Source organism: Quercus lobata, chromosome 11, assembly GCF_001633185.2.
Source record: "Quercus lobata isolate SW786 chromosome 11, ValleyOak3.0 Primary Assembly, whole genome shotgun sequence".
Taxonomy (NCBI): Eukaryota; Viridiplantae; Streptophyta; class Magnoliopsida; order Fagales; family Fagaceae; genus Quercus; species Quercus lobata.
Window position 1 is genome coordinate 55923637 of NC_044914.1, and position 72089 is coordinate 55995725.

Consider the following 72089-nt stretch of genomic DNA (forward strand, 5'->3'; position numbering starts at 1 on the left):
GAGGTAAAAAAAATGTTAAATGTAAAATTAGAGTACCATATGGCAAGAGTTTATGCATTCTCGCATGAGATCTTTGTTTTTTGTTTTTTTTTTCCATTAACATAATTTTTATCTTTAGCTCTGCAAATTATGAATAATTGCAATAAAACAAAGAGGAAGCACTAACTCACTTGAAGTTAAATAGGGGAAGTACTAATTTTGATTGGGCAAAATAGAAGAAAGAATGTGTTGGACTTAGGAAATCACTAATTGCATATGCTGCTTGTGATTATCTTTCAATGTTTTATGTTTTTTTGGATTGAGGGGGAGGGAGGGAGAGTAAAGTAGATTTGGCCCAAAATTAGCCTATTTTCAGCCAACTCTACTCTACTCTACTCTACTCCTCTCCACTCCCCCTTCTTCCCCTCTCAATCTAAAAAGGCCCTTAGAGCATTACGCTCCACCATTGGCAATTTATCTGTACAAAAACAAAAGAACTTAACCTTGGACTTTTGTCTCTAGGACTATGATCTCAATAAAAAGAGTTAATTTTTAAACATTTAAATAAAATTAGCATAGTTCAAGTAATGCACTTTTACTACAATTCTTATAAACACCACATTCTATTGATGGTTTTAAGAATGCTATACATATATTATAGCATAATTGTTATAGAATTTTGTTAGTAATGAGTTCATGATAAGAATAAAAAAATAAAAAAAATACCTGTAGAGGTTTCGCCGGCTTGATGGTGGTGGGATGATAGCTAGCATGGTGGTGGTGGGAGGTTAGCTAGCATGACGATGGTGGTGGTCCTTAGATTTCTCTCTCTCTCTCTCTCTCTCTCTCTCTCTCTCTCTCTCTCTCTCTCTCTCTAAAAAGCTTTGTCAATCTCAAATTTTTGTTTTGGTAATTGTGAAACAGTGTGTTTCATTTAACAATCAAAAATATTTTTGTATCTCTTTATCTCTCCCTAGTACCTTATTGGGTTAGTTATATTAGTCCTTATTTATTTTTTTTTTTTTGTGCTTTTGTTTTTAATACTAAAATGGGGTATGCTAAAAGACATGAAGAAAAAAGAAAATTGTGGTGTAAACTTAGTCAATTAATGAGGTAACAGTAAAAATAAGTTAATGTGATATTTTGGGTAACAATAATAAAAAATTTAATGAAAAGAGGTAAAAAAAGCTAAATGCAAAATTAGAGCGCCATATGGCATGACCTCATGTATTCCCACAATTTCTGCTTTTATATATATATACTAGTATTATGCCCGTGCGATGCACGGCTTAATAAAAAAATTGTATATAAATTAAAATATATATTTTTTATACTATAATATAATTTAATAACAAAAAAAAATAGTAATTTTTAAAAATTATGGAAAGTTTTAAATTTTTAGAAGCTCTTTGTAGTAAAATTTTAATTTGTTTTTTTATATATATATGGCACTTAAAAATCTTTCTATTATACTTGCTAACACGTGGAGTAGTAGAAGTGCTAACCATAAATAAATTTCTAGCATATATAACCAAAAACAAATTCCATAAATTACAAAAATAAACTATCTAGATTGCAATGTAAATGTAAATTTTTGTCATAAGTGAGGAAATAATTAGCATAATCAATTAAGAACACCAAATCAAAAAATAATATCAATAATTAAGATAAATTGCATTATCTAAATTTTTTCAATAAAAAATCATAGAATTTAAGTAATAATTGAACTGCGTTAATAGAAAAAATAGAAACACAATCAAATAAAATAAAAAAGATAGCTCTTCTCACATAAATCTCCTAATTTCATATTGTAGATGAGTTCCATCCCAAATAGATTTGGTGATAAAATTTCTTGTATATATGACTGAACTAAATATTCCATAAATTACAAAAAAAATAAAATAAAAATAAGTATCTATACCTTCTAGGGTACTACACTCAAAATAATTTCAAAAATAGATAAATAAAGGTACATAAAGAGAAAAATATATATATCATATTGCAATATAAATGTAAAAGTTTACATATGAATCACCCGTGTCTAGCCATTTTGATATTGACATTCATGTCTAGCCATTTTGATATTGCCCTTAGTGAGGAAATAATCTGCACAATCAATTAAAAACACCAAATTAAAAAAATATATATATCAATAATTAAAATGAATTGCATTATCTAAAATAATTTATAAAAATAATAGAATTTAAACAATAATTGAACTACGTCAATAGAAAAATAGAAACACAATGAATAAAAAATAAAAAGTAGCTATTATGAATAGAGATGAATAAATTAGAATAAACAAATACATATAGAAGAAGAGATGAATAGAGAAAAAAAAAATTGTATGGTTCTATGAGTTATTATATATATATAAATGTCCACTCCACGTAAAAGAAGTTGATATGAACAAAAAATCTAATGTCAGTTTAATTTTGTGAAGGTGTGAAGTTAAAATCTAAATCTTGGAAGTCTGAAAAAAAAAAATAATAATCAATATGTACCGTAACAAAAGTTAAGAAAATCCCAAAAACCATATTCAAGCACAACAAATTAAATTATAAACAAACATTATCGTAGCTTTTAGAGTGAGGAAGATAGAAATTTACCTTGTAAATAAGAAAAAAACTGAAGAGAGGGATAGACTGAGCATCTCGTGTATATAGAATGAAAGTGTGAAATTGATATCATTCCCTTGTAGCAATGGAATTGATTTACGTATCATGATATCAAAATCCAATAACTGATCTACTTTAAATAGTGCTATATTCACATGTACTTGTAAGAGAAGTAGAGTTCTAGTTAAACTTTATTATATAAAATCCCATTAGGAAGATGATATTTGATTATATTTAATTATTTAATTATATTTTTCTTTTTTAATTGTGTTTATCTAAATATTTATAAAAAAAAGAAAAAAAAAGAAAAAAGAAGAATAACAAATTGAGAAATCGTAGAAATCAAAAAATGGGAAAAAAAGAAGAATAATTTTTATTTTATTTTTTTTAAAAAGAAGAAGACAAATTGTAGAAATAAAAAATTAGGGAAAAAAAGTGAATTTTTTTTTAATGGATGAGAAGAAGTTAAGTTGATATTAAATTATTAAGTTTTTGTGTCTATCAAGCTTTATCCAAAGAGGTGATTTCAAATTAAAATTTTTTTATGAACTTAGAAATTATAGGGAAAAAAAAAAAAAAGATAACGTAGAAATAAAAAATTATGGTTAAAAAGAAGAATAATATTTTTTAATAGATGAGAAGAAGTTAAGTTGATATTAAATTATTAAGTTTTTGTGTCTATCAAACATTATCCAAAAAAGTGATTTCAAATTAAAATTTTTATCAACGGAAAAAAAAGAAGATAAGAACAAAAAAATATATTTATTTTTAAAAAATCTATAAAAAATTCTGCAATTTAGTGAAGCCACTTGACGCAACCACGACTTCTAAGCCTAACTTTCAAAGAAGGAGTGGCTCAAGTAGAATAAAGAATTCAATCCTATCTAATTGTGTTATGAGTAATGATTATCACATATTAATTAGTATACAACTAAATTTTGGATATGATACATAAGTACAAAGTGTACACATTCTTAAGTGTATAACAATTTTTTTTTTCCGCACTATATGGTATACTTTTTCTGTTCTATAGAAAATGTTTAGCATATTTAAATCACATTATGAATGTATAACAATACTTTTTCTCGTATCTCATTTCGTATGTTTGTTTCTCAGCCCAACTTTTTTACGTGAAGCAGTATTTTTTTTTTTTTTGTAGTATTTTTTTTAGAGATAAAAAAGAATTAGAGTCATGATTTTTTTTATTAGAGATAAAAATGAATTAGAGTCCTGATTAATCTAATATTAATCTGCAGTTTTTTTTAGACATGAATTAGAATCCTGATAGTATATTATTCCTTTTTAGTTCTTTAAAAATCTGAAAATTTAATAAAATTTTTGCAATTTGCATTTTTTTAAGATATGAATTAGAGTCCTGGTAGTATAATATGATATGATTTTTATCTCTCTTTTTTTATGTGAATTCTATCCTTAGGTAATTATATTCTATTGATTTTAGGGTTTATTGATAATATTTTAGATAGACACAATTGTTATTGATTTATCATATTTATCCAAAAAATTTGTATATATCTATTCTTAAAATCTAAAAATTTATTATAATTTCTGCAATTTGGTGAAGCCACGTGGCGCAACTACGACGTCTAAGCCCAACTTTTATTATATATAATATGATATATATATATATATATATATATTGATATTGATTATTGTATACTACAACTACAACTAAGATATAACATGAAACGGAGAAAAAAAAAAGATTAAATGCAAATAGACTCCCAACGGTATGAGTTATTAATTATCAAAAACATCCTCGATTTTATAAATTTTACTTTTTAAGTCCTTGCAATATTTAACACAATTTACCACAATATTAGATTTTCTTCAGTTTTATTAGACGGAAAATGACCATCAAAGCATCACGGGAGCCTAAGCACATTCATGGTACTTGATTCCTACCTAACACACATGCTCATTTAGTCATTTTCGTCAACATAAATTGATGAAAATCTAACAGAATGATCAATTGAGTTATTTTAATACCACAAGAGTTTTAAAAACCACGTTTGTAGCATAATTGATGTGTTTGATGATCCATAAAAACCAGTTTTGTAACATAATTGATGTGTTTGATAACCCATATCACAAGGGTCCCTTTACATTTTAAACCCCAAAGAAAACCAATTGCTAAAGAAGAAAAACCACAAGCACAGGGTTCCTATTTGTCATTGAGTTGCAACTTCACTTCATCTGACTAGCCCTCAACGTCAGAGTGGAGAAACCATTGGTTCATAATAAAAAATGTAGAGGATGCAAGTGGACGGGTCACATTAAACCTTAGAATAATAGATTATAATTTCAGCTTTACCAGCATTTCTGTGGAAACACGTAAGGAAACCTGTTTATTAACATTATGGTTGGTGATTTAAATATTTTATGTATTTTTTGGATAACAATTTGCCGCTTATAATTTACGTCAATCATACAAGAAAGTAGGAGAGGAACATATAATATAAAAAAATTATGGTTTAAGTTTAATGACTAGAATTAAATATCTATACTTATGTCCGGTATGATTACACATAGCATTATATTTCATTTTCAATGACTAGTCAAATTTGTTAGAATAACATCGTGCCCCTTTCACATAGGACAAACTTGATTGTTTATTAGTATATTACTACTGAAGATGAAAGATGTGACTTGTATATATTGTGACACAACTCACAATCATGGTTTGCTAGTATTTAAAATAATCATAATCGAACGTGTGTGAAGCAAAGGGATAATTAGTTCGATGAATGTATTGGATCAAATAATAACTATATATGTGTTTATTAGTTTTAATTAAAATAGTAACCATGATTTATTTAGTCTAGGTACTTTATTTACTTATTTATTTATTTTTGATCATATGATTATTTATTTATTGATGAGTGTCTAGTTGCTTTATTTTATATATATGCCACTGGGTTAATTACTTGCCTAAACTAGGTGGAAGATACTGATCAAGTATTTGTGCAATCAACATTAGATGACGATCAGAACTTGCCGGCCTAAGTGTAATTGGGCCTACCATTTTTTTTTCATTTTCCCTACCAAAACTGATCACCCAAGAACCTAAAACTGTTGAAACTTTAAAATCATTCAACTATTATAGACCCTTACCATTGAACATTTGCACTATGCATTCAACTTAATCCAATAGTTCTGGGTCTAAGTCTTATTAACATATATATTACAGTAATTACAATTTTTATTATTCCTAGGTCCTATCCAATGTTTTTAGGACACTGTGAAGTTGTTCAATGTGATGGGAGTTACTAGAAAATATGATTCAGTTGCCGACTTTTACAATTCTATTACTACTACTGTGTATGATACCAAAAGTTGTTTGTTTAAGTGTATATTGTGCAGGTATGTGTTGAGTCCCATACAAGGTTTTTACTAGATGGATTTTGGGTTTATAAGTGATTGCGAGGAGCTATAATGATAACTTCACTAGTTCTATTGGGATATAAATGCAAATGTGGCTAGTGTTTTTCCATGGTTGGTTACACTAACAATTCAAAATCTTAAAAGTATGGAAAAGAAAAAGAAGACTAGACTAGTATTTAATTAGGGTATAGCAAAGATATGGTTAGGAATTTTCCTTGGGTCTTGTGTGGTTCTGTATGATAAGTCCCACATCGAACATATACTAGATTGATTTAGATTTTATAACTAACTATAAAGAGTCTCAATTGTGATTAGTCCTTTTAGGGTATAACACATGTGTGATTAACACTTTTCCTTTGTGAAATTAGTTATAAGACTCACATTGAGCATATAATAGGTCATTTAGATTTTCTAAATAACTACTGTGGGGCCAGAGAATTCGTGGCCCAGGCCCACTCTACGTTAGGGCCTAGGGCCTGAGCCGAGGAGAGCTGTTGCCGCGGACGTATAACGAAGGCTCAAAAAAGGCATAGGGATATGGCCGAGGACGATCTTATGCTCAGTACCTCACAAAGTACCCGAAGAAAAGGACAAACTCAGTACAGGGGCAGGACAAGGGAGAAAGTTGTCAACATCGTAATAGACATGTCTGCACCCCAGAAAGTAAAACTTACACGTGGACACTAAAAGGAAAAAGGAACACTAGTATAAAAGGAAAAGAGAGCGAAGGAGAGGAGGATCCCCAGGAGGAGAAAAATCCTGCAAAGGGAGAAAATGAAGGGTACAATGCTCCTCGGACGCTGTCCGAGGACTTAGATCTTACAACCCACACTAATGAAAGACTTAGCTAGTCAAGCCAAGTCCGCCCATATATAAGCTTCCATAGAAACCCCGATTAAACCGCCGACCTGTGGCTAAGGTCCTGCCTTTCAAGCCCACTCTCTACAAATCATATTGTTAGGGCCCTTTACTTACGAGCCCAATGTCATTCTTGGGCCGCTAAATAATCGTGTCCCTACAATTGGCGCCGTCTGTGGGAAAGGCTGGCGCGTTGGCACAGGTGGCGGTGGAGTTGAGCCTCTGTCAAGCAAAGGTCTGCGAAGGTTCCTCCATTTCCAGCGACATGCTGTTGTTGTTCCGACATAAATTTCCGCTAGGGGCTATGCCTTGCAATGCCAATGGCACGGGTAATTCTAGGGGCTTCTAACATCAAGCTAACTCCCCCCACCTTGGTCGAGGGGCTAACCTTCGAAAAATAAATAAATAAATAAACGAATACAAGTTTTGGACAGAACCAAGGCCTTTTATGGTCCTCTGACTCAAGCCTCTAGGGAAACCAACTACTTAGAAGAAAAGTACAAGTTTTGGACAGAACCAAGGCCTTGTATGGTCCTCGGACTCAAGCCTCTAGGGAAACCAACTACTTAGAAGAAAAACTACAAGTTTTGGACAGAACCAAGGCCTTGTATGGTCCTCGGACTCAAGCCTCTGGGGAAACCAACTACTTAGAAGAAAAGTACAAGTTTTGGACAGAACCAAGGCCTCGGACCTAAGCCTCTGGGGAAACCAACTACTTAAAAGAAAAGTACAAGTTTTGGACAGAACCAAGGCCTTGTATGGTCCTCGGACTCAAGCCTCTGGGGAAACCAACTACTTAGAAGAAAAACTACAAGTTTTGGACAGAACCAAGGCCTTGTATGGTCCTCGGACTCAAACTTCTGGGGAAACCAACTACTTAGTAGAAAATTACAAGTTTTGGACGGAACCAAGGCCTTGTATGGTCCTCGGATCCAAGCCTCTGGGGAAACCAATTACCTAGAAGAAAACTACAAGTTTTGGACACAACCTGGACGTTATATGGCCTTTAAAATCTACTCCGGAGAGGAGTTACCCATTGATAGTTGGGTTAACCCCTAGACTGAATGGAATCCCCAGTCTACCCTCGAATCCTCAATACCAAGGGAACTGATGCGACTGTTATAGGGTCAGGTGTTATCAAAAACATGGCCAAAGTCCCTCACTGCTCGGCAACCCTCTCGGATGGTTTATTTAGAGTTTATCGTTCTCGGACGGTCGCCTCGCCTGCACTACGGAGCACTCAGCTGTTATCTCGGTTAGTTTTATGAATTTAATCTACTGAGAGTTAGCATTATTATACTTGATAATGTCGATAAGTTCAAATTAGTAGGATTCTGTTTCAAGGTTTCCTGCTCTAAGTATCATTAAAGGAAAATACACATGTAGCATACCCATTCACAAAGTAATTGCCGCAGAAAAGAAAAGTATTTAAAAGGAAACAAAATCATCTTTTATTAGGACAAAGAAATAGTACAACGTACAATGAAAGAGCTTGAATAAGCTTATACTAAAAACTAACTACATAAGCGAAAAGAAAAGATACAAGGGAGTGTAGAAAAAGCCGAAGAAGAGGTGCAGAGAAGAGGGATGCTGCCGTTCCAAAATGTTATCCAAGGAGACCATTCCTCAATATTTTTACATGCCTATAACTCAGGCAGCAAAAGAACCCAACTTGGGGCTAGCACCGTTGAAGAAAAGGTGCAGGGAGCCGGAAGTTGATGAGCCTCCATGTTAACCACGCCTGCGATAGAGCAGATGGCGCTGATGGCGGAAAACCTTATTTCTGACGCATCAAGAATCTGATGCGACCAGTACCTGCTTCGGATTTTGATTGAAAGAGGAAGAGATACCATCCCCACCTTATCAAGATGGAAGATCATCTTGAGTCTGTGTCTCCCCTATCCAGACCGCACCACCTTGAGTCTCGGAGGGGTTCGGTGCCTCTGTGGCGGGTGTAGTCCCTTCACCCCTACCCGTGCCTCAAACATATTGCACTAAGGGTGGATAGCACTGGATATGGAGACTGTGATTATGGCTGAAGGAGTATGATTTTGAAGGGAGCCGAAGGGTTTATGTGTAAGGGGAATAACCTCCTATCCTACTTATAGAAAGGGCAAGATGGTGGCATTTAATTTATGCGGGTTTCCAAGGAACGCTACGGATAAGATGGTTTTGGCTCGATTTTCAACACCATCTGCAACCACAAGATTTGAAGATTCTCGTGAAGGCGCGCCTCGAATACTGAAACGTCAGAGGACACCGCGTGAGTAAGAACTAAAGGGACGCCTCTTAGTTCGGCACGTCTCACACGCAAATGGAAAACGCAAACATCAGTAAAGTACAGAATTTGAGCAGGCCATGATGTAAGCCCAACATCACTAAAACCCTCCTCCCCAACTAAAAGTTGGGCAGCAGGATTTTGAGGGGCTATTGTGGGGCCAGAGAATTCGTGGCCCAGGCCCATTCTACGTTAGGGCCCAGGGCCTGAGCCGAGGAGAGCTGTTGCCGCGGACGTATAACGAAGGCTCAAAAAAGGCATAGGGATATGGCCGAGGATGATCCTATGCTCAGCACCTCACAAAGTGCCCGAAGAAAAGGACAAACTCAGTACAGGGGCAGGACAAGGGAGAAAGCTGCCAACATCGTAATACAGAATCCAGCATCTGATAGGCCCATACTCCAGACCATGCTATTTAACTTTTCCAACCGCCCCCAACCACTCTAGGTATGGGTTGACAGGACATGTCTGCACTCCAGAAAGTAAAACTTACACGTGAACACTAAAAGGAAAAATGAACACTAGTATAAAAGGAAAAGAGAGCGAAGGAGAGGGGGATCCCCAGGAGGAGGAAAAATCCTGCAAAGGGAGAAAAGGAAGGGTACAATGCTCCTCGGACGCTGTTCGAGGACTTAGATCTTACAACCCACAATAATGAAAGACTTAGCTAGTCAAGCCAAGTCCGCCCATATATAAGCTTCCATAGAAACCCCGATTAAACCGCCGACCTGTTGCTAAGGTCCTACCTTTCAAGCCCACTCTCTACAAATCATATTGTTAGGGCCCTTTACTTACGAGCCCAATATCATTCTTGGGCTGCTAAATAATCGTGTCCCTACAACCCACACTAATGAAAGACTTAGCTAGTCAAGCCAAGTCCGCCCATATATAAGCTTCCATAGAAACCCCGATTAAACCGCCGACCTGTTGCTAAGGTCCTGCCTTTCAAGCCCACTCTCTACAAATCATATTGTTAGGGCCCTTTACTTACGAGCCCAATATCATTCTTGAGCTGCTAAATAATCGTGTCCCTACAACTACAAACAATTAATCCCAATTATGACTAGTCTTTTTGGAGTATAGCGCATGTGTGATTAACCAGTTTCCTTTGTAGACTTATAAAAGCCAAATTCACCAACTTTGTATAGTAAAAAAAAAAAATATAATTTTTACCATAAAATGAACTATTGGTATTATCAATAAATTACAAAAAATAATTTGATATATTGTGAACTTAAACAATCTAATATCAAACCTAAATAAGTATATTTTTATACATGTATACATATAAACTTGTACTTTTCTATTGCGTCTCATACTCATGAGTTTATTCACAATAGTCAAGCCTAAAATTAATTAAGTCTGAACTTAGATCTTTTGCTAAATAAATAAACATAAACAAATTTTTTCTTGAACCATATCTGTTGGCAGCTTGGTCTATTTTTAGCCCTAAGTGTAAGTATTTTAGAAATTTTTGTTATTATTTCAAGTGTTACTTTGTAGGCAACAACTGTAAAACTTGCCGGCTGCCGGATTTACTTAGGCAATGAGGATTAATGAGGCACTAATTAGAGTAGTCTAGCAAATAAGGCATGATGAAAATCTCTTTCACACTCTTTCTCTCTAATTGGAATCTCTATTCATGACTGAACAAGATTCCACATTTGGCATTTTCTGCATAAGAATAGAGAACTAGTTGATTGAAAAGAAAAAAATAAAATAAAATAATAAGGGAAATTGCTAATGCTAATTCCAGTCATCTTGTTTGGGAACCCGTCACTTTTTTTTTTTTTTGGTTCCCTTGAATCAATTTGACTAGTGGTACTGTATTCCCATTTCTCACCCATTTAGCCTCTTTATTTACCATCTTAAGAAACTCAATTTTTTTTATAAATTTAATTAAGAATCAAGAAAGTAATTGATTTGATTAATTTGGAATTACATTGTTAGACGCGGCAAATCGTAATTTAGGAGCTCGTGACCCTTTTAAACCTTAAAAGGTAATTCAATACGTACTAACTTACATACGTAACATGCATGGACCCTACAAAATTTTATCTTAGAAGAAATTAATTAAAGTGGCGGCCCACTCTCAAAATTTAGATTTCTTTAATGGCTGGGAATAACTATAACCATGGCTTAAGCTTAGAGAGGTTAACTTCACGATATGTCAAATATTAAATTTGTGATCAGAGAGAGGACAACATAAATTCTTGCATATTCTTTACTAACTAATTAAGAGAAAAACAAATGTAGTTAATTATTGGAATTACTAAATGCTAAACTTCGAATTCAGTTGCCATTAACAGAAAGTTACAAGAATTCTATAATTTACCCAAATGTAACATCAAAACATCCAAATTAACATCAGTTTCAAAAGACAAGGAAACAAGAGATAACAAAATTGTGAGACTTAAGTGATGAAAGACTTTGGTGAAAATTCTGATTCAATTGATATTAATTAATTTTGACAGTAATTAAAAGTTAATTATGCGAGTTTTGTATTTGTTAGAAGAAATATATTGTAGCTGCAGCTACAAATTGTTTCACCCAACATGACCTAAATTAATTTTGTGAAGTGGCAAATTATTTATCTTAATTTGGTTATGTACTTTTTGTGGTTAGTTTGTTTGTTTGTTTGGTTTTTTTTTTTTTTTTTTTTTCGGGGGGGGGGGTGGGGTGGGTGGGGTGGAATTCTTTTTACTTAATTTTCTGTGAGCTATTTAATTTGGTGATTAATAAAATTAACTTACAAGTTACAACATATTGCATAAAATTAGAGACAATGCTCTTTGGACCAAATAGTATGTCCTTTTATAAATAAAACGTATGTAAAGAGCTATTGAGTACACGGATGTATTTATCTTTTGAGGAAAAAAAATACATAACTTTACACTAGTATCTACAGCTTCTTTTTGGGTGAATATGTAAATTTATATTATATATTTTTATGATTATATATATAAATTATGTATCAGACATATGTTTCCTTTCCAATAGTTACTTTTATATAATGATTTTTTCTCATAAACTTTATAAATTTTATGTAAATTATAATAATTAATTATCAAATACCTAACCAGGTTGGTTTCTAGAAAAATTATTAATTTTATGAGATATTATCAATTTATATAACTGATAAAGGTTTAGTTATATTTATATAATTCAGTTCACAACTCAATGTTTAAACCAAAAGACAACTGTGGGAAGCAAAATTGAGTGTTTAGAACTCTTTAATTCTTAAAATGACACTTGTCACTATTGATTGCTCATGTTGTTTGGTTGAGTTTGCATATATTATGTAAATTAATTCTAAAAGATAAATCACATTACCTGTAACAGCTCCTCTAACTTGTTAATTAGGTAAAAAATTATCTATCATGGCAAATAAAAAATAACATATTTGGAGATTTGATTCTAAAATCTAAGTCCCTTCCATTAATCCACTTGACCAATAGGTTAAGCTATAATAATTAGTTGTATACCATGCACAAATGGATATATCATGCAATTAGGTAGAAATATTTCATTTCGAATTAAATGGCATTTTATATAATATATATAGATAGAAATAATTGAGGAAAATTGTTTTCATAGATAAATACCAAAATATCCTCATAAAGTTTGAGTTGTAAGTCACTCCAACTTATGTTAGGTAATTGAGAGTCACTGACTGATACATATCATAAAATTATATTCTCACCATAAGGATGGTATTGTAAAAGTCATTCCAATATTGAAAGTCATTTTTAATTACTGTGCTACTTTCTATTAATTTACTGTAATTCTAGAATGAAAGTTAAAACTTTTCATTGGACTAGAGGACTCGCAAGGAGGTTCATCAAAAAAAAAAAAAAAGACTCGCAAGGATTCTTTATCCTTTTTTATTTAGTACTGTACAAAGTAAAAATAAAAACTTAGGGTTAAAAAAGAGAGGTCATTGTTATTCTTTTTGACGCACATACCAAAGCACTCCTGTGAATCATATGAAGCTGGAAAACCGTTATGGATGGGTTGCATAAACAGTACCAGTTTAAATATATATATATATATATATATATATAAGAGAGAGAGAGAGAGAGAGAGAGAGAGAGAGAGAGAGAGAGAGAAATTCATTAAGCAATAAGCAACTACTATTTTAAGATATAATGATACCACCGCGCACCCTTGGTGCAATGGTCACTCTATAAGTATAAATACTTATGGGGTGTGGGGGGTAAGAGCCAAGGACCTTGGTGCAATGGTCACTCTATAAGTATAAATACTTATGGGGTGTGGGGGGTAAGAGCCAAGGTTCAAGTCTCCAGAAGGAAATTTCACAGATATATACACTTAAATTAAATTAGAGTAGAAATTCTATCTTATATAAAATATATATATATATATATATATATATATAGTGATGAATGTGATTTAGTGCCGGTTTGGTATTGATGAGTTTTAACCATTTATTTTTATATAATATAGAATTTTAACCAATATATCATATTGTTTTCAGTGAAGACCTTCGAGATTTGAATCCCTTAATTGCAACTATGAAATTATTAAAGTTTTAAATTTATGAAACATAAACACTAAATTGTGTAATTTTTCTAAAAGATTCAAATTTCAAATTTAACCTCAAAGTTATTTCTAGTTAAGAGAAATTAAATTTATAAACGAGTTGAACTAAATTGTATATTAAAAATTTAAGATTGTTTAATTAATTTAATTGTGAACATGAGTTAAACTCGAACATATTGCTAAATTAGATTGAGATTAAATTTTGTAAGGATGTGGTGTAAAACTCATGTTTTACTTCTCCAATCCTAATATGCCACATCATCTTATCACACATTTAAGAATAAGCACAACCACGTCCAATCAATTCTAATACTTATATAAAAATCCAACCAAATTAGGAGTTTATTGAAATATTATTAGGTGTGGTAAGATGTATTGAATTTGAAATAAAATACTGATGTAACAATCTTTTATTGAATGATGTAAAATATAGGTTTTACACCCATCCTTACCAAATTTGGACTCAGTTAGATTACATGTTCAAGCTTGGTTTATTTTTTTATTGAAAAAACTTGAGCTTGTTTATGAGTTAATTTATTAAATTAACTTATTCTTTTTGAATATATAATAAACACTATGGTTAAATTTTTTTACCCGTTCACAAATCTATATTAATAACTAATAAATAAACTATAGTTGAAAACTTGAAATCATATTGTTTGAGTTAACTAAATAGAACCATTTTTATTTATAAATTTATGAAAATTAGGTTCACAAAAATTTTGTATTGTTAGAGATATATAAAAATTTTACTAAAAAATGGATTATCTATATTATGAATAAATTATGAATAAGGATTTGATATCTTATGAACTTTTTTATAAAATTACTTAATCCAATTTCAAGTCTATATATATTTAATTTTATACACCTAGACATATATATATATATATATATATATATACTTATCTCAAGACTCATATTTTCAAATTGTTTGTGAGCACATTATTGTGTTTGAATTTGACTTGTTTAATATTCAACCCTACACTTAGGTATGAACTTTGTTCATTTGCTAATAAATAAATATAAACAAAAATTTTCTTGAGTTGAGCCTGAATTATTCAAAAACAACTCGGTTCGTTTACAATCATAAAAATAAAAAAATAAAAAAATAAACTCTTAAGTGAAATTAGCAAAAATTTGACAAACCCTAGTTTTGAGTCTGGACACAAGGGAATAATGTGTCATTATTAGGAGGACCATGTAAATTGTACCATACCAGCTGCATTGTTTATAAATCAAAATATGAATATATATATATATATATATATATATATATAATATGCTTAATTTTGTTTTTGAGAATCATACATAATATGTGCAGGCAAGCTTGGGCTGTAGAAAGTATCTAATTTTTTCCATTTGAAGGGAGAAACATACGAATAAACCTAGCACGACAACACGTACAACATATATATATATATATATATATATATATATATATTAACCATGGTTAAGGACCCAAACCGCTATAAAGTTTGCATTAGAAATTAATTAGAATCTTTTTAATATTGATGGTTGTCACCAATCAAATATCTAACATAAAGTAAGTTTCAGTTAGCTCAATTGGTAAAATCTCTGATGATTGTATAACAAATCTAGAATTCAATCTCCGCCTACACCAAAAATTAATTGATATCTTCGTCTGATGATAAAAAGCTATCATCAGGAATGAACGCCAAAGGTTGAAACTCGATCTCTCAAAAAAAAAAAAAAAAAATTATCTAACATAAAAATGAGGCCCAAACAACAAACTAACCATAGTTGTATTAATTGTTGTTAACCCTAGAGTTAACATAATGCTTTTTTTTTGGATATTGTCTTAGAATCTTTTTAGTCAATGGACCCACCAATAAAATATAAGAATCATTTTCTTAGAAATTAGTTGTACATAAAAAATGTTAAAAAAGGAAATAAAAATCAGAGGGCTAGGGCTAGCTAGAGCCTCAAATTTCTTAAGGAAAAAATAAAAATGGAAAAAAATGAAATTTATATATGGACCTAATTAAGTAATGTAAGACTCATCCTTTTCGGTGTTGCCTGCACGTGTGTTCTACACCCATTTGACAGTTTGTAAGTAGAAAGGCAAGGAATTAGCTCGTGAAGACATGTGGCACACAGATAGCACATCAACAAGGCTGTAATCAAGTTTTTCATAGAAAAGAAATGTGTTTATAAATACATAACATGGACGTACGGAGAATCATAAGGAAGAAGTATATTTGAATATCAATCTCTCTCTCTCTCTCTCTCTCTCTCTCTCTCACTAAGAAAATTGAGAAAGAAATGCATGAAAGCATGACAGAGAGCATGGATTGTTGACTTTACAAGCACCTTATACGTATGGTGAATGAAGAGGATGGCATGTAATATATATGAGAATTGAGAAGCTATAAGCTTTTAATTACTTTTTTTTCTTCTTCTTGTGGGTCCTCTTAAATAGGAGATTCTCTCTAGGATTTTATTATTATTTTTTTCCTATGTTTATTTGGGGTCCTTAAATAGTAGTAGATTCTCGAGACACGCACAAACATAGCCAAAGGCAATAGTACTATTCCAAAAACAAGAGCAGTGCAGAATTGAACTGGGAAAGTAACCTATAGTATTCATTTGCTTTCTCAAAGGAGAGAGACAATCTGCTATAGTAGCTCTTCTTTGTTGTTGATATTATAACCCAGCAAGAATTGTGGTGGACATGCACAACAAGTGAGATTTACAAGAATTTCAACAAAGTGATCATGTGAGTTGCTTTCTCTTAATTCTTTCCTTGTTTGCTGTCATATCTTCTTCATACATATAACCATCACTTCAGTCTGTTTTCAAAAATGATTTTTTTTTGTCCCTATAAATCTACTTTCTTGATCATGTTTTTAAATCACAGAAGATTTGGTTTTTTTTTTTTTTGGCTTTTGGTTTTTGATTGTCATGGGTAGAAATTAAAGCTGCTGCATGAGATTTTAAAACCAAGCAATTTAGAGAAGTCTATACGGTTTGTGTGAAAACAAACCTTCACATGTCAAATTTTCAAGCAAAACCATACTAGGTTTTATGTTTTCAACCTTTTAAGAAATCTTTATGAAACTGCAGTAGGTTTTTTTCTTTTCTGAAATGCATTTGTGATTGCAATTCACAAAAAACAACTTTTGTTGACGATGTTTCTGGGACTCGGATAGATTTGGTTTTTGGATACAGGCAAAGGGATTTATATATAGTACTTCATGGAAGTTCCTCTTCTTCTTCATCTTCACGTGTATTGGATCGTAAAAGCGTGATCTTCTCTGCACAAAACTCTTACTTCTGCGCAATCTCTTTGTGAAATGGAAATCGAAAGGAAGCTCATCATGGAATACAGTGGCTTTACACCAAATAATTGTACAGCATATGGAAACTTCTCAGACAATAACACCATGGCATCAGATTTCATGGGTGAACTTTTATCTGAAGGGTGCTGGTTAGAGACCTCAACTGGTGGTTTCAACTTTTTGCCTCCAGCTCCTTTACCTACTACTACTCCGTCTCGTGCTCTCAATGACCCTTCACATTACTATTTGCCTTCTTTTGACTCAAACCCTCATCAGCAAATCTATCAAGAAGATCAGACTGAGGGAGTTTTTCCTGAATCAGAAAGCATTCTAGTAGATGGCAATGAACTTGGCAGAAGTTGGTGGATTGATCCAAGGGCAAATCCTGGTACTTGTTCCTCGGTGAAAGAGAGATTAGTACTGGCCGTTGAATACTTAAAAGAATGTACAAAGAACATGAATGTGCTTATTCAAATATGGGTGCCAATAAGGAAAGGAGGGAGATATTTCCTTAGCACGTATGACCAGCCTTATTCCTTTGATCCTAATAACAAAAGCCTTGCAGATTACAGAAATGTTTCAAGGGCTTATCAGTTTGCAGTTGAGGAAGATAGAGAGGAATCTGTTGGGATCCCAGGTAGAGTTTTCTTGGGAAGGTTGCCTGAGTGGACCCCTGATGTTCGTTTCTTTAAAAGAGATGAGTACCCACGTATTGGTTATGCACAGCAATATGATATTCGTGGCTCTCTAGCTCTTCCTGTTTTTGAAAGAGGTAGTGGAACTTGCTTGGGAGTTGTTGAGATTGTCACAACCAATCAGAAGATCAATTATCGACTTGAACTTGAACATGTTTGCCAAGCTCTTGAGGTTCTTCTTCTACTTCTTAATCTTCTTAAACATGATCCATGAATAAAATTGAAAATTATATTCATTTTGACAAAAGAAATATGTAGCTAAAACAAATTTTAAGCCAATATGTTATTTTTTCTTTAAATATGATAGAATTTGAACTTATATTGTCTCTTCTTAATTATGATTATTTTTTATTATTAGGCCAGAACACCAATCTATTATTAAACATTCATATAGTTAATAAGAACTGGATGGTATTAAACCAACATATACACCATCTACATTTTTAAAATCCAATATCACTTATTTTATTCTAATCATTTTCTATTTATATGCACTAGTAGAAACCATCATTGATTTCTTTTACCCTCCAATTTGGTCTATATTGCTTAATTTATGTGACAAATTTTGTTATCTTAAAATGACAAAAACATTCAAAGTTATCCACATCGTGAGAGAATCTAGAAGCACCTTTATAGATATTATGCTCTTATTTCCATTTATGCTGTCTATTCTTTTAGGTGTTGTGCCTCCCCCATTTGCATCATTCAACTTTTGTTATTTATATCTAAGCTATGCCTTCTCTTTTTGCCTCTACTTTGATTATGGCTACTTTGTTGAATAAATTTCCCTTTTGCATGAACTTTCCTTCTTCTTTTTTTTTTTTTTCTTAAATAAAAATCCTTCTAAAGGCTAAGATGATAATGGGTTTTTTTTCTTCCTATTCTTCTAGTACAATCACTCATCTATTACGTGTGATCCGTATAAAATGCAACGTACTTCTTTCTTACAATTGTATTATAATTTGCAGGCTGTTGATCTCAGAAGTTCTCAATACTTCAACCCTCCTACTGTGAAGGTATGAGGATATGTTACTCCTTTACAATAACTTTTTTTTGAGTATCTATAATTTTGATATTCATTTGTAATTAATATTATATATAGGTTTGCTAATTAATTTCTTTTCCTCAGGCCTGTGATGAGTTGTACCAAGCAGCACTGAATGAGATGGTAGAGGTTTTGACATCTGTTAGCAAGACACATAGATTGCCTTTAGCCCTAACTTGGGCCCCTTGTGTCCAACAAGGTAAAGGTGGATGCAGACATGCTGATGAGAATTTTGCAGAGTGTGTTTCAACTGTGGACACTGCTTGCTATGTTGCTGATCTAGTAGTATTGGGGTTTCTTGAGGCTTGCTCTGAGTACCACTTGTTTCGAGGCCAAGGAACTGTTGGGACTGCCTTCACTACAACAAAACCATGTTTTGCAACTGATATCACTGCCTTTAGCAAGAAAGAATACCCTCTCTCTCATCATGCTAGGATGTTTGGGCTACATGCTGCTGTGGCAATTCCCCTTCGAAGCATCTATACTGGCTCAGCTGATTTCGTGTTGGAGTTTTTCTTACCAAAGGATTGCCAAGATCCTGAAGAACAAAAGCAAGTGCTCAATTCATTGTCCATTGTGTTACAACAGGCTTGTAGGAGTCTACATGCTGTGGTTGATAAAGAACTCGAGGAAGAAGCAATCTTATACCCAGTTAAGGAAGTGGTAGTTGCTTCAGATGGGAAACCAACCAGTTCTACTACTACGAATTTGAAAGAAGCTTGTTCAAAAGAGTCATCCTGGGTTGCTCATATGATGGAGGCACAGCAAAAAGGCAAAGGTGTGTTGGAGCATCAGGAAGAAGAACCTAATGAAGAATTCAAGGTGACAACCCATTGGGATAGTACTCAAGTGGGGTTGCGAAGTGGGCAAGCATTTTCAGACTTTGGGGCTCAACTTCAGCAAAGTTCTGAGTCCAAGGGTAGTGCTGAGGGTGGTGGAGATTCTTATTCTTATGGTGGCCGACAATCCTCAGGTGGAACAAAAGCTGGGGAGAAGAGGAGGACCAAAACTGAGAAGACTATCAGCTTGCCAGTTCTAAGGCAATACTTTGCTGGGAGCCTCAAAGATGCTGCTAAAAGTATTGGAGGTAGGAAACAATCCATTATCATTAATAGATAATTAACCTGCCAAGTATAGACTTAATGTAACATCATTTCTATCCCTATTTACATGCTCCTTCGTTATAGAGAGAGAGCGAGCAATATTAATATGACTCTTAATCTCTTATTTATTTTCTTTTCACTATCATTTTTATGTTCTTTTCGAATTCTCCTGCTTAGGCGTAGTTTTACTATTGGAAATGTTAGAAAAATAAATAAATTGCTATAGCAAAATATTTCAATTTCTTTATATATACATGTCTATATAATTGAAAAAAAAAAAAAAAAACTTTCCTAAGCATTGAGCAGCCTGCTATTAGCATATAGGATATACCTTATTTCTTTGTATCTTAGAAAATAATCAGGAAACCTATTCATCCTAATTTGTAGATTTTATGCTAACTGTTTTAATAAGACATTAGACATATAAAAAGTGATAATACAAGTTCTTCTCACTTTCTATTTTATGCTTCATTCTGATGGCAACTTACTTCTTTAAGCTTAAATTCTTCACAATGGTTAAAAGTAACCATTTTTGGCTGCTCACTGGTTGCAGCATCAACCTCTAGTTATATGAGATTCCTTTAGCCTACTCTCTTTATATTTTTTTCTGTATATTTATTTTCTTTTTATTAGCATCTTTTATCATAGTAGTGGCAGCTCACAATCCTTAATTGGCATCAAATAATTAAATTAAGTATACGTTTGGATTAGCTTTTTTTTTTTTCTTCTTATTTACTAAAAATTGACAAAAGTACAGTGGTACCTAAAAAACATTTGAGACTTTAAAAAACTATATGAAAAGCAAATTTAAGCTGTTTTTTAATTCACTCTTATACCCTAAAGCTATAATATAGTTGGCTCACAACTTCTCTCAATTGCAGTGTGCCCCACTACTCTGAAAAGGATATGCAGGCAACATGGGATTACAAGATGGCCTTCTAGAAAGATTAAGAAGGTAGGTCACTCTCTGAGGAAACTCCAGCTTGTGATTGATTCAGTCCAAGGTGCTGAGGGTTCCATTGAAATCGGATCTTTCTATAATAGCTTCCCAGAATTGAATTCCCAGCAGGCAAACAGTCCTTTCTCATCCTTGAACATGAGTGACTCAAAGCACCCACACTCTAAACAAGAGAGTAGCTTATTTAGCTTTGGTTCTGGTCCCTTAAAATCTCCAGCTTCTTCATGCAGTCAAACTTCTAGTCCCAGTATCTATTGTACCAATGGAGTAAAGCAACATAGCACAAGCACTAATGCTTTAAGTAGTGCAGAAACTTTAATGACTGAAAACCTTGGTGGGATTTTGCATGGGGCTTGCAGTGATGCAGAACAACATGCCTTGAATCTTCAACAGGAACCAAACCTTATTCATAGAGTTGAAAGCCTCAAGTCATTTGGAGAGCATCCGGGTCTTGAAACTCTATCTTGCTTACCAGAAAGTAGCAGCCAGAATTCAAGAGATGGGGGTGCTTTTAGAGTTAAAGCTACCTTTGGTGATGAAAAAACCAGGTTCAGCCTGCATCCCAATTGGAGTTTTGGAGCTCTAAAGCTAGAGATTGCAAGGAGATTCAATTTAGATGATGTTAGTAGAGTTGATATCAAGTACTTGGATGATGATAGAGAGTGGGTGATTTTGACATGTGATGCTGATCTTCAAGAGTGCATGGACCTATTTAGAGCATCCCAAAGTCACACAATCAGACTCTCACTTCAGCATGCTTGTAATCAAAGTCTTGGAAGTCCCTTTGGTTGCAGTGGCCCGTCTTAATTAATTAAAAACCATAGCTAGTTTCTGTTTACCCATTGAGAGCTACCAGCTTGTCAAATGGTGGAGACAATTAATGTTGATGATTACAAATTCTAGGAATATTCTGTTCACTTTTATGTTTATCTTTTAAGCCATTCGATCTTAGTTCGAAGATCAATGGGTATTTTAGATGGAATAATAAATTAATTATTACATATGAAATTATTAATTAGGACCATTTTAAGCATTTTGGCTTTCACAAGAATCATGTTATATTACATTAAAATATTGTTTTTCATTTACAAGCTTATACCAACAACAACAACAACAACAACAAAAAAAACCTTGTTCCTTCCTTATAAGATGACTAATTTTGATTACAATATCACTTTTCATATGGTTTCACCACAAATACTAATTGCAATAGATCACTTTTCATATGGTTTCACCACAAATACTAATTGCAATAGATCACTTTTCATATGGTTTCACCACAAATACTAATTGCAATAGATCACGTAAGTAATTATGAAAAAATTGGTATCATGAGATATAGAATAAAAAATAGAGTTAAACAAAACTTAACACATAATTTAGTTGATGGCTTGAAGTCTTTTAGTAGATAGGGTTGGTATGGGAATTGGAAAGCCGATCTGGAACTTGCCCTCTTTTCTTTTTTTGCTTTTATTTGTTTGTAGATAGAGAATGTATATCATGTATCTTCTCTTTTATAACTTGTGAATTCTACACAATTATGAACATGAAAAATGCATGTTTTATATATAAGAGTCGTGTAGAATTCACACAATGTGAAAGAGAAGTGATATATCCAATGTATGAGATAATTATTGTTGTAATAAGGTTGGTTGGGAATTTACATTTTAAACTTCCCATACAGTTAGGATCTGCAAAGGAGGTCCCATATTAATTGATCGGTGCTATTAGATAGAAAACAAAGATTGTTTTATACTGTGTAGAGAATACTATATAAATGTCAAGAAATTGTTTTAAAATACATCCCTTACATGTTGAGAGAGAGAGAGAGAGAGTATCCCTTGCACATGTTTTACAGGGAAGAGATCTAGCACCCTCTATTCTAATTGTCCGTTACAAAATATCCACATCCTCGAAGAAAACTCTCATTGATACTATAATTTTTCCCTAAAAAATAAGGAAAGAAACACAAGTACACACTCACTGGTAAATAAATTCACAATTTAAAACAACACATGCCTCATACAAAGCAAATAGTAGAGCTCCCCACTTTAAGGAACCCACCAAAGGTATATAGAGAATTAGAAGAAAAAAAAAAACTCTTTAAATATAGGAGTTGAACAACACATGCCTCATTTTTTAAGCCAAATGCTAATTTAAATTTAAAATATACAATCAATTCATACAAACTAGGGTTATATTTCCACTTTATATAGAGAAATATAGGAGTTGAACAACACATGCCTCATTTTTTAAGCCAAATGCTAATTTAAATTTAAAATATACAATCAATTCATACAAACTAGGGTTATATTTCTACTTTATATAGAGAAAATGGTAGAACTGCTCACTACTCCTAGTAAACTATCAAAAGATGCAAAAGCAAGAGGCTTACCACGATGAAATTTCTTTGAAGGATAAAAGTTAAACAGTAAATCTGTAAAGGTCTCCTTTTAATAGACCAAATGCTGATTCAAATTCAAAATAACAATTCATACATAACCTAGGACTTCAATAGGATCAATTTGAAACAAAACTCCAAGTAATAATAACTTTCTCAAGAAAAAAAAAAAAAAATTAAATCAAATACTTGACCAAATATTTAAAACACAATGACCAAGACCCATGCAAGACTTAGGAACTGGGAAAGAGACTTTAAAAATCAAATAAGCATAATTAGAAGAAGAGAATTCATAATCTGTTAGTTTTTTAAATGCTTTCTGCCGGTCCAGGAAGTTTGCAGTAAAATTACCGTAACTATTTGTAAAAAAGGTCCAAATTGCTAGTTTTTTATGCATTAGAAACTAGAGACACAGAGCTATTCAATGATTTTTAGCTCAGAGGCTAATTATTTTAGAATTAACCCATATTTGATTTTGACTCTACCCAAAAATTTGGTTGAAATTCTGTAAGGATTTCACCAGAATAATGTTTGAATTTTGCAATGTTATTTCATTTTTCAAGGGACACTTTGGTATCTCTCTTTCCTAAGCAAAGACCAGTTTTTGAGTTGGGAATGCAGTCTCATTTCATGAGGGACCATCTGTTACTTGAATTCCACAATTAGTTGGACAAAGAATTCTACATTACCTACATCAATTAGTTGGGATCATGATAAGTTGAATTTACTTGAATTCCACAATTAATGTAAGACTTTGGTTTACTATTTCCAGGAATCATGACATTTGTGGCTCTATACTGTAAGCAGGAGTACAACTCACCAGTACGGGATAAGAATAATAATCAATGACTCTTTAAAGTGGTCCAAGACCGACCACAATTGAAAATTTGAACCTGAGTCATGTTGTTGGCTCAAAAGATGGGAAATATATTTAAAATGGGAGCATATTGATTATAAAGAGTAGTTGTTGGTATCAGCAGAAAATCCAATTTCATATCCAAGACAGGGACCATTAAGTTTCATAAAAATATGAGACTTTCAAGACACCCAATGGGCATCTAATGGTCTGACTGACCTGGTCCAAGATTTGATGCTCACCAATTACTTACTAAATCTAACTTGACCCTACTGAAATCTAGGAAAGATCATACTAATCAAACTGTGAAAAAACCATTCATCTGATATACCATGCCCGTTCACACTGCTTGACGTAGGCCATCAACAAACATAAATGCAGGTGGTAGTTTGCAACTCTCAAACAGTAACCCTTATATTAAAGTTCTTTAAGGCAACAAACATTCCCTTTCTCCTATTAATCAGTCAGCTGCACTAGATGATACATATTAAAATAATCAGATAAACATGAAACTTGATATTGATCTCCTTGCTGTTACTCATTATGTACAGACTTTAGTGGACTAAGCACATTATACACCACCAGAAGAAAAGTACGCATACTTATTTCCTTGATTGAATAATATGCATTGGCCTTTCTGCCATTAAGGTCTTTTTTTTTTTTCTTTTTCTTTTTTCAAATAGTATCGAAATCCAGCTTGCTTGACATAATGAACGGTATACCACATTTGAACTGCTAGTCCCATATGCTTATTTTGTGCTAACCTAATGTATATTCATCAAACAAAGGAAGTGCCTCAATGAGAAGAGCACAACTGTTCAAGGCCAAACCATGCACATCAGGAAGTGAAAATCCTGCAAATTATGGGGCAGATAACATCAGCTACATAAAAAGTTAAGTAGAAAGGAAAACCACACAATTTCATAATCTTGACAAGCAAATGATAAACTGTAACTGACTAGTAAATATTATTGAACTGCAAAAATATTCCACAATAAAGCAAAAAAATAAAAAGGAAAAGAAATCTGACACTGTCTATTCAGAATGTTAATATATGTTAGCGTGATTGATGCAAGCAAGCCTGACTTCCACACACATTAAAGCCATAGTTAGAGTTACTTCCAAGTCCACGATGAATAAGGGCTACTAATTACTAAATATGAAATAAGTGCTCATAGCTGTCTAGCCAGATCACTCCCTCAATATGACCATAAAAAGACTTCTGACTTAATATATTGAAGCATATCAAACATCAATAAAGGCAATTTCATTTTATTTATTGAGAAAGCAGAAAAATGCCAGCAAAATATTCTAATAAAGCCTATATTTAAAATCTAAAAAGCTTATTACTGGGAAAAATCTAAATTCACATTGCCTGGCAGTCAAGTGTAAGAAAAGTTAAAACAAAAACTCTAACCATACCTGAAGTACCTAAAAGAGGCACTTGATTCATCAAACTGCTTCAAAATTGGCATTATTCTATTCCTATAATCTATTACAAATCTTGAGCATTCACCCCAAAGAATTGATAAAGTTAACCGCCACCATCCCAGTAATCAAGAAATTCATTTTTATGGGGCTGCAAACTTGATATGCTACCCTGACCCAAGCCTCTCTGTACCCGCTTAAGAGCTTTCAATGCAATTCCACTGCCATCATCTCTGTCAAAAGATAAGGAAGAGTAAATACATCTATAACAACTCATAAAAAATACATCTATAACAACTCATAAAAAATACATCTATAACAACTCATAAAATGATATTTGCATCACAACAACATTGATAGTTTGGGATAATCAAATTCATTAGTTTCACATGATCAAAACATTATAGATGAGAAATGATAATCAACAATCTAGCATATCCTAGTACAGAGCATTATAGAGCTCCCTTAACATATTTTCGTATCCAATAACGTAGATTTAGAAAGAGAGTCAACGGATTAAAAAATCCATTGAATATATAAATGGTATTTGCAGATGTGTTTGTGAGTGTCTTTAATTTTTTAAGATCTACTCATGTCTACCGAAAGAGGTTGAGCATTGGTGTAATGGCAAGTGCCTTACACCAAAAGCAACGGGTCGTAGGTTTAGTTCTGAGAATTAGTCTCTCCAATAAATTGGAGTAAGGCTGCCTACCATGACCTCTCCAAAGCCCCGCAAAAGTGGGAGCTTTGTGCACTAGATATGACCTTTTTAACTCATGTCTACCAAACTTGGAGGAGGCACAAGTCATGTACAAGTTGTCTTCTATGGTGATCCCAATATGATGTTGCGCTCTACTTCAAGCATTAAAATTCTCCATAATATTCATAGATTATAATTGGAGAACATTTAAACCATAACCAAGTACATATCTCCCAATGCAAGTTGATATGTGCCAGAAATATACACCATCACGCGGTAAGAATAATCTAGGAGCAATACATACCATCTCACTCGTTCATATATTACTTATGACAATATGGACTAATATTTATGTAAAATTTGATTGAAAAGTAATCTAATAAACTTCTACTGAAGATGTGAAGAAGGAAATTTGGTCCAGGTTTAGCACAAAGTAATCACAAGATCAATGATATCAAAAAAGAAAAAGTAAGAAGGAATGGTTCACAACTAGATTTTCATTCAACTATTTACCTGTGAAGTATGTTCTGCCAGTCACTTTTGCCATTCTTATTTGGTTTTCCCTTAAATATCTCCTTTTGATCTCGATAAACCTTGTTTTCCACCCTACCTTCTGAAGCCATTTCCATCATCCTCTCTGCAAGTTCATCAGTCTCATGCTTGTTTCCCCGCTTACCCAGGCCATCAATAACTGGCATGAATGATGCAGGATCAAATCCATATCCTATATTGATCATCTTATGAAGAATTCCACTAGCATCCTCTAACATTTTATCCTTACAGAGTCTGACAATAAGATCTTTATACAGGAAGTTCCCTAGATCAAAATTCCTATCCAATGCAGCTTGGAATAGCTCTTTAGCCTCAGAGACTTCATTCCCAGCAAGTAACTCATTGAACATGAAACTATATAAAGCTTCCTTGTGGCCGCATACACTTAGAGCAATCTCAAATATTTCCTTTGCTAGTCCAAAATCACAAGCCTTGCAGAAAGCTTTAATTACTATTCTGAAGGAAGATATATTAGGGGATATGCCCTTCTGCAACATTTCATCCAAAAGAGCAGTAGCATCTTTGACTCTCCCTCCTTCACAAAGACAATTGATTACATTATTATAAGTGCAAACATTAGGAGAAACACCTCTTTCTCTCATCTCATCCATCAGCCCGTATATTTCAAATATTTGATTTTTACTCCCTAAACCCAGGATCAACGAGTTATAGGTTTGAAGGCTCTTGTTGCAACCTCTTATCTCCATGTCTTTCAAAACTCGAAATGCAGATGATAGTTTTCCTTGTTTACAGAAAGTATGTATAAAAGTATCATAAATCACAGAATCAGGAAGCAAGTTTTTCCTCACCATCTCAGTGAACTTCTTTTTGGCTTCGACAAGCCTCCCAGCCTTGCATAACCCATTAATTATTGTTGAGTATGTGACTAAATCAGGCGTGCATTTCTTCCCATCACTACTCTCATCAACTAGGGCAATATATGAGTTCCCTAGATTACCAAGAGCCGCACTTCCATGAGTCCACATCCCATTCATGATTTCAATTGCTTTGTCCAAATTCCCATTATTACACAGACCATCAATCACAATATTGCATGTCACGGTGTCTAAACCATAACTTCTCTCATTCATCCTTTGCAGTAATTCCTCTGCTTCTGATGTTCTCCCCTCTTTCCATAAGCTGTGCAGCAAGATGTTGCAAGTATGAGTATTTGGTAAACAACTACTAGTCATCATTTCATGCAGAATATTATTGGCTTCAGAGATCCTCCCCTTACTGCAGTACCCATGAAGTAAAGTACTATAAGTTACTGTATCTGGGGGAATACCACTACTTTTCATTAGTCCCATTACCATTCTTGCATCAGAAAGCATCCCATTTTTACATAGCCCATCCATCAAGATGTTATATGAGTAAACACTGGGTTTAATGCCATTGTCCACCATCTCTTTTAGAACCAACCGTGCCTCTAAGAGCTTCCCATTCCTGACCAAACCCAGCAACCATATATTATAACTCTCCAAATTTATAAAATCACCAACTTTTTGCATAGACTCAAAGAGGGTCTTTGCATCCTCCAGCATCCCATCCTTGCAAAACCCCTCCAACATTAAATTATATGTTACAATATTAGGTTGAGGCAACCCCAATTGTTCTTCATCAATTTGCATATCTCTAAAAATCCTAGAAGCTTCTAGGATTTTCCCTGCACTACAAAGAGCTGATATCCTAGAATTGAATGTAACAACATCCGGAGACGAACCATCCTCTCTCATTTTCTCTACCAATTTCTCAGCCTCATCAGTCCTACCTTCTTTACAAAAACTAGATATCAATGTATTGTACACAACCCTGTTGGGAAATATATTACAACCCCTCATCTCATTTAAGAACTCCAAACCTTCATTAGCAAGCCCAGCTCTACAATACCCACGCACCAAAATACCAACACTGAACACATTTGGCTGACAACGCTTTTCAGACATTCTATCAAACACCTCTCGGGCCTCTTCCAAACGACCAGAATCACATAATGCACTCATCAAAACATTAAAAGTATAAGTTTCCGGGCTAATTCCAGCAACAATCATATCCCTATACAACCAATTCACAAAATCTACACGCTTTTCCTTTAAAGCAGACTCAAGAAGCAAATTGTACAAAAAAACCGAAGGAGGCTTTTCTGGGACCCGGGTTCTAATCGATTTGAATTGGGAAACGGCCTTATCGACAAGACCCAATTGGGCTAAGACTCTCACCAGGGAAATGAGACAAGGGTGAGAGGTTTCGACGGGCTGCGAGACAAGGAGGAGTTGGTGAAGAGTGTCGATTTCGCTGTGCATTTTTGCGTGGATAAGGATGCGAGCGACGATGGGTATTGATCGAAGAAGGTGAGAGTGATGAGTAGGTGAAGAGAGAATTCGCTTGAAGAGTTGCCATGCTAGTTTGGGATTGTTGGTGTTTTTGAAAAGAGCTTTGGTGGTGAGCTGAAAGCTTGTTTGCTCCATATAACGTTAACGCTCTCTCACTCTTTTGTTTTGTTTCTTTTAACGTTGGAATGGTTTAGTGTAAATAGTAGTAACGGACTTTTGTATTTTTGTTTGATTTAGTTGGTTGAAGAGGGCGGGAAAGAAGATAAAAGTTTCAGTGTATTTAATGTTTTACTATTTGTTGTGCTTTCTATGTTTTCAAAATATAAAATATAATCTTAATTGAATACCTGTTTTTTTTTTTTAACAAATTTTTTTATTATAAACAAAACAAACCTAGTGCATTTTCAAAATAACAAAAGTAAGAGAGGCAAACAAGGTGGAGAGAAAAAAGTAGCACTCCAATCCAACAAAGTACGGAGAAAGAAGGCTTTAATTTCTAGCATACTCTTCAAGGAGGCAAGCTTTCATTCAATCATTTGATCTCTTTCGTTTCTTGTTCTTTGGTATTTTTAATGCCGGCATTCCTAGAAGTTTAATAACTCACTGTAAGTGCTTTACACAAATGGACCAAATGGAATAAAGTGGACCAAATGAACAGAATAAGACTGAATAGGAACAAGGTGGACTGAATAAGACCGAATAGACTGAATAAGAATGAATGGACTGAAGTCGAAAAAATGGACCGAAGTGGAAAAAATGGACCGAAGGGGACAAAATCGGACCATATAGGATCGAAGTCCACAGATTGGATTGAATAGGACCAATATGGACTGAATAAGACTAAAGTGAACACAATAGACCGAATAGAACCAAAGTAGAAAAAATGGACCGAATAGGACCAAAGTGGACTGAATAGCCTAAATAGGACTAAAGTGGATCAATGTGATCAAAATGAACCGAATAGGACCAAATAGAACCAAAGTAGACAGAATAGATCAAATATGACCGAAGTGGACAGAATAGGACCAATGTGGATTGAATAGACCGAATTGGACCTAAGTGGACTGAATAAGACCAAATAAAACTTTAGTGGATAGAATGGACTAAATAGGACCGAATAGAACCAAATTGGACCGAAGATAACAAAATGGACCAAATAGAACCAATATGGACTGAATAAGGCTTTTGAATATTTATCCTTTTTATTACATTTTTAGGGCTCATAATTTTAATTTATAATGCCTATTTTAGTATTTTCTTTGTATTTTTTAACTCAAAAATAAAAAATTTAGCTCAAATATAATAAAATTTCATACATTTCAACCCAGAAATTAAGAAGAAAAAAAAAGGAAAGAAGTTTTGAGCTAAACTTGAAAAGAAAACTTATAAAAAGAATCAATTTAAAGTCCAATTAGTCGAAAATGGACTGAAGGGGGACTGAAATTGACAAAGTGGACCGAATTGAACCGAGTGGACTAAATTGAACCGAAGTAGACCTAATTGGATCAAAGTAGACCTAATTGGACCAAATAGAATTTGTTTAATTTTTAGGGGGAACAAATTATCTTCAAAAAATTTTAAAGAATAAATTATACATTATATTACAATACAAAATAATTATTTATTCCCATGCATTGCATGGGTTTGCAACTAGTAATAATAACAATAAAAACAAAAATTAGCATGGTAGAGGAAAGGGACATAGAGAGAAAGCAGGAAACTTACAGCAACATGCAATCCAATAACTCTATGTGTTGATCCATAGAGTATTTTTGAATTAATAACTCTGTGTTGATCCATAGAGTTTTTTCAAATTGAAAGAATGGAGAAATCTCAAGAATGAGACAATAAATATAGTTAACCGAAAAGAAAAAGCCACGTCAAACTGCAAGAGAAGGCAAAATTTCTAATCTGGTAAATGGAGAGAACAAGATGTAATATTGGGATATTCATGCTCCTCGAAAATTCTTCATGTGCTCAAAATGTCGTTGAACCACACATTTTTTCTTCAAATGGTAAGCATGTATAAAACGTTCATATTGATCATCATCTAACAAGGAAGAAGGATTAAAACCGTCTAAAACATATGGTTATTCATTGATGTTTAGCTCGCAGGCTAATTCTTTCAGAAATTATCCGTATCGATTTTGAAAATATGTTGGCTGAAAATATTTTGGACCGAAATGGACCAAACTAAACCAAATGGACTGAAATTGAGCCCAAAGGCTGCCATTGGCACGCATAGGAATCTTGGAATTGTTAGGTGCTAGGAATAAGGTCAGCCCATCTGCTTATACAGGTTGATTCAGCAAATCAATGACAAGGGAAAAATAGGTAGTGAAATCTGTGAGGTTTCCGAGGCCTTTGGTGTTTTCATTTTTCAAGGTACACTTTGGTCTCACTCTTTCCTGAGCAAACAACAGTTTGCTTGTAACAAATAAGAGGAGGAATTTGTATCCAAGTTTTTCTCACTTGAAAACCAAGCAGCGCCCCAAAACCACATATAGCTAGCCTCTCAAAACTATGTATTACTATTAGCCTCTCTTTTCTGGTTATCCACGATAAGGCTATAGTAAGGAGATACGCATGGACCTTGCTATTCTTCAAATCACAAGCTACCAATGCACATAGCAATACACAGCTTTATAGCTTCATGTGATAATTTCAAAAACGTAGCTAAGATTTTGATCAGCAATAAAAGCCAATACATAACAGAGAAGACTCAATTTGTCCAAGGCCTATTTAAATCTTATTGAAACTATATCAACCAAAATTAATTCACCATATTCTCACTAACGACATAAATTTTATCATGTAATATTGCCCTGTATAATACTGTGAAAATATTAGGTCACCATATTCTCACTAACGACATAAATTTTATCATGTAATATTGCCCTGTATAATACCGTGAAAATATTAGGGTATGTTTAGTAACTGTTTTTTCTTCTTATTTTCTGTTTCTAAAAACAATTTTCTATTTTTGAGACTAAAAAACTTGTTTGGCAACCCAAAATAAACAAATTACAATAAATGTTCTCAAAACTCAATTTGTGAAGAAAATTGAAAACATACAAAATGTTGTTTTCATTTTCTAATTTTCAAAAGTCAATAGAAACTTACATTTAATTTAATGAATCTGTCTCATTTAATGAGTTAGCATTAGAGTTTAAATCCTAGTAACAACATATTTTAATATTTTCCTTTTTTTTTCTTCAAAAAACTATCTTTTTAATTTCATCTAACCAAACATGTTTTTAATTTCAAAAATACAAGAAAATTGTTTTTTTTTTTTTATATTTCCAAAAATAAGTTTTTGAAAAAAAAAAAAAATTGGCTACTGAACATAACCTTAATATTTTACCATATTCTTCAGCAAGAGGTTCGAAACATTGGTTCAATTGCAAAACTTTTCTTTTGGGGAGGATCCAGGAGACCCTACAAAACACTTACCATAAATTCTTTCTTGTTAAGTATATAATCATCAACACTTATATTACAACCTCTATGTAGTCGAACAATAATGATCTCATGCATTGGATATATGCATCCTTCTCATAACGGGTGAATCCCACAGCAAAACTCACACATTGTGATTACATATCTGATGCATAAAATACCTTGCAGTTAACAGTCATGCTAGGGGCTACACCTAGGCTGCTCTTTTCTTTTTACTCTTTTTTTTGAGGTATATTCCTGTGAACTTGGTCCTTCCCTCTTTTCCACTTCTTTTTTTTTAAAATTATATTTTCTAAAGATAGTCCTATAAAAAGCAGTCTGTACCAATCAACTTGTCTGTGATAAAGCAGAAGGTTCATCCTCTTGCCCTTTCTCAATGATTATACTTGACGGTGGACCAAACATGCTCAATGCCACCTGCATACCACAAAAGCAAACCATGTAATTATTGACCTAACCAACCTAATTGGAAATGCACATGTTTAGCTTAGGGCATGAAAGCAGTAGAGAGTGCAACATGTGCACCATGCAAAATGTTTCCATTATACAATTAGCGCAGTTGCTCCTCTGATACAATAACTAGGACAATCACATTCCCAGCATGCACACATACCAAAAGATGGGAGTGAGTTGCTGTCATTTTGCCAGCACTACAACACCTTATTTATTCACAAAGCCCTCTAACCGTAGAGAAGCCATGGCATAACTTAAAGTTACCAAAATTCAGGTAGTGAGTAACATTGTGGAAAATAACAGATTCAGTAAAACTTACTGGTAAAAATACCAGTCCATGCAAGAAACCAATAAGGACCAATGCCAGGTACATTTGGAAATAATAAACCTGCAAAACCCACAAAATATACCATGCCTCAGCTGATCTGATTAGAAAAACTCTATAAAAACCAAGAGGAAGAGATCAGAGACCACAAATATTTCTGATCTTGAGAAGAAAAGGACAATTACTCCAACGAGCTTTGTAAGTGTAATTCCACTGCCAAAACAAGCAAAAAGAACAATATAAATTAATCAATATTTGTGATAGCAAACTAAAAACCCATTACCCTTGTGCCTGTAAGTGATTCTAAGGATACCAAAATGTGAAGCCCAAAGAATTGTTATCATCAATAGAAAAGAATAATTTGAAGAAATCACAAAACTAAAAATCCATTTAGGAAGGGTCTGCACCGGGTTTCTACATGTTGGTAACTTAGAACCTGTAGACAGAAGGTTAGCAAAAGGATATTTCAATCAAGCAAGTGATCACACTAGTAAAGCTTTTATTCCTATGTATGACAGACAAAAATCAAACTTTCATGTTTGTTGTTCCATGTTTTAATCAATGTACGTTCATATTAGATTCAGTCTATGGTTCATGCCGCTATTGCAATTCCAATTTAGAAAAAATCTCGGCCCAGTGATGAAAGTTCTATCTACCATGTGTTAAGGGTCCCCATGCCTCAAAAGGGAAAAGAGAAGTATAGTCAACCTGAAGACAGAAGTGCCCATGGTACTCAATGCCTTCTTAGCTCGTTGGTTCCTATCCCCATGGCTTAACTGTATAAGAGAAGCATAGAATTGTAACGAACTAGCAAATTATAAAGAACCAAATCCAAACTTGCCAATACTCGGTTGGTGCAACAATCACAGTTTGGCTAAAAGTAAAAGTTTCCCCAAGCATTATTTAGAAGGGATCAGGGGCACCAAGGTGTAGGACTGCAGGAGGCCAAACACCATCTCTATAAGGATGCAAAGATTCCCACACAACTAAGAGATGCACAATCACCCCACACCAAGAAGCGGTAAATGCCCCTTAAAAGACTTTTTTGTAAATAAGAAAGAGCTTTAGAGAATATTCTGATAAAGAAATTACAGTAAATACTGACCAAGAAGGCATGTGCTATATGCACACAAAACTCAACAGCAATCCCTATCGACATTACAACATTTACAACAGAGACTGCATTTAGTTGGATATCTAAAATCGCCATTACTCCCTGCAGAATTCAATATGAAAAGTTACTTTTTGGGGAGGGAAATCATGAACCACAAAAGTTACATTAATCAGAGAAGTCAACAGAAAGTTGACATGAAAGTAAACAGTACATAGATGATTAGGATTATCAAAGTACAATGGTATATATTTTTTATAAGGTACAAGGGTATATAGTAACCCAAAAGAGAGAAAAAATCACAAATGAAGAATTAGCAAAAATTACCATGAGATCAACAACAATCATTGCCAAAACAAGTAAAATAATCGCAGAACTCCAAATGCTGCATTCAAAAACAAATACAACAGAGAAATAAAAGTTTATAATTCAATTCAGAAAGGAAGAGAATTGTGACTTCACGAGTGTAAAATGTCAATAAAAGCAAGCAGCTCTAAGGTTGCACTCCAAGAAAACTCATACCTGGATGTAACAACCAAACAAACAATAAATATTGCACCTGTTCCATCATCAAATGAGGTATTCAAAGAGCAGTTAAAAATCCATTAAATTCAAAATAAATTAATAACTTCACGTCAAAAGCAGAAAATGTAATAATAAATATAGTACCCAAAAAAAAAATTCAACAATGATACTGGTATTAGTATAGCTATCATAGTGAAATATCAACAGAGAGAGGCGCCAAGAAACAGAAACACATTAGTAATTATTTATTTTTGAGGTGAAAATCTTGCATAAACAGACAAACACAACACAGAGAAAGGTGCAAGCTGTGTTTCAAGGCACTAACATAGCTACAAAATTATGGCCTTTGACATAAAAAGGCTACAGTTAAAAGGTTATGACTTAAAAGCATCAACTATATTAATCAGGGATCATACTGCATAACATAATTAGAGCATAACACAAGTAAGAGAAATAATTTTTTTTTTACAGAATACAACATATAAGTTTATAATAATCAGGGAAAGAATGAAGTCCAACAATGAAAAATGTACAAATACCCAGAACAAGCACACAAACACACAGAAATGTCTGTATGCACATTTATTCACATGCGCACATACCCCTTGACACATGTATGCCTTAAGTCTGTGTGTGTGCATACAAATTGATTACTACAATTCTCTAGAATACCAACCGAGTGCTATAGAAATGTTGATCAAAGCTATCTTCCATATATCCAGATATTGCTCAAAGAAGATATAGAACACCGAGTATGGGAAGATATTCATCTGCATTAGAGAAAAAATTTCAACAAAGAGGAATAATATCAGAACAATGCATGGATCCACATTAGAGAACTGATTTTGCAGGTAACACTAGAAAGATCTAAAAGAAACACAGCAGCAACAAAGGATGTCAAAACAAGCCATGTTACATACACAAGAAGATAATAGTACTTCTAAAACCCACTTGGCAAATGCAATTCAATAACATGTATAACATGGCAAGGAATAACCAGCTGAAAATAATTTCCTAGGCCCATCCTAAGTTCCGAAATGGATGTCTAGTCTGAATTGAAATGACAAAAAAGTAATACATCTACCTTCAATTAAATTCTAGATTTGACGAAACTTTAGTCAGCAGTTAACAGAATAAGACTCTAAATAATCATCCAGCCTAGAGGCATGTCTGCAAGGGAACTCAGGGTCACTGGTGGCAGGACAGAAGCAACCAAAAATGATGTTGCATGCATACGTGCCATGATAAATTTTACTACAGGTTTTGAAATTAAATTCAATTTACCTATCAGTATCATTTTACATCATTTTTCAGAACAGATAAGACCTTGAAACTAGCTTATATTCACCATTCTACAATTGCAGAAAGATATACTGCTTGCAGTCCAACACTCACAGTATAACATGGAAATGTTCAGACATCTAAAAATCTAAAACACCATTCCCAAGGTGACTAACTGCATATGTTAGATGTGATGTTTCATACCCTTACATATGTAGGAGACATATAATCCTAGGGTATAGTTCTCACAATCTTTTCACATCTCTCCCACTAGCCTTCAATGTCACATGGTATTAGAGAAACAATAAAAACCCTAACCTCAAGTGCTTTTTCTCTCTACCCTCTCAATCCTAGTTTCTAACAGCATACACACAAAACGGAAAAGAATACTGTTAGACTTATAATTAAGTGATTAAATTCACCATTTCCTAACAGTTTAAGCTTTTGGAACAATCGGTAATTTAACATGGTATCAGAGCAGGAGATCTTGAGTTCGATCCTTAGTTTTACTCTACCTCCCATTTAAAATGTTAAATTCCCACTTGTTGGGCCCCCACTTATAAAGGGAAAGTTTAGGCCCACAAGTGAGAGAGAGTGTTAGACTTATGGTAAAGTGATTAAATTCATCATTTCCTAACAGTTTAAACTTTTGAAACAATCGGTAATTTAACAAATACATTCTATTCCAATCTCCAAAAGTAAAAATCAATGCTCCTAAAATAGGTTAAAAGGTAAAGCTGCATGGTTGGTTGCAAACCTGTAGAGAACTAGAAATTCTAGAGCTAAACTCCCGTGCAGCTCGCAGTGAATTGACAAAGTCACCCTGAGGAGAATGACAGAGATCAAACAAAGGAGGGATGCTCAAAACAGCTCATACTAAGAACTAAAATATAAGAAAAGAGGCTCCCTACTTGTTTGTTAAGTGGGGTGTGATAGGTACGAAATTCTGATGCTCGTATAATGCCACTCTCATAACCTGAAATAGGTTAGAAGCAAACTTGAAGTGCCAATCAAGAGGGTTGATGCATTTGCAATAATTTATAATAAAAAAATAAAAACTTTTAACTTGTAAAGAAAGGCAGTGTGTGTCACTGTCACAGACCATTCAGATCCACACTATTGGTGTAAGCGCCATGACCACCCTTTGCACAATCAGCAGATGGCAGAGCATTGAGGAACCATGGAAGCTTCTCCCTGAATTGCTCTGTATTAGGACGATCACTAATCAAATCTGAGTGGCGGAAGCACTGCAAACAGCATAAAAGAATAACTTTTTCACCTTTGAACGACTATTATTTAGCATTGCCTTAATTTATCATATGAACAACCCAAAAATTACATCCCTCCAGTTTAAGTACAGGCAGCTAGTGATGAATTTCTTTGCTGCATGGAGAGGAGGAAAATTACCGTTGTACAGTCTTTGCAAGCTCCACCTAAGCCACAAGGACCTTCATCAGGAGAACAACACTGTGGCTGGAGAAAAAAACATATCTGCCTTAGTAATCTAATAGTACATCATAATTCAGTAAACAGCATATAACAAGATTGAATTCAAACTCATACCAGTCAATGGAGAGAAGAACATGTAAAATTACACAAAAATCATGATATAATGCAAGAATGACAATTATAAGCTCACAAATGATAATTTTTTTTTTTTTGGGGGGGGGGGGGGGGAGATAGATGAATAAGTTCATGAGCTAGGGAAGAATCTAATTCATTTGGAGAGAGAAAGATGAATAGAATAAAAGTTCATGAGCTAGGGATAGTCTCTACAACACTAATGGTAAACAGAACCCGTTTGCCTAAAGAAATGGAAGGAAGATTTCCACTGAATATAATCAATCTGACATATGCCACAAGCACCAACCTGATCATCAGGTGGACAATAAGAACCATTTATAAACTTCCGACAACAACCAAAAGCCTCTGGAGATAACCATACGAGAAAGTCATCAAGCCATGATGCTGCTGGCTTAGCAATGTAGGACGACTCTGGTACTAAAGATGCTCTTGATATCTGCAGAAGAGAGGAGGGAGATACGTAAACTAGATTGTCTACAGAGGGGAAAAAATGAACTTTTGAAGTCCTGCATAAAAAGGAAAAATAGAATGCAGAAATATGTAGAGTAGGGAAACATTAATAAATAATATTTGAACAAGTTTATTTTTCAACAATTATCTTGATACATAAAATTTAATAAGAATATTTAATGAGTAGTTCTTAATAAGAATCTAACATATGTATTGGCATTCAGAGAGTGATAATTAACAACAATTTTGAAAAGAAAACCATTATTGAACTACCTCGTTCAAAAGAGAGACTGAATCACACTGGCTGATGGAGCATAACTGGTTTGTATGTCTAGATTCCAAGCTGAGTAAGAGAGTCATTGCACATTAGATCAAGCAAGATGTACATAAAAGATGAAACAAGAACATCCATATTTGCTCTGCATCAAAGATTGGATTTTCTCGACTATATTAAGTAATTTTAAATTCATCCCACTCATTTTCTGTTATACAATATATATATATATATATATATATATATATATATATATTTTCAGAATCCATTCTAAAGTCACATTTTAAAAAGATCTCATTTATGACTAAGTTTTATAACCCCTGATTTCCTACATGGAATACTTATTATGCCATTTCTTTTATGCACAATCTCTTGTGCATTGCACGTAGCAATCTTCTAGGCCCTGGAAATGATCCAAATCTTGACCAACAAATTAGCTTGAAAAATAATGAGAGCAAAATAGGAAGAAGGTAATAAGACACTGCTTAAAAAGGTACCTGTAATTGTAATCCTTTACGACAAAATACAATGGTGGTCCAATTCTGAGATGCTCAGAGACATCATTGAAATACCCCTGACATGTAAAAGTTTAAGAATAAGAGGCACAGGAGTAGAAGAATTTTCATAAAGGCACACTCCTCAAAATAGTAGGGAGTCAGGACGACAAACTCAAACCTGAAGGTAAGAATCCCGAGGAAGAACAATCTGCTGCTCCAAACCGGGTTGAATCCTTGTACATAAAGCCTATAATGGTCAAAAGACATGTACAACATTAGTCATTTAATAATAGGTTGTCAAGAGCAGGAGGCAAAAGAAAACTACCAGAATGTAAGTGTAACAGTAATTTGAGGAAAGGTAGATCATAAGTGACTTACAATGCTTGCTAAAGAAAAACCAAAAAAGACGGCAATGACAACTAATTTAACTCCCCAGAGTCCAAGAATGGGAGCATGAACCTCCTACAAGAAAATTAATAAACTATATGATGGGATGCTTTTGCAATAAATATCTTTCATAATCTCAACATAAAATATACGTAATCAAAACTAAATTAATAATCAACACATACCCTTACAGCACCAACAACATGATTTTTATTTATAGAACCCAAAAACTTACCTTCATATATCGGGCAAGCAGTCCATCTTTGCTCTCATTAATGCCTACAATTCATTGATTTGATTCATTCAGAGCAACAAAAGTGGGAATATGAAGATTTGATATAAGTAGAACGAATATATATATATAATGAAAGCAAGCCTGCACAAATACCTTCATTAGGTTCAACAGAAGATGAAGGAAGTTTTATGCATGGAAAACAGTCAATCCTGTTATCCTCAGCTCTCAAAAAGTCGAAAACTATCAATGCAACAAATGCAGTAACTTGCAGGAGGAAGTCTAGTAGAACAGCCAAAGCTACAAAAATCAACAAATAAATAAATAAGGGTCAAAGTATTTCAAAAAAAATCCATTAGAATGTAGGAGATAAATTTTCAACCTGCAAACATGGAGAAGACACGGCAAGCTGGCATAGGAATGAAACTACCAACTGCAAAAGCCAGAATCTCAGAAAAACTGGCCAGTGTTATAGATGGACCAACTTCAACCAGTGCATTACTTATTCGTTCTTCCAAAGGTAACTCCAAGGATTGCCGTTTCACAGCATGTACCAATATACACATGTTATCTACTCCAACCTAGTTCCAGGAAGAAAAGGTGTTATAATTGTCATGGAACAAAGATATCATAAAACAAGCAAAAATAAGCATGCTCATGTACCCAAACACATGCAGAGAAATATACAAGCTGGTAGGAAAAATAAATTGTTTGCAAGTATTTGGCATCTGCAACAACAAGACTTTCAGCAACAGCAGCAGCAGATCTTCCAATTCGAAACAAAACGAAGACAAGCTATAGCTCTTGATGATGTAAGTCAGATCAACGAGAGATAGCAGCAGCAGAAAAATAACAAAGAGATGACAAATGCAATCAGCATCAGTCACCTCTACCACTTTTGTTGCAGCTGCTGCTGTACCATTTTTTCTGGACTGCTGCTTATCACTGTCAACCATAGCAGTTGTTAAAGTGCTGATTCTTTCCTTTTGCAACAAAGATATAGGGGTACCTCAGAATAGGGCTTCTACAATGGGAGGGAGAAGTGGTGAAAGAGAGGGGATGGGGGAGGAAAATTATAAGGGACGTAAAACATAAAACAAGGAAGGAAACTCTCTACGAGACACAAAGAACATAGAAAGAGCATAGGCCCATACATATAAGGGCACATGAAACAGCAGCGTTTCTCACCAAATGGCTACAAGTTGGATAGCTTATTCAACTTGTAGTAAACCAGTGGTCCACTAGTTTCAGACATGCTTGTAGGGGTTTGTCTAGTCCTAGACTTAATGACTTACAGAGATCAAGGTTAAACTGATTTCATTAGCATGTATATACTCCTTTCATGTTTTTTGGCAAAGGTCTTGTGGCCTTAGCTCTGAGGCCCTTATTCTCAGCACATGTAGTCCCATAAAGGCCCTTTTCTATTTTTTATCTAGAGGGTTAGCCATTCTAAGACACAAAAATCCTTTTAAATAAATAATACCCCCCTCAAAATGCAATAAGCACTGTTTCAGGGCATATTAGCAGTTGGAGACTGCCAGAAAATGTTTCACATGTTCAAGTCACAAACACGGATCTTCCTAGGGAGGTTATATGATGACAGTAGAACAAAAAAGAAGAAAAAAAACTAAGGACACTGTATACCATTCTACTTTTATGGCAACAAAGACAATTACAGGACAGAACTCCCTTAACAAGACTATCAAAAGAAGACTAGCATCCAAAAAAAAAAAAATAGAGAAACAACTTACAGCCAAAACTAGAAAAGGGATGACTTCCATGATGATTAACGTGGATTTAACTCCAATCGCACTGAAAAACCCAACAGATCCAAGGACAGAAAACAGAACAAGCAAAACGCCTGAAAGACCAAGCAACACCTGGAAATCATTACATTAAAAAAAATAAAAATGATTAGCCTTCAATCAACATAAGTCTACTCCAAGAAATAACTCATAATCTATAAAAATAATTTATTATAACAGATCTACATGGCATGGACATAAACAAACACATGCAGGATGTATGTATTTGTAGATATGTACCTACTAATTGCTATCCATGCAATGCGTGAAAAGTTTATTGAGAGATATTTATAAGTGATACATATTTAAAATATATCAAAGCCAAAGCATAGAATTTTTAGAAAGGACGCAACGTAATTAGACTATAATGTTTTTTAGAAAGGACCAAATATTAACTTAATTATAATGTGTGGTATTGAGTTAATTTATTCCAATAAAACAAAGAGTTCTAATTGATTGAACTGACACAAAACAAAAACCAAATTAAAAATATATTTTATAATGACAATATTAAAAAATATGGGCTTTCAAAAGCTTATGTGACAGTAAAATAATTCAACATAACTTTAATTCAAAATACGGAGGACCACAATGAGGTCAAACTGATATCAGCAGCAGCAGTACTATCACAATAATTATAACTGAACTTCAAAGACAATAAGTAATTAGCCAAACACTATTGCTTATATAATGCAAACAAAAATACATGGAATAAATGCAAACACAAATACACCCACTTGTATATAAACATACAAAAATCAAATTAAGAACAACTTAGGCCAAGTTTAAAAGTATACCTTGGAGGAGATGTAGAAGGAAGATAAATGAGGTGCATCTCCCAAGGTCACTGATATGTAAGCAAACATTACAAGATAGCTTATCTGATACAAAGTCGGACAAGGGGAAAAAGAAATTAACATTAAATCACTTGATTACAAATGGTCAATATTATGATGACAACCAACTAATGAAGTTCACAAATACAAAAATGCATTATATAAATTATTCTCCCCAACCCTTTGACCAACATGATATTACCAATCATGTCATTACTTACAATTATTGTTATAACATCTGCAGTACTTTCTCTTTTCAGTTCTTCCTCAATTGAGCTTTCGGATGAAAATGAAAGAGTAAGATTGCTAGACTGAATCATCGGGAGCAGCTCCTCCTGTCAAATTGTGTTAAAATTTTTAACATGCATGCAACCAATTCAAGAAGATGTAAGAAGCAGTTACTCAATCATACAAAAAGACAACTCGACCTATACAAAATATACATGTATGCACCTTTAATAGAGCCTACTATTATAGAGGATTCTTGGAGTGTAGATATGATTACATGCACAGGAGAACACAGTTTGCACAATTAAAATTTCAAAAATTATTTAAATAAATAAACAAATGACAGAACCAATCAATTTCAGTGCACAAAAATGTTTTGCGAATAAATAAAATAAATGAGAATAAAAACACTGGAGATACAGAACACATGTTTAACTTTATTTTCTTAGTAATTATTTGTTCATCAGTGCCTTAAGCATCAACATCGATTGAATGCTAAAAATTGAACATTTTAAAGCCTACATCCTGATACAGACGACAAATATGTGTGAAATCAGTAAACAGCAGTGTGACAAGAACTTTTTCTAGGCCAGATGGGAGACCCTAAAATATATTAGAACTGCAGATTAAAATTCCTACTTAGATAAATGCTACTCAACTCAGCCATAATCCCAATTAAACTAAGGTCAACTTTATGAATACTCATCAACTAATTGAATTGGACACCTATATTTATTCTGTAATTCTTTTTTTTTATAGGTAATAAGAGTAATATTAATCATGAAGAAAAACGAAGAAAGAAAATATATGGTGTTCATGATGATGAACACAAGTAAAAGCAACAAACAACATCAAAGAAAAAAGACTCAAAGAGACAATTCTAAGAGAAGAAAGAAACTCAATGATAGAAGAACAATTCGAAGAACCCCAACACCTAGAACAATCAAAAAGAGTTCACCGGCATAAAGCTTGTAGCTGAACCAACGATTTCTCAAAAGCCTCAAAAGAGCGCCGATTTCTTTCCGTCCAAACAATCCACATCAAATAGCCAGGAACCATATTCCATATATCCGAATTAAATTTCCCTAGCCAGTGGTTCCAACAGAACATCAAGCTTTCCACAAACCCTGGCATGACCCATTGGATACCGAAGATCTGAAGCATATCCACCCACAGTCAATGAACTACTAAACAATGGATGAGGAGATGATCCACAGATTCCTCATTACAGCAGCACATACAACACCGATTCATCAAAGAGAGACCCTTAAGCATGACATTATCCAAGATAAGGATCCAACAATGAATTGTTGTCCGCAAAAAGAAGGCCACCCTTTTAGGAACCTTAACTTTCCCCAAATACCCTTCCATGGAAAACTAGAGATAGAAGCACCCCGAATCTTATTGTAATAGGACCGAGTATCAAACTTGCCATTCCCATTAAGGCACCAGTGGGGACTATCACACCCAACACCTCTAGGGATCCGAGATTGAATGAAATCGAGGAAAGAGAAGGCAGCTTCTAATACCCTACCATGAAAGTCCCTATAAAATCTCAAATTCCAACTTCTATCATTTCCACCCTCTATAGCACAAAACATTAGAAATGCAAGCTTCCTTGTCACTTGAATAGGCATATAACTGAGGATAGAGCATTTTAAGCCAGTTATCCCCAACCCAACTGTCATGCCAAAAAAGAATACAAGAGCCATCACCCACCACTAGGGCCAAATGTTTGGAAAAGCTCTCCCATCCTTCATTAATACCACACCATAAACCACAACCATGGGCCCTTCTGCAGACTTTAGTATTCCACCCCCCTTGACCCTCTCCATCCTTAGTGGCTACAACCCTCCACCAAAGATGGGTGCCTTCTTGTCCAAATCTCCATAACCATTTCCCTAATAGAGTTTGATTGAAATACACAAACTTCTAAATCCCCAAGCCACCCGTATCTAAAGGTGAGCACACCTTCTCCCAAGCCACCAAAGAATATTTGAAACACTTTGAAGACCCCCATAAAATTTTTTTCTGAATACGTTCCAACCTATCAACCACAGCTACAGAGATGGTAAATAAGGATAGATAGTATGTAGGAAGACTTGAGAGGGTACTCTTCAACAAAGTAAGTCTCCCACCCTTAGATAAATAGAGATGCTTCCAACCTAAGATTTTTCTCCATCTTCTCCAAAATAGGATTCCAAATGGATGCTGTCTTGAACGGAGTACCCAATGACATTCCCAAGTATTTCATAGGCAAACTACCCACCCTACAACAAAGAATATTAGCCAAGGCACCAATGTTACCAACCTTCCCAACCGGGACAATCTCACTCTTCCCCACATTAACTTTCAAACCAGTAAAAGCTTAAAAACAAGACAAAGCCAACCTAATGGACAACGGCTGTTCTCTAGAAGCATCACAGAACAAAATGGTATCATCTACAAACAACAAGTGTGATATGCATACCTCTAGTTAGCTGGTCCCACATGAAAACCACAAAGAAGACCACTCTCTTCAGTTTTCTTCAAAATCCAACTTAACACTTCCATATCATAAGGAAAAAAAGAGGAGACAATGGATCACCTTGTCTCAACCCATGAGAGCTTCCCAAAATAACCTGCCGAGGAATTTTATTCTGTAATTCTGTCCAATCTAAAACTATTTTATTTGTTACCTCCATATTTGATATATCCTTCTTCACTCATCTCTCTATTGAATATTCCTCTTTATATAGAATATTTGATATCTACAATTCACTAAGTTGGAGAGAAAGCCTCTATTAAATTAAGTGTATCACTACAGACAAATTGAAGCAGTGCCATAGTAGCATGGGAATCCAATAACACATAATGTCAAGGAGGTTAAAGAAATAGAATTGCAACATATGGGAATAAAATATCAAGTAACGCATAAAATCTACATGACAAACACACAAGCAATACAAAATAGTTAATAAACATTCAACAAGGGAACGTGCAGTACACAAACCTTCGCTAGCTGTATGAAAGCTTTTTCCCAAGCCACTGCTTTCCCATTCTCATTGCCTACTTCGTCAATTGCATTATTAACTGGGTAGGTAACAACAAATGCGGAAGCCTGAAATTTGTACATCATCATAGGATTAGTACATACTCAGATATCCAAGAACAGATTGAATATTTTACCTCTGAATAATTGCTCCCAGAAAATCCTCCTAAGGCAGTACTTGGATCAAGTGGAGCCTTAAATGCACTCATGCATGTGTCTGCAGTAGTATAATGCTGACAGCAGGAAGATACAGGAAATTCAGGTTAATATATACAAGCAGCAAAAATCAAAACAGTAGTGTAACAATAATAATGACAAAACTCCAGGTGTGCTCCAAGTGAAGTATTTAACTCTCTAACCCATGAACCAAAAATGTTAAAAAAATTTTAAAAATCATATGACTCAAATTGCTAACTACACCAAGCAACAGCTAGCACCTTTCCTACTGAGTACTAAAAGTCTCCTTCACTTTCTCAAAAGTCAATACACACACACACAGAGGAATCCAGACATTAAAAATCGTTAAAAAATGATGTTAAAGAAACACAGGTAGTCCACATTCCCTAAAATCCTAGAATGATAAAATGTGGACACAGGAAGATCAGCATGGAGAAACAAATGATCAAGAAACGAAGGTGTTCAGGAAAAGATTATAAATTTTGGTGTCAAATACTTCCAAAGGAATTGGTGAGCTTCTCCTCTCACCATGTTGGATTTCCACTTATTTTCATGTATGCCTAGTCTACTTGCATGGTATAGAGATTCAGATTTATTTTCACATAGAACCCTCAAAACCAATAAGCTGTAGAGCTTACTCTAAAAGCAAAGATCAATAACTAGGCCTGTGTCACCCTTAAGACAGAAACTTCAGAGCATTCCAAAACAGTCTTTCATTCCACCATAAAAAATTTAAGAATTCTTCTAACTGTAGAGCTTACTAACTCCTTGCTATGTCTGAATCATTTCTTCCATCCTATGTATAGCTTTAGTTAGTTTTATTTACCATTATTGTGTGATTCAATATAAGCAATAAATTTGAATTAACAAAGGCTAGAGCATCAATTTGTTTTCAGTGCTGCTCTCTTGTCCTCCATCTTTTCTCTTCAGATCTTCTTGTTTTTTTCCTCCAAAAGCCTCAAAACAAAATAAACAATTGCAACTCTGGCCTGAAGCAAGGCCACATACATATTTGGCAATTGCTCAAGGAACCATCAATCATTTCCACACACAAGTGTTAGATAATGGTTAAATGATTAGATTCCCCATTTCCTAACAACTTGAGCTTTTGGGATAAGTAGTAATTTATCATAGTGTCAAAGCAAGAATTAGTGCTAAGATAATGGTTAGATGTTTAAATTTATCATTGCCTAACGGTTAAACTTTTGAGGCAAGTAATGATTTATCAACATGGACCATTTAAATACATACATTTAGAGATATTGAGTATATATTAGTTCCCATCCAAAAAGAAAAAAATTTACAGTTCCCTGACATAACATGTAACATGCATATATATCAAGCATCAACAGACAAAAATCCATCTAAGTTATATAGTTTAGGTGGCTATAAAGTTTACCTGAAAACAATATTCTGCATGCTGTACTCCTCCAAAGGTGTCATAATTTTCGGGATCCATTTTATAATACTATTAGAAAGAAAAAGGGGTAAGAAAAACACAAATGTAACGCTTGGAATGTAAAAAATGTGACTTTAACATTTCTGCTTAAAAATTATTTCTAAAATCATGATCTCACCCAAAAAAGCTAAAGGTATACTCAAAACAATATTCTGCATGCTGCACTCCTCGAAAGTTGTCATAATTTTCAGGATCCATTTTATAGTACTTTTTTTTATAGGTAAATAGGGGGAAGGGGAGGGCTGGTGCGGTTTAAACCCCAGTACCAAAGGGGAAAGTAATCTTTGAAAAGTAAACAGTGCAACTTTAACATATCTGCTAAAAAATTTATTTCTAAAATCATGATCTCACCACACAGCCAAAAAAAAAAAACTGAGAGGTGTTGACTCAAAGTTTGCACAACCAACACCCCCCCCCCCCAAAAAAAAAAAAAAAGTGGAAAAAATCCCACCAGCTGCACCAGCTACAAAATACTATATATGAAAAGAGAACATAAGAAAACCTGCAGAATACTTTGAGTGGCACAATCCTGGCCAAGAGGCTTCAAGCAAATGTCAGTTAAAGATACCATTGAACCTGAATAGTTGGCAGAAATTCCATCAACCTGTTAAAATCAAGCAATGAATAGGAGGATTATCAACTATACTATACAAATCAGATCAAGAAACTGAGCTTTAAAGAATAGCAAAAGCACGCAATTCTGTATTCATGTAATATGATTCAGTTTACACATATTTAGATGGAATCAAAAAGCAGCACCAACGCTCAAGAGTACCTTCTCCTGTACTTCAAAGAGTAACTGAATATTATCCTCCGTAACAATACTAGGTGACTTGCCATGCTTTGGATCAGGCATGGTCGCTATTATAAGCTGAAACATATACAAACACAAAATTCTTATCAAGTATTTCATATAAAATTACAGAAGGATATCCCCATTTTATATCATGAAAAAGATTAAGAATATTTTTTTTGGTAACGTACAAGCAATTTAGTGTCAACACAAGAAACTCAATTCAACTAGGCATTAACCCCAAATAAGTCAAGACAAATCCTTTTTCAGACCTAAACTCTTTTCAGCCCAAAAAAATATATATCTCAGAGCATTGTGAGATCAAGAAAGGGTAAACTGACCAAACAAGTTATCCTCTAGAATCCCCCAAGAAAAACAAACATATGAAAACGTTTGTTTTTTTTTTTTGATTGGTAAATGGTAAGTTACACATGCAGCCAATGAGTCTTTGAACCCACAACCTCACCATTCACATAGAATTTATAACTGGAGGTGGCACCAGTTGAGCTAGTGCACATTGGTAAACCTGAACATGTAGCAATTGTTTATGAAACTCTGACTGAAGAAGCCACCAAGTTCGCAGTAAAGCTTGTTGGCAACCTTCTATAGGCCTGGTTTTGACACCCATCATCACTGGCTAACTCACTTCATTTTTTGACTAAAACCTTGTAATGATATTCTCACTAGGAACCCATGAAAAACAAAATATTAAAATAAATAAATAAGCAGGTGGGTCCGGAAAGGAGATTTCCCTCTCTCTCTCTCTTTCTCTCTCTCTCTCTAAGAAATAAGAGAACATAAACATTGGCAACCACATAGTAAAAATCTCAAAAGATCACAGATAAAGAAAGCAAAACATTAGAACAAAATTGAGACCTGTTCAATTCTGTAGAAGGGAGCAAGGTGGCTGTCGAAAAATTGCTTCTCTTCTGCTGCCTTACTACCATGACCAACCCATAACTACAAGGAACAGAAAATTTTATCATACAAATTAAAAAACAGGGATACAGAAAAGATCAATTCTCACCAGATTCTGGAATATATAATTATCTAACAAGCTAACTAAATCTTCATTTGCTATAAGACTAGGACCATCATTAGACGAATACGAATTAAGCCAATATTTGCTTCTTCAGAGCACCAAAGCAAGCATGACATTACATGATTATAAAGTCCCAGGGTATCAAAGCCTAGAAAGAGCCTGACCCTACTTGAATGGATCGCTTCCCTATTTTCAAACACATTTGTCAATACATCATCCCCATTCTCTCCTGGATTATAACCTTTGATTCTAATATATATATATATATATATATATATATGTATGTATGTATATATATCATGACAATCCTGCAATTTAGTGGTTGTTGGCGTATAATGCAACTCCAGTAGTAAAGTCCAAAGCTACGAATGTATAAACAAATAATGGTCCATTGTTGAGATATCAAAGAAGCAATAACCCCTAAAGAGGCTAAAAAAAGCCCAAGTTAAAAATGAATCATTACACTGATTGTGATCATATAGACCACTGAACAGGCATCAGACAGAAAATAACATGCAGAATAAACAGGACTGGAAGCATAGCTTCAAATGAAGAAAGGTAGAAAAGCCTTTGCACCAATAATATCAACAAATTGTGTTTTAAAGAACATTTCTCTTTTTCTATGTCTACTAAAAGATGTAGACTTGAGACTTTTTTTAAGCCTAAAGGCCAAAATTTTATCCTAATTAATTTACAATTAAATTACAGTGAAACACACAATATATAGACCCATGGTATCAATTTACTTGAAGGTAGTTGGAGTCATGAAGACAAACTCTTCTGCAAGCTATGAAATAATAGAGATGACAACAAGATACCTTCTCTGGTCGGGTCTCCACCTGGAAACGAAATAGACCTAAACAAAGCAGGAGAACGATTGCCACTGAGGAACAGAGCACGAGAGTGGGATTTCTGGCAACCCAAATTCCATATCTCCTGGAAGCAACATAAAAAGTGATTCAGGGAACATATTTTTGTATGTGCTATAAGCAATGGTAGAGCTGCAGACCCCAAAATACACAGCATATATGCTAGAAGCAATAATAGAGCAGCTAACCTGTAAAAGCTTGACATATACCCTTGAACCACAGAAATATGAACCCCATTTGATGCTTGAGGAACCATGTCTTGCACCTAATTGTCAATTTATATAAGGAAACTATAAAGAAACCTAGAGAAATATTTGCATAGAATGTAAATAACAGAATCACAAGTTTACACAGTATCCAAAATAAAATAACCAACTAATGAGAAATGTAGAAGCAGAAGTAAAATAATTTCCTAAGTAAACAACTTTAAATGAAGAAAAACAAAAGAGTTATAGTATATGTTTTGCAAGGCTTATGTTTTAGTAACTTATTTGCTTAAAGGTAAGCTAGCCAACCACGCACTAAAGATAGAATACAGGAAAATATTTCCAACAAAGAATAATAGACTACATGGAAAATAAATAAATAAATAATAATAGACCCATGTGCAAACTCAAAATTCCACAGGATAACATCAACAAAATGATTTTAACAGCCAACAATTGAACATAATATGATGTAAAATGCAAGGGATCAAGTTTAGTACTATATAGTTTAATGCTGAAAGCGAAACACCATATGATACTGAACATAACAGACACCATAATAGAAAGGGGATGGATGGATCACTGGAGTACAGGACATATCATAAAAGTAAATCAAATCTACCTCTGAAAGAAGCTTTCCATCTTTTCGCAGGTTGACAACATCAATTTCACTATTGTCTGCAACATTCAACAATGGTTCCATGCTAGATGGACGATTCCTTCTTTCCCTTGTCTTATGAAACAAACCCCATCCAAAGAATGCAGAAACTAAAACAATATACAGGATCACTAGTGAAATTTCAACGCATGTAACCTGCAAGTAGCAACAAACAGCATCCAAGTCCATGCAATTATTTGATCATCAAAATGTGAAATCTTGGCCATCCTATGAACCAATATAAAAGGAAAGAAAAAAAATCAAAGAAGAGGAATCAATCAATACTGCATCTACCTTTAGTGATCCGATTCTAACTGAGCAGGAATCTTTTTTGGGTGGAGAAGGAGGTTCTGAACTGGAGCACGCAGGAGATGAAGGGCAATCACCACAAGAGCAACCCAGTGAAGTGTCACCACACGGATATGTAGACACATTCATTAGCTCCATTTTAGATGACTCAGGAACTATTGGCTTAAAACCAATGGCATAAGGTGAACCAGGAAAACCAGGGGGTGCTTTCTGGCCAATAAATGCAAACCATTCTGGCAAAAATAATTGGGATTATACACATTAAAACTTGGAGAAATTTTATAATAACAAAGGAAAACAAAGATGAAAATTCTAACTTGTACATGACACTTGACCGGAATATAATCAGCAAAACTTACTTTACCTCAGTTTTATGTACAGAAACAAGATCAATACAAAATTTGAACGCCCTCATGGACACATTCTTTCAACTAACAAGGATGCTGAGGGTTTTATTTAATTTTGATAATACAAGTGTTTGAACATCAAAGAAATTTCTAATGTGGTCATGGGTCAAAGTTATTGATGCTTAATCACTATATATAGTAGGACTCGTGTTTCCTATATGTATTGAAGTGACTGCACAAGATCTGGACTGCCCACACATGATAGTCCAATGTATATATTATCAAGTCTAACAGTTTCATTTCGTCACCCTTGTATAGCCAGGTCAAAACCAGTGTAATTTATTATTATTTTTAAATTTATTAGATTTTTTTTTTTTATAAAATGTGTGCTTCACTTCAATCAGGTGAGTGCTTGCACTTTGCACTTTGCACTTTGCGCTTAAATGCACCCCGTGCTTTTACCAACACAGGTAAAAACTAGCATATGGCTTGGGCCAGCACAATGATCCTTACTATACAATAATAGCAGAACCCCACCCATGACCACCTCTCACAGAGTAGTAAAAACTAAAAACACAGTTACAAATTACTAACTAGTCTCCTACACATGTCCATCTTTGTAAACTAGCCTACACCATTTCCATGTATTTGTCATTCCTCTAAACCCAAGATCTAAACTCCCTACCTTAGAACAACATAGGAATCACCCCTACTTGATAGTAATAGCGCAACTCAACTATGTCTAGATTAAGAAAAAACATCTCAAACTCATCAAGATATAGTACAACCATATAGGAAAAGTTTAAAACAAATGGATACTAAAAACAAGATCATTAGTAACTGCAAACTAAATTCAGATGGTGACTGTATTCATTGCATTCTTTGCAAGATAGTATGTCACCTTTAAAATTTCTAGCACCAGCACCAATAAAGTCTATCGCCCGTGTATTCATTGTGCCAAACTTTACCTCCTTGCAAGAGTTATAAAGCTCTTCACCAAAAGTATCAGTTACATAGAAGTCAATGCCATCCACAGTCATGTTGCCATTAAGCTGTAGCAAAAATTGATTGTAATACTAACCATGAGCAGAATATGTACAAGTAGTTCACATACGCTGGATATATCATATGAAAGTTTGTAATAATAATTACAAGATAAACTTAAAACTAGTAAATCAAGTTCTTGCTTCATAAATTAAAAGCATGTATAACATGATTATAGGATCAGGAAGCAAGGGCATGACTTCATAACACAATGACACTGGGTGTGTTGACATGCATTGCTGGCTATTACAGAACTCATTAGTAGTTGATAAAATGAGCCCAACCTGCCACATACAGTATTGTTGAGTTATGACAGCATAGTCAACTTACATGGCATCAACAAAGGAATGTGATTTTCACAGAATAGTGATTTACAATCATATAGAAGAAATTATATCAGGTCTCACTCCCAAGTTCAGAGAATATGTCCCACTGCAATTTTAATTCAGGTGGTGGTTGTCCTCTAAAGAGAGGGGTGGGAGATGGTGGGGTTGGAGACCAACCAAACCTTATATAAGGCTAGAATCATCCCAACAAAGCCTTATATCCAACAATATAAAGGGAAATTTTAAGCCTGTAAGTGTACAATATGTTTATAAGAATTTTATTGGGGAGGGGGGGAAGTCTCCTACAAGCAGTATTTCTAAAATGGTGCAAAAAAGCTCTGAATAGAATTTATAAGCATGTCTAACCTCAGCAATAGAAGTAACATTGATGAATAGACTCTGATTTGGAGAGCATGAAAGCTCACAGAAAAGATTCAAGAAGTTCCTCAAGCATGCCGGACAGCCCACAAGAAATGGTATTGCCTGCAATAGATTGAATTCATTTCAATTAAAGAGTACACAAATGTCATCAACGGAACAAACGTTCTGTAAGGCAGATATAAATACAAATAGAGATGTGTGCCATGCTCTTAGCTAATCAAGTCTCATTCTAAGTCCTCACTATAACCATTTAGCATGGCACTCACCATAAAACATACAATTGACAAAAAAACCCTCAAAGAATAATACTAAGAGATTATATTGAATAAAGAGAAATTTCAGACAGATATTGGACTATATGATACTCAACGTTGAAAGAGATTATGATGAAAGAAGAAATTTCACCCTAGGAGGATATCATAAAGAAGAAAACCTATGCATATAAGAAGCACCTAGAGAAGCAAAGAGATTGACTAACCTTGATGCAGAAGCAAGAGACTCAAACTATACCTTTAAAAAAAATTTATTAAAAAAAAAAAAAAGTAATTTTAAGAGTCTCAACTAAACTAATCCCTAAAGATATTTTTATTTCCATTTAAAAAGCCTTCTATGATAGAAATATTACAGATTAGATCAACTTAACATATTAATCTAGAAATAAGTAGAAGAACACAACTTCCACTTCCACCCCCATATTGTAATACATAAAAGTGCTGGTTGGTCATTGGTTCGCAGGGATAAGATCATTGTACTTACAAATAATACAATAATGAATATCAATAATCAAATTCAATTTCATATCAATTTAATATATACATATACATACATCCATGTGTGTGTGTGCATGTTTTTCTGTGGTGAGGTCTTACTTGTTGGACTTGTGCCCGCAGTGTGTCAAACTGGGTCTCTGTACAACACACATTTCCACTTATTGTTGGACACAAGCTTTGGATTTTGGCAGAAAGCAACTCATCAGGCTGCAAGCATAGAAATGAGTTGTTACATCCACGAATGAAGCATATCATATATTCATATGTATATGTTAGAAATTACTTTCAAGGAAAATAAAGAGGAAAAGAGATTCCTCACTCCTGATGAGGATGTCCCATGGACTAGCTAGGAGTTTTATTATATACCTTCACAGATGGGGAACCATAAGGACAGTTCAAAACTTTTCCATCACTGCGTTCTCCACATATATCATACATTGCACAGTATTCTTCAGAATGTCTTTCCCTGACCACCAGACCAGAACAATGTCATTCTTGTATAAGAGAACGAGGAGGCTATTTCAAAAGTAAAGTCAAACTCAGCAGTTACACAGAAATATCTTATAAATATTATCATCCATATGTGAGCTTCTGATTAAAGTTGCCTTACCCAGATTTTGCTTCCAAAATTGAAAGAACACCCGTATCCAGCTTCTCAGCACTCAGCAAAGAAGTAAACAAAATCACCTAGGAGAACAAAAATTACCCACTTAATAACAATTTTTAAGTATACAACATAAGCCAGCTACATAATGCACTATAACACATTAAGCAGAAATTTCAAAACTAAGTGCATTAGATCGTGAAAGCATTACTACATGCTCAACCATTAGCCATTATCCAATCACACAAATGGTTCTCCATTTTCTTCAAGTACATTCACATCACAATAATTAGCAAAGTTTCAAACTTTCAATTCAACAAGGCATACACTATAATCAAACACTCTTCTTAATAAAAATTAAACAATAAATAAATAAACAACTAAGCTAACCCATCAAAGAATTCAGCCACCCCAGATGATCAAAATGAAAAAATCAAACAAAAATTAAAGAACCAACCCTTTATCCAATACTTCCTGTTAAACCAATTAAAGTTCAAAGAATCCTAGAGCTGTTCTTTCATCAAATTATTCTTTTTAGGAAAAGTAAAGCAAAACGTATAGTCTAAATTATCAAACAAAAAGCCATCCATAAACAAAAAATAAAAGTAAAAGGAACAAAGAAATGGGTTTTGAAATTCTTGCCTGGAATAAAGTAATAGCAAGAAGAAATCCTAAAGAGGAAGCCATAATTCTTTGTATTTTTTTTTTTCCTTTTTTTTAACAGTGTATGAGAAAAAACAGAGAGCTCTTCACTGTACTGAACGATATGAAACAGAGTAAAGGTGGGAAAAACGAAAAATTAGCAATGGAAGAGAGACGTGGGAGAGAGGAGCAAGTGGGTTAACTGTTACTGGGTATTACAATGCACAAGTGGGTTTGCTTGGAGATTGGGCCAAAAATGACAGAGAGTCAAAGTCTGAAAGACAAAGACAGAGAGTGAAATGCTTTGTATTTTTGTGAATTAAGGAGAAATGGACACGCAACATTAATGTTTGTTGATGAGACTGACTCACACAAATCACAATTAATGTCAAACGGCACCGTTTCCTGTTCGGATTCCTTAAGGATAAAGTATTAGGAATTTTAGGATATATCCAATATGCTCGGCCCTTCGGGTTGAGCTTATGGACCCATCAACTCCTTCTTCTTCTTCATAAGAATTGCTTTGGGCCCAAAATTTGGCCATTTGTAATGGTAGACATTTTGGAGAAAATGGGCTTTTCAAGGACCCAATGACCAATTGTCACATTAGTTGGACTTGTCAATTCTCCGTGTCCCAAATAACTTTCTGTTCTAAACTATTTGCATTAATGGATTCATTTGCCTCCGGTTGTTGGATATCCTTGCTTTGATTTGAAACCAACACAACCCACTAGTAACACAAATGTCCCACTTAATTTTTCCTCAATTACTTTTTTGAAGTGGTCCATATCCTTCTAACTTTAGTTATTATGCATTATTTTTTCCTAATTTTTTTCGGTAAAACTAAAATTTATAATTATCAAATTTATTATTTAAATTTCTCATTCTTTTAAGGAGGTTAAGGTTATATCATGATAATCAAAACTTATCACATAATTACAATTGATATTACTCAAATAATTAATAAGCACATTCAAATATATAGTCATGTAAATTGTGTTTTGATATAAACTCAAATTCTTACTTCCAAACTAACGAAGAATTAATGTAGTTTATTAAAAAAAATTAAAAATTAAAAAAACCATAAAATATTATCAATGGTACAACTATCAATTCAATTCAACAAGCTAGTATATAGTTTATAAAAACTAGCACAACAAAGTTGTCAAGAAAACAAAAAACAAAAAAACAAATAAAAATATAGATCATAACTGTGGTCTATAATTAAGCTTTATTAATGAAAAAAAAATCTATAAATCATATAAAATCAAAGCTGTTGACTTCCTCATGTTATGTATATATCACATCAGGATTGGAACCTACACAATTTTGCACATAAGTGTTATTTTCTTTTTGGGAAATGGTAAAGAATACCCTTAGGGCAATGGTTAATAATCCATTTAAAGGAAGTTTTTATGCAAAAAGAAAAGAAAAAATAATTAATATTTTGACAGCTTTTTTTATTTCATATAAAAGTGGTGTCAAAACTTTCCTAAAATGGATTAATAACCATTGCCTAAGGTTACCCATTAGCAATTTAGCATAACCCTTTATTTTTTTATCAATAAAACTAATATATTGTTCTATGGTCTATAATAAGACTAGCCAATAATTTATCTATAATAAGTTTTGTAAGGACACGATTTTTAACAGCCCGAGAGTGACCCTGGGCTCGTATGTAAAGGGCTCAAATAATATGATTTGTAGAGAGTGGGTTTGGAAAGGCATGCCCTTGGGCACTGGACAAGGGCTTGGTCCTGGTTTAATGAGAAATCATACAAAGGTATGCTTGGACTTCATAGCTGAGCCTTACCTTGGTGTGGTTTAAGAGGTTGAGCTCCTCGGACTTAATCCGAGGAACATTACCTTCTCCCCAGCCTTCCTCTTTTTTCTCCTCTTTTTCTCCGTCCCCCCCTTTCTAGCTCTCTTTTCCCTTTTATACTAGTATTCACTTCCCTTTCTTCATCTACGTGTCAGTTTCTCCTTATTTGGGGTGGTTACTCGTCTTATCAACCCTCACGTCAGAGTGGTTGGGAAGAGCTGGATAGCATGGTATGAGTATGGGTTTGTCAGGCGATGGGCTCCACATTAAGGTGCTGGCAGCCTTCTCCCCTGTGCTGCTCCTGTACCGAATCTGTCCTTTTCTTGGGGCGTTTTGTGAGATGTCGGGCGTAAAGTCGTCCTCGGCCACATCCTTGGGCCTTCAAGGAGCTTTTATTGTGTGTCCCTGACAATAGGGCTCCTCGGCCTGGGCTTTGGGCCCTTAATGTGAAGTGGGCCGGGATTCCAAATTTCAGGCCCCACAATAGCCCCTCAAAATCCTGCTTCCCGACTTTTTAGTTGGGAAGGAGGGTTTGGTGATGCTGAGCCCACCTCGTGACTTGCTCACATCCTGTACTCTATTATTATTTACGCTTTTCCATTTACATAGGAGTCGTGTCAAAACAAGGGACACTCCTTTATTTTTCATTCACGTGGAGTCCTTTGATATTTCGGTACTCGAGGCGTGCCTTTATGAGGATCTTCAGATCCTACGGCTGAGGATGAGGTTGGAAATTGAGCCAAGTCTGCTTTGTCCGTAGCGTTCCTTGGAAATTTGCATAAATTAAATGCCACCGATTTGCTCTGTGTATAAATAGGGTAGGGGGTCACTCCACCTACACATGAACTCCCCTGTTCCCTTCAGAATCATACTTCTTCTTCCATATTCACGATCTCCATTTCTAGTGCCACTCTGCCTCAAAGCAAAAGGTTTGAGGCGTGGATGGGGATGAAAGGTCTTCGCACACTTCAGAGGCACCGAACCCTCAAGGTGATATGGTACGGACAAGGATGGCACAGATTCAAGCCAGTCCCCCGTTTTGACAGGGGGAAGATGGTATTTCTCCCTCTTTCAGTCAAAATTCGAAGCAGGTTCTGGTCATGCCAGATTTTTGGTATGTCAGAAGAAGGAATTTCCGCCATCAGCGCCGTCTGCCTTGTCGCAGGCAAATTTTTGCAGGGGCTCCTCAACTTCCGGTTCCCGGCATCTTTTCTTCAACGGCGCTAGCCCGAAGCCAGGTGCTATCTGCACCTTTTCTTCAACGGTGCAGGCCCCACGTTGGGTTCTTTGGCTGCCTAAGTTATGGGCATGTAAAAGTATTGAGGAATGGTTCCCTTAATCGACATCTTGGAACAGCAGCCAATCTCTCCTCTGCATTTCCTCATCGGCTTTATTTTCATTCTCTTGTATCTTTTCTTTTCACTTATGTAGTTAGCTTTAGTATAAGCTTGTTCCAGCTTTTCATTGTACACTGTACTATTTCTTTGTCTTAATAAAAATGAGTTTACTTCTTTCTAAATACTTTTCCTTTCGGCAGCAATTATTTTATGAACGAATATTAAATATACGCTTGCCTTTAATGATACTTAGAGCAGAAAAAATGCCTTAAAATAAATTCCTACTATTTTAAACTTACTGACATTATCAAGTATAACAATGGTAATTCTCAATAAATTAAACTCTTGGAACTAACCGGTATAACGGCCGAGCGCTGCGCGACGCATGCTAGACAAATACCCAAGAATGATAAACTCTAAATAATTCATCCGAGAGGGTAGTCGAGCAGTGAGGGACTTCGATTGTATTTTTGGTAGCATATTGCTCCATATTACATCAATCCCTTTGGTACTGAGAATCCGAGAGTAGACTGAGGAATCCATGCAGTTTAGGGATTAACCCCTGTTAATGGGGAGTTCTCCTCGGATAGATTCTAAGGTCCATGTAACGTGGTTTTTCTTTTTTGTACTTGGTTTCCCCATAGGCTTGAGTCCGAGGACCATGCAAGGCCTTGGTTATGTCCAAAACTTATGGTTTTTTCTTTTTTGTACTTGGTTTCCCCATAGGCTTGAGTCCGAGGACCATGCAAGGCCTTGGTTCTGTCCAAAACTTTTGGTTTTTCTTTTTTTGTACTTGGTTTCCCCATAGGCTTGAGTCCGAGGACCATGCAAGGCCTTGGTTCTGTCCAAAACTTGTGGTTTTTCTTTTTTGTACTTGGTTTCCCCATAGGCTTGAGTCCGAGGACCATGCAAGGTCTTGGTTCTGCCCAAAACTTGTGGTTTTTCTTTTTTGTACTTGGTTTCCCCATAGGCTTGAGTCCGAGGACCATGCAAGGCCTTGGTTCTGGTTTTTCTTTTTTGTACTTCCCCCTTGAGTGACCATGCAAGGCCTGGTTCTGTCCAAAACTTTTGATTTTTCCTTTTTGTACTTGGTTTCCCCATAGGCTTGAGTCCGAGGACCATGCAAGGCCTTGGTTCTGTCCAAAACTTGTGGTTTTTCTTTTTTGTACTTGGTTTCCCCATAGGCTTGAGTCCGAGGACCATGCAAGGCCTTGGTTCTGTCCGAAACTTTTGGTTTTTCTTTTTTGTACTTGGTTTCCCCATAGGCTTGAGTCCGAGGACCATGCAAGGCCTTGGTTCTGTCCGAAACTTTTGGTTTTTCTTTTTTGTACTTGGTTTCCCCATAGGCTTAAGTCCGAGGACCATGCAAGGCCTTAGTTCTGTCCAAAACTTGTGGTTTTTCTTTTTTGTACTTGGTTTCCCCATAGGCTTGAGTCCGAGGACCATGCAAGGCCTTGGTTCTGTCCAAAACTTGTGGTTTTTTTATTTTATATTTATTTATTTTCGAGCGTAAGCCCCTAGACCAGGGCGGGAAGAACCGGCTTGAGGCCAGAAAACCCTAGAGCTGTCCGTGCCATTGTCAGTGCAAGGCGCAGCCCTTAGCAGAAGTTTATGTCAAAGCAACAACTGCATGTCGCCGGAGGTGGAGGAAACTCCGCAGACCTCTGCTTGCTAGAGAGTTGACTCCACCGCCACCTGCGCCAACGCGCAAGCCTTCCCCACAGACGGCGCTAATTGTAAAGACACGATTTTTAACAGCCCGAGAGTGACCCTGGGCTCGTATGTAAAGGGCCCAAACAATATGATTTGTAGAGAGTGGGTTTGGAAAGGCATGCCCTTGGGCACTGGACAGGGGCTTGGTCCTGGTTTAATGAGAAATCATACAAAGGTATGCTTGGACTTCATAGCTGAGCCTTACCTTGGTGTGGTTTAAGAGGTTGAGCTCCTCGGACTTAATCCGAGGAACATTACCTTCTCCCCAGCCTTCCTCTTTTTTCTCCTCTTTTTCTCCGTCCCCCCCTTTCTAGCTCTCTTTTCCCTTTTATACTAGTATTCACTTCCCTTTCTTCATCTACGTGTCAGTTTCTCCTTATTTGGGGTGGTTACTCGTCTTATCAACCCTCACGTCAGAGTGGTTGGGAAGAGCTGGATAGCATGGTATGAGTATGGGTTTGTCAGGCGATGGGCTCCACATTAAGGTGCTGGCAGCCTTCTCCCCTGTGCTGCTCCTGTACCGAATCTGTCCTTTTCTTGGGGCGTTTTGTGAGATGTCGGGCGTAAAGTCGTCCTCGGCCACATCCTTGGGCCTTCAAGGAGCTTTTATTGTGTGTCCCTGACAATAGGGCTCCTCGGCCTGGGCTTTGGGCCCTTAATGTGAAGTGGGCTGGGATTCCAAATTTCAGGCCCCACAAATTTTATTTCAATTTTACCCACACCTTAAGCAATCTCCCTTGTAGACCAACAACCCATACACCACCATCCTTGCCTCCTTGGCAGTGGAGCCATTTGAAATTCTACTTAGAAATATAACAATTACATACTTCATAGATAGTCTTAATTAATTCTATAGCTTCCTCCAAAAAATAAAAATAAAAAATAAAAAATAAAAAATCCATAGCTTCCTAAAGATTCTAAAGAATTCTAAGGTAATGAATGAGACTAATCAGGGCTCTCTAATCAGCATACATAAAACTTCTTGAGGCCTAAGAATTCTAAGGCCAAAAAAAATTCGTTGAGTCCTAAGAATTCAAAGGTATTGTCAATAAATAAAAAAATAACTGATAAATTTAGAATAAAAACGCAAAATTTATCAAACACCAAAACCCTTGCAACAAAAAATCTCTTCATAACTCGTTGGAAAAGAACAAAATAATAAGCAAAATTCATAATTAATATTTTAAAATACACTTTAATTAAAATTTTAAAACTGTGAATTTTAATTATGAAATAAAATAATTTTGGAAACCTACCATTAAACAAATGGCAAGTGAGTACACAACATTTTTAATATTAATTTAACAAAGTTTGGACAACCAGATGTTAGGAGGAAAGAGTGTTTTTTTTTCCTTTAAGTTTAGGGTGAAGTGTCATTACCAAATCTCAAGAGAGGGAAGTGTAATTACCCATATATTTTTTTAATCGAAAAGTAGAATCTTACGATCCTCGTGTTGATTATACAATTCGATTCCCAAACCTTTTCATAGATCCTATATAGAATCTTGTTTGAAAATTTTTTTCTAAACTCAAATATAGGCCTGTTCAGATTCCACTTGCAACTGACTAAACTGGTCTGCACCGATTCGAACCGCACCCATTTAAGGTCCACTAGAGATGTATGGTGCAGTGGTCGGAGACGATTTATGAGTACCAACGACAGCCAATGCGGTAAATGGTATTGGGTTTTGCATTCCGATTAGTAACCGAACCGACTGCCGTGTGTGTGTGTGTGTATAATCATGTTTCAGTTTTAAAATACAAGAAATTTCTAGAGAGAGAGAGAGAGAGAGAGAGAGAGAGAGAGGGGGGGCAAACATGAAACGGTGAAAGCGAGACTCAAAGGCATGTAAGTGAGAAAGGAGAAAGAAGAAGGAAGAAGAAGAAAAATAGGGTTAAGTTAAATGATACAAAACAACATCGTTCCATTTATTTATTTATTTATTTTTAAATCTGATCTAAAATGATGTCGTTTTGGAACTAATAATAATTTTAATATTAGGTTCAAAATGACGTCGTTTTAGTATCAGATTTTTTTTCTTTAAAAAAAAAGGTACAATGACATTGTTTTAGTTAAAACCTAGTTTAAATTTATGAATCTCTTTTAATTTCTCTCTTAATCTCTCGTCCGCCTCTCTCTCTCTCTCTCTCTCTCTCTCTCCTCAGTCGTTGCCCTTGCCACCACCGTCATCTGCCACTCGATGCCACCGTTTTCCACGGTTTCGCCTCTCCTATCTATTCTTTGTCACAATTATTATCTAGAAATTCGAAGAGAATGTTTTGATGCTTAATACCTAGTTATTATTCTTCTCCTTCCTGTGCTTTCTTCCAAGTTTGTGAATTTATATAATGCTCAATATATACCTATTTCTCCTTTCAATACTTTTTAAAAAGACGGAGAATTTGTTAGAAAATTTAGTATGGGTATTGTAAGGACACGATTTGTAACGAACCTTAACAGTGTTGGGTTCGCACGTAAAAATGCTCAAACAATATCATTTGTAGAGCGTGGGTTTGAAAGGCTAGATCTTGGTCACCAAACGGTGGGTTTTTCATGGTGTTCATATATGGTTAAGTCATTTTCACCCTAGGAATCTTTCTCCTGGAGGCGGGCTGGGAGGCTCTGGTTTTTGGCCATTTTTCCCAGCCTCCCTCTATGAATTGCTTACTTTTCCTTTTATACTAACCTGTGTTTTTTTATCCTTCGTCCACATGTAGGATCGACATTCCAAGACTGATACTTGTCCCATCAGCCCATACCTAGAGTGGTTGGGGGTGGTTGTAAAAGCTGGAGAGTATGGCTCTGTCAGGTGCAGAGTATTGAATGACAATAAGGCAGCTTTTCCTGGTCATTATACTTTCCAGCATACCCTTTTCTATTGGCACAAATATTTTAGATTTTTTCCCAAGTTGTTTCTATACCATTTTTGCCCCTTCTTCTTGTGAGATCTCGGACATGCTGAGGACTGAATCGTCCTCGGCTATGTCCCAAGGCTATTTTGTACTTGTATTAACGATCCTGAGCTATAACCCTTCTCGGCTCGGGCCTTTAGGCCCCAATGAATAAATGGACCAGGGCCACAAACTATTGGGCCCCACAATAACCTCTCAAAATCCTGCTGTCCGACCTCTTGGTTGGGAGAGGAGGATTTTGGTAACGCCGAGCCTTTATTACGGCTCGTTTAACTCTGTCTTTCATTAATGCTGGTGTCTCTTCATCTACCCAGGAAACATACCGGACTACAAGACATTCCTATGAATTCATTCACCATGTATCCCCGCCGTTTGATTATCCGAAACGCGCCTTTAATGACTTACCTTTACTAGACTATTTAAATTCGACGGTTTGTTGACGATGTGGGGAAGTGGAACGGACACATTCTCATTTACAGATTTTCTTGGAAATCTGGACGGATTAAATACCTTCCGCTCTACCCTTCATATAAGAAGGAAGGCAAGAGGTTATTTCTCTTGTACAGAGACCCTTTTAATCCTTCTGAAATCTGAAACCTTTAGCTTCCTCCAGAGTTTACTTTATCCGCTAGTTGTATCTTAACTTGTGATACACTCGAGATAGGAGTAAGTGATGAAAGAACCATACCCCTCCTAGAAACACTACATTCTTACAAAGCCCAAAATGGCTCGGTCAGGGCAAGGATGGCAGAGACTCAAGATCCCTCTTACCCTCCTTTCAGCCAAAATCCGAAGTAGGGGCTTGTCACGCCAAACTTTCGGCGCGACTGAGCTGGGGTCACCCATTATCAGTACCAGTCGCTCTCTCATGAGCATAACTAACATGGCACCAGCGTGTTAGGAGTCAGGACTGACGCAGGGACTAAGTGTCTCTGCTTCTTCCTCTCTTCGTTCACTGGTGCCTCCTTTTACTTCTCTTTCTTCTTCTTTCCACCACCAGATCCATCCTGGTGCTTTTCCTTCTTCCTCTTCTTCTCCTCCTTCTTTCTCTTCATCTCCTCCCTCTTCTTCTGAAGAAGGTCCTCCTCTCAATATGGACGCTACTGGGGCAGAGTTCGGAAGGATTTCGGAGATGAGTTTAAGAGGGCATCTGACTGTTTATCTATCTGTATTATTGTGGTTTTTTTTTTTTTTTTTATTGTTTTTGTAATCCACCTTCTGTATAGGCTTGTTTAAGCCCTTCTTTGTACGTTGTAATACATCTTTATATTAATAAAAGTCGTTATTGCTTTACGTCACGTGTTTTATCTCTTTATTTCTGAAATGGTTACGCTATGAATAGACATATTGTCTTGTGAATCCTTTTTATTTTTACACTTTGACCGACGTCTAGGACCGAAATCTCAGTTAATAGAAAGATCTTACTCTGTGTTTATTGAAACTATCCGGCTTAATAATACTGAATCAAACAAATGGTACTTAGGGTTGAAACCCATATTTAAGAAGAAAAAGACAGGATATTATGATGAGCTTATTGGAGCGGTCTGGCACAATACCGCCGACTGGAGAGCACAATACTTAAGACCGAAATCCCTTATCAAGGAAAAAGGTACTATTATGAACTTATGAGAGCTGTTCGGCACAATAATACCGATTTGAACAAATGATACTTAGGGTCAAAACTCTTGCTAAGGAAAAGATATTATCATGAATTTAATAGAGTTGTCTGGCACAATAATGCCGACCTAAAAGAAAACAACACTTACCCCAAAATAGCCGAGATGACTACTGAATGCTCGGCGCGGTGTAGGAGGTAATCATCCAAAGACATATAACCCAAAAATGAACAGCCCCTCCAGGTTGCTGAGTAATAGGGAGTTTCACCATCTTCCTAACAACTTTCATAGCCTTAACCTTTTTCTAGTATTTGAGCCGAGGATTGAGCAACTTAAAATTTTTGTTAAGTAGCCGACCTTTCCATAGGTTTGAGTCCGAGGACCATACAATACCTTGATTCTGTTCAAAACTCAGTTTTCTCATCTAAGTAGTTGGTTTCCCCATAGGTTTGAGTCCGATGACCATACAATACCTTGGTTCTGTCCAAAACTCAGTTTTCTCATCTAAGTAGTTGGTTTCCCCATAGGTTTGAGTCCGAGGACCATACAATACCTTGGTTTTGTTCAAAACTCAGTTTTTAGCATGGGGCCTTGGCTTTAGGGGGATTAGCTCCTTGGCCAAGCCCCTAGAACCATCCATGCGATTGACGCTACAAAGCGTAGCCTCTAGTCAAGAGTCGTAGCCCCTAGTGGAACTTTACGCTAGAACACTATAACCGGTTGTTAGAAATGACAAGGGAATTGTCTCGACCTATCGCCTATGCTAAGACACAAGCCTTTCCCACAGACGGCGCCAATTGTAAGGACACAATTTGTAACGAACCGTAACAGTGTTGGGTTCGAACGTAAAAAGGCCCAAACAATATCATTTGTAGAGCGTGGGTTTGAAAGGCTAGGCCTTGGTCACCAAACGGTGGGTTTTTCGTAGTGTTCATACATGGCTAAGTCATTTTCGCCCTAGGAGTCTTTCTCCTGGAGGTGGGCTGGGAGGCTCTGGTTTTTGTCCATTTTTCCCAGCCTCCCTCTATGAATTGCTTACTTTTCCTTTTATACTAGCCTGTGTTTTTTTATCCTTCGTCCACGTGTAGGATCGACATTTCAAGACTGATACTTGTCCTATCAGCCCATACCCAGAGTGGTTGGGGGTGGCTGTAAAAGCTGGAGAGTATGGCTCTGTCAGGTGCAGAGTATTGAATGGCAGTAAGAGCAGTTTTTCCTGGTCGTTATACTTTCCAGCATACCCTTTTCTATTGGCACAGATATTTTAGATTTTTTTCCCAAATTGTTTCTATACCATTTTTGCCCCTTCTTCTTGTGAGATCTCGGACATGCCGAGGACTGAATCGTCTTCGGCTGTGTCCCAAGACTATTTTGTACTTGTATGAACGATCCTGGGCTATAACCCTTCTCGGCTCGGGCCTTTAGGCCCCAATGAATAAATGAGCCAGGGCCACAAACTATTGGGCCCCACAGGTATTAAAGAAATATTTTGAAAAAGTTTGTCCGGTTATTTGATATTTCTACGTGGGTTGCTTGATGATTCTAAATGTCATTTAGTTTTTTTTTTTAATTATTTGTTTGTTTTATTTTTGCACCAAATTAACTGCACTGTACCGCTATGGTCAACTGAACCTGATGAAGACCGGTTCCTACCCTTCACATGTGAGGTGCGGCCAAGCATGAGGGGAAACCACACCCTATAAGAGTGGTGCAAAATCTCCCCCCATAACCGGCCACACTGTACCGTGTACAGGACTACTCAAATATTTTATGTGCAGTTAAATTTATAATAGCAATTGTGTTTTAAATCCCTTAAATTAAATCCTCAAATCCAAATGCAACATCAATTTCAAGGCTATGTCCGAATTCCATGTATTGGGTTCTTTGAATTGTTTAGCCCATCCTATTGCTTTATTTAGATAACTAATGCAACTAATACCCCCTCCAACTGAACTGATAAGCATTATAAAGAAGCCCGGTTTGTCATTTACATCCACACATGGTTCTCTTATCTGTCCACTCATAATAGAGGTGGAGCTAGAAATATAAATATATATATATATATATATATATATATATATATATATATAATGTTGCGCTCTTGCTTGGATGAGTGCAGGTGTCTATTGGGATCCCCTATTGAATCTAAACTCGTATAGAAAGGCACCTTCTGAAAGCTGGCTGCACCGACCAAATATCTACCACCAAACATTCCCCTAACTGAAAAACAGTAATATTTGAATAATACAGCTAACGGAGAAACATTTCCAATGAACAACGTGATCATAAAACCATTGGATGGCAAAGTTCTATCCAATTGAAACTGTAATCGATGTTTAAAAAAAAAAACAAAAAACAAAACAGTCAAAATAGCAAGGTGGAGGTGTTCCTCTGTCAGCGGAGAATTGGCTAATCCTGTGATTCCTCTATCAGTGGAGAATTGGCTAATCCTATGATTCCTCTATCAGTGGAGAATTGACTAATCCTGTGATTCCTCTATCAGTGGAGAATTGGCTAATCCTGTGATTCCTCTATCAGTGGAGAATGGGCTAATCCTGTGATTTGACAAGTTTGGAAGAATAGTTAGTAAAGTACAGTTCCTTCCCTACAAACCTATGCTTAATTGCAAAACTATTATCATTAACCAGTAAATAAAGCAAAGTTCATGGAATCAAAACATTGCAGTTGCAACTAAACAGGGAAGTAGAAAATGGCCACAGCCAGTATTGGACAAAAACGATTGAATAAATAACAATAACACAAGTTAAGAATTTTAACAAAGCAAACATAATCACCACCAAACTCAAATAAAGACAATATGACACAACCATGAAAAAAGGATTTAAATTCTGTTTTTATCAATCCAAACAAGTTTTGGGGTTGCATGCAACAAACAAAACCCCTTGGACAGGATTTATGTTATTTAACAATCAAGCAATTTGGAATTGGGAGTTGAAACAGAATTCAATTTCAATTAATGGTCAAGTTCGAGGGGTTTCAATTTTCAAGGCTAATTCTATTCCATGGCCAAATATAATTTTCTATAAGTTCTATGCATTATTTAAAATGACATTATTTCTACTTCACACTATGTTAGCCATGTAGGATTGTTTGCAGTAAGATTGTTTGCAGTTGAGTCGAAGACTCCAGTGACCAGTCATAGTATCAATTACAGTACCAATCACAATACACAATAAACCATCCAGAACATTTTTCTAGAACATTTTTTCTTTGTGCTAACCAACTATAAGATTAAACTGCACACTTTTTTTTTTCCCCAAAAAAAAAAAAAAAAAAAAAAAACAAGCTTTTATTCTTGTTCAAAAGCATACTAGGTCTAAAAAACAAAAAATAAAAACAAGGATTTCAATGACATTCATATAATGAACAAATTATATTTAGAAGAGCAGAAACATACATCAAACTGATTAGTCTTCCAATTGGCGTTCGTGTGGCAAATAAGGGTAGTATTCCAAACCACCAGTCCTTAAAAAAAAAAACACCAAACAATATTATCAATAACCAAAACAAGTTAGAATACAATTTAAAATAAATAAATAAATACCGTTTTTTTTTAATCAATACCAATTACTAGGTAGTCCCAAGCAGTGCTCTGGGAATACCTAAACAACAGGAATAAAAAGGAGCCTCAAAATCAATCCCAAATTCGCAATAAAAGAAAATAAACCCAAAAAAAAAAAAAAAAGTGTTGAACTTTTGATGCCTTGATATAACTATGATCGAGGTTCCCAAAGTTATGAATTGACTATCTAACCATATTTTAATAAGTAATTGATGAAGAAAAAGGCAGGTTTAAGCAATGAAGAATCAGTGAATTAATATTTGTGATTGTTAGGAAGAAACAGCGAAGAAAGGCATTTGAGGGGCACAACAAAGTTAACATGAAAAAAAAAAAAAAAAAAAAAAACCACAATTTTATAACCATTTTATAACACTTTCAAACTCCAATTGGACATTCTCATCTGAGCAAGTATAGCCAAGAAGGCGTGCAAACCATCTCATCTAGAAAAATTGATCAAACTGATATAGTGTTCCAATTCAAACTAATTAGCTTCCCAATTAGCGTTTGTGGGGCAAATAATGGTATTCTAAACAACCAGTCCTAAAAAAAAACACCAAACAACATTATCAATAACCAAAATAAGTTATTATGCAGTTTAAAAAAACTAATGGTCTATTTGAATTAAGAGAAAGGGAAGATGAGTAAAGTAGAGTATATTTAATACAAAATTAGCTTATTTTTAACCGACTCTACTCTGCCCTCCTCCACTTCCGCTCGTTCCCCTCTCCATCCAAACAAGCCATAAATAAATACCCCTTTTTTTTAATCAATACCAATTACTAGGTAGTCCCAAGCAGTGCTCTGGGAATACCTAAAACAGCACAATAAAAAGGAGCCTCAAAACCAAATTCGCAATAAAAGAAAATAAACCAAAAAAAAAGAAAAAAGTGTTGATATAACTATGATCGAAGTTCCCAAACTTATGAACTAATTAATTATCTAACCATATTTTAACAAGTAATTGATGAAGAAAAAAAATACTGAATTGATATTTGTGATTGTTAGGAAGAAACAACGAAGAAAGGCATAGGCATAATAAAAAAACAAAATTTACTAGAGAATTTATCCAACTGCTTGATTATAAATTTATAACCGTTTTATAACACCTTTTAGACTCCATATAAAAGATATATTAACATAATAGAAAAATTACTGGAAATTAAATGGAACAGAAAATATCTTACCCCACCAGGCCATTGAGAAAGGATTTTAGCCCAGAAAATACGTAAGATTGGCACGGCGTAAAGATAGATGCGGCTAAGCAATAAGTTGATCCAACAATTGGTTGATACTTGGCAACTTGAAACTTCAAGCAGTGAATGCGAAATGTATCGGACCCGGTAAGGGACTTCCAAAACAAACAGAAATTATCACCAGCTATATGAGCCAAGCACAGATCTTCTTCAAAACATTCACCACAATCATGCATATTATGCACGTCAGCGAAGTACCACTCCTTTGTCAACCAATCATATCCAACTAGCCGATGTTTACAATGCTCATACCAATAAAATTTGCTGCCAACAACCACGGGCTGGTGACTTGGGAAAGGATTAAATTCATTATCAGTGTTTTCAAATTTCTGTAGCTTCCAAGTTTTGGAAGCAACGTCATAGACTTGGAGAGGGCCATAAACTGAGCCCACTATAATAGTGGGACTTGGGACTTCTATAGCCACCGAGAAGAATATATCATTGGGATGGTCTGAAGGGCCAGGAAAAGACTCCCATTGATTCAAGCTTGGATCATAAGCCACAATCCAAGGTTTCCCTTGTTTGGAACTCCCTAAACAATAAAGCTTGTTACACAAAAAGAGTGCGTGGACTTCTAATGGGTCTCTAGGCATAGGAGGAGGAGGAAGAAGCACCCAATTAGAGGAGGGTGTAGTGAGATCAATAAAAGCCATCTTAGTAGTACCCGTCGACTCATCCTTAGCAACATGGTATAAAAAGGAGTTGAAGCCCAAAACAGTAGACAACCTAAACCTATCACAAACAATTCCATGAGGTGCAGTGGGTGTGGCGGGTTTGAGTGATATTGTGTTGGGATTAGAGTGAAAAGGAATTCCTGATTCGATTGTAGGAAAAGAAACAAAGCCAGATGGAATAATACGACAGAGATGAGGATGCTGATCATTGTGTTTGGCGTCATCATTGAAGTTAAAAGTGTAAACCTCTAAACAAAAACTTTGAGAGTCTCTCAAAAGTATACAGCCGAATTTCCCTTTCTCTTTCTCTTTCTCCATCCATGAGGGAATTTCCATCACCAACTCAACGCTTGGTAACCTTGGTATCTGTGGATGATTCAAAACGCAGCAGCCTCTGTGTTTCTGTGAATGATGCGGTAGGTATGTGAGAATACCTGCAGTCCAATATATATATATATATATATATATACTCCGTAACATGCGACGGACTGAAGGACACGAACTCTCCGCCTCTCTTTCGATTTTTTTTTTTTTTTTTTTTTTTTTTTTTTTCTAATTTTGAGTCTTTTGACTAATTTTATTATATTTTTGTTGGTAAATTGGGTAAAATTTTTCTGTTGGGCGCATTTGTGGTTGTTATTTTGGGCTTTTGTTTTTGTTTCAGTGGCCGAAAAGTATGTTTGGGTATCAGCTGCTATATATATGGACCCCTTTCGTCTGTAAGTGGCTCAGTCCCTGCACCCAACCAACCCACATTCATCTACCCCTTCAAATCACAAGACCATCGCCCACTATGGTGCATAGACAAAATATAGTAAACACTCCGCCGTTACAAATTTAGAGCATTTTTAGCCTCCGGAATTGCAGATAATATCCTATTTTATCATTTAAAAAGCTTTTTTTTTTTTAATTATAGGACTACATAATTTGCATAGGTATAGGGGTATTGCATGTAGCCTAGATGAGTATGAAGATGCTAGCCTCTAAGAATGTGCCTTCTATTTTTTAGGGGAATTATTGACTGGAAAGATTACTTCTACTGTAGGGAAATAGAATGTAAAAACAAATAATTAGAAGGGAAAAAGCTTGTGCTATTTTTTTTTTTTTTTTCTACGAAGCAAAACGTGATAACCAAAAGGGAAAAATATTTCAAAACTAAAACAAAATACATAGAAAGAAATACAAAAGAGTATCTTAATTATGCCAAAAGAAAAACATAGTTTCGAAGAAATTTAAAGCAAACATTATTACAAACCAAAGCTAAAATTTAAATTTTTCCTACTAAATACAAAGCAAATAAAAATATGAAAATACCCTCTGTCCCAATTTGTTTGTCCTGTTTGAAAAGTCAAATTTTTTTAAGGAATATCATTTATTGTCTTGTCTACCTTATAAAAATGTATAAGTTTACAAAACTACCCTTAAATAAATTTATCAGTTTTTTTTTTTAAAAGAGTTATTCTTAATGAGGCAACTAAAAAGGTACCCCAATTAGATTGAATTTTTAATATTTGTTAGTTTTCTTTTCAAATAGTTTTGAAAATAAAGTAAGGGTATAATAGAAACATTAGTAAATTAATAACTTTTATTTTTAAAAACAATACTATATTTTGGGATATTCTAAAATGGAATAGAGGACAAACAAACTGGGACGAGGGAGTAGATGAATAAACAAAGGTAAAATAAAGCCATTAGTACTTGCTAGTTGGTAGGATGATCACATGCTTGCTCAAATGGACTACAAAAGTAAAGCAAAATAAGAATTAATTGAGAGTTAAATGTGATGAGTAATAGACAAATAGTAACAAAAGTAGCAATGGTTGAAGTATTTAATTAAAATTAAAAATAATATGAAGAGTGGAGATTTTATTTATGATATGAAAAAAAAAAAAAGACCTGAAAAAATTATTGTATAATGTATGTAAGGACTCAAAAATCAAATAGTCCAAGCTCACTTAGAATAGCGAGGTTTGTACAATTCAACTAGGCCTAAATCAATGTA

General features: G+C 35.0%; 3 protein-coding genes across 3 annotated transcripts; 1 reads left to right on the top strand and 2 right to left on the bottom strand.

The window, feature by feature from the left end:
* The first annotated feature begins 17015 nt into the window (after window positions 1-17015).
* On the top strand, window positions 17016-21608 carry LOC115967209 (protein NLP2-like). The gene is made up of 4 exons (XM_031086266.1): window positions 17016-17867; window positions 18664-18711; window positions 18825-19827; window positions 20725-21608. The coding sequence occupies exons 1-4, from the start codon at window positions 17016-17018 to the stop codon at window positions 21606-21608; spliced, it is 2787 nt and encodes a 928-aa protein (XP_030942126.1).
* A 2847-nt stretch (window positions 21609-24455) lies between these two features.
* Window positions 24456-29364, bottom strand: LOC115967385 (pentatricopeptide repeat-containing protein At2g17140). The gene is made up of 3 exons (XM_031086468.1): window positions 26700-29364; window positions 25481-25719; window positions 24456-24912 (listed from the first exon to the last, which is right to left on the bottom strand). The coding sequence occupies exons 1-2, from the start codon at window positions 29204-29206 to the stop codon at window positions 25593-25595; spliced, it is 2634 nt and encodes an 877-aa protein (XP_030942328.1). The 5' UTR covers window positions 29207-29364; the 3' UTR covers window positions 24456-24912; window positions 25481-25592.
* A 3099-nt stretch (window positions 29365-32463) lies between these two features.
* Window positions 32464-55475, bottom strand: LOC115968336 (NPC intracellular cholesterol transporter 1-like). Its single transcript, XM_031087713.1, has 39 exons — window positions 55177-55475; window positions 54541-54617; window positions 54297-54396; window positions 54030-54137; window positions 53146-53262; window positions 52311-52461; window positions 51048-51295; window positions 50718-50909; window positions 50078-50154; window positions 49839-49956; window positions 48855-48938; window positions 47961-48056; window positions 47688-47789; window positions 47126-47194; window positions 45687-45782; window positions 45511-45618; window positions 42512-42625; window positions 42252-42335; window positions 41401-41529; window positions 40032-40230; window positions 39806-39949; window positions 39653-39696; window positions 39409-39492; window positions 39209-39277; window positions 39031-39107; window positions 38533-38602; window positions 38096-38245; window positions 37633-37698; window positions 37328-37472; window positions 37137-37201; window positions 36983-37048; window positions 35621-35714; window positions 34942-34978; window positions 34747-34804; window positions 34414-34524; window positions 34017-34084; window positions 33455-33521; window positions 33303-33371; window positions 32464-32947 (listed from the first exon to the last, which is right to left on the bottom strand). Exons 1-39 carry the CDS (start codon window positions 55219-55221, stop codon window positions 32858-32860), a joined length of 3888 nt encoding a protein of 1295 aa, XP_030943573.1. The 5' UTR covers window positions 55222-55475; the 3' UTR covers window positions 32464-32857.
* Between the last annotated feature and the right edge of the window lie 16614 nt (window positions 55476-72089).

Coding starts and splice junctions, on each gene's coding strand:
- LOC115967209 (XM_031086266.1), top strand. CDS start 17,016: ATGGAAATCGAAAGGAAGCTCATCATGGAATACAGTGGCTTTACACCA. Junction 18,712..18,824: donor TCAACCCTCCTACTGTGAAG/GTATGAGGATAT, acceptor TCTTTTCCTCAG/GCCTGTGATGAGTTGTACCA. Junction 19,828..20,724: donor TGCTGCTAAAAGTATTGGAG/GTAGGAAACAAT, acceptor TCTCAATTGCAG/TGTGCCCCACTACTCTGAAA.
- LOC115967385 (XM_031086468.1), bottom strand. CDS start 29,206: ATGGAGCAAACAAGCTTTCAGCTCACCACCAAAGCTCTTTTCAAAAAC. Junction 25,720..26,699: donor TGGCAGAACATACTTCACAG/GTAAATAGTTGA, acceptor ATCTTTTGACAG/AGATGATGGCAGTGGAATTG.
- LOC115968336 (XM_031087713.1), bottom strand. CDS start 55,221: ATGGCTTCCTCTTTAGGATTTCTTCTTGCTATTACTTTATTCCAG. Junction 54,397..54,540: donor ATTTTGGAAGCAAAATCTGG/GTAAGGCAACTT, acceptor TCTGGTGGTCAG/GGAAAGACATTCTGAAGAAT. Junction 52,462..53,145: donor ATGTTACTTCTATTGCTGAG/GTTAGACATGCT, acceptor TTTTTGCTACAG/CTTAATGGCAACATGACTGT.